This window comes from Chionomys nivalis, chromosome 21, assembly GCF_950005125.1.
Source record: "Chionomys nivalis chromosome 21, mChiNiv1.1, whole genome shotgun sequence".
Lineage (NCBI taxonomy): Eukaryota > Metazoa > Chordata > Mammalia > Rodentia > Cricetidae > Chionomys > Chionomys nivalis.
In genome coordinates this window covers 31,425,770-31,484,361 of record NC_080106.1, presented here as the reverse complement: position 1 = coordinate 31,484,361, position 58,592 = coordinate 31,425,770, and the positions used below count along the sequence as shown (strand labels likewise).

The following is a 58,592-nucleotide window of genomic DNA, read 5'->3' as shown; positions in this document are numbered from 1 at the left end:
CTAGTAAGAGCCTGCAATTTAGGCACACTGGTTGTGTGTGAGGCCTTGGGATCTATCTCAGCCCCACAGTGCTGGGTTACAAACTTGCTTGGACGTGGGTGCTGGGGACTCACACTGAGCCAACTCCCCAGTCCAGGCTCTTGCTATGTAGCCTAGGCTGTTATTGAACCTATTACAATCTTTCTGCCTCTATTTCTGGATACGGGGCTTACCTCTGCCACCAGGCCAGGCTACATCTACACACTTTGGGATCCGCGGATTTGAAAGCATGGTCTCTCAACCAGAAGTGTGGGTGTTCTCATGAAACAAGTTCCATCCCTGACATGTGAAATCAGAATTTGTGGGAGTTGCAGGCAGAAATCTGTTAGATCTCACCAGGTGCTTCTGTCAAATGTTGACACCTGAGGACCCCTACTTTAGGCCATAAGTACAAGGCCAAACAAAAGGCTATACCTAATTGACTGAAACCCTGAGAAATAAAAATGCCCAAGTTTGCCCTTGTCTCTGAGGGACTAACCTAGTGCATGAAGAAACCAGGAACCCAGAACCAATGCATGGAGTCCATCTGCTGGCCTCCAGGACACCAGAGACATACAGTGAACTTCTAGAATCATTTTCTGTCCCCTGAAAACGTCCCAGGGTTGTCACTGAAATGCACATCACGTGCAAGGGAGGCCATGGGGCTATGGGACAAGGAGGTGGCTTTCTCTTTCCTCACCACTAAGATGGACCTCCTGACCTTCCCATGACCTCATGACTTCCCATGCATCTTCCAAACTTGACCCCACCTGCTTTACTGCAAACAGCAGCTCATAAAGTCCTCAGGCCTCGAGTCACACAGTGAATTGCTTTCATCCCCAGACACTTGGAGGAGTTGCCTGGCCACAAAGAAAACATGAGTTTCAGCAATAAAGAGACTTTTCAGCCTGGGCTGGTGGCACATGCCTATAATCGCAGGCTGAGGCAGGAGGCTGATGAGTTCAGGGATGATCTGGAAGTCTGAATGACTTAGTGAGACTCTGCTTCAAAAGAAGAAAAACAAAGAGAGTTGGGGTGAGGGTATAATATAGCTCAGTGGTGGAGGAGTGCCCTAGGTTCAATCCCTTGAATTTCAAAAGTAATCATCATCACAATATAATGAAATTTAAGAAGCATCTTCTCTAAGTGGGATTCCTGAACTTCATTCTCTCATTCTCAAAATTTTTACCCAATCTCTACCCTCTCCACCTACTGTGATACCTAATCTAATTGTCTTTTATCTTTTTTTGTTGTTGTTGAGACAACGTTCCTGGCCATCCTCATTCTGTAGAGCAGGCTGGCCTCAAACTAAGAGATCTGCCTGCCTCTGCCTCCTATTAAAAAGGCAACCACTGCAGAGTTTTCTCTCTCTTTTGAGACAGGTAGTCCAGCTTATCCTGGAGCTGGCTGTGTAGACCAGGCTGGCCTTGACCTCACAGAGATCTGCTTTCTAACTCTCAAGTGCTATCATACCCAGATTTTTTTAAAATCAAACTTTTACATTTACACTTCTTATTTGGCTGTTTGTAAATCCACACTCAGGTAGATGCAGAGGTGATCTGAGTCCCTTGCAAGGCCACAGTACAGGATATTGGTCCTTCGAAGTCACCATAGGGAATGTTTCTACCCCTGTTCCCATCCCTTCTTTAGCCATACCAAATTCCTTTCTCTCCTCTGTAAGCCCTGGCAGACACCTCCAAGTTCCCCATTTCTACTCTTATTAGAAGGCTTCCCAGACGTCAATTGTTCACATGGTGACTTTTTTAAAGGTGGTGCTGGAGACGGAACTAGGACCTCTCTCTGGCAGGCAAGCATCCTATCACTGAGCTACAACCCAGCCCTATTTTTATTTTCTATTTCAAGGCAGGCTCTTGAAAGTTATCCAGACAGGCTTGGAACTTATGACATAGTCTAGACCAGCCTTAAATTTGTCATCCTGCCTCAGCCTCTGGAACAGCTGGACTTATCAGCTACATGTCCAAAAAGCCCATCCTTCTTATTAATGTTTGGTAGTTTATACAGGACATAGCAGGAATCAGTAGTTTGGTTTTGTGCTGGTTGTATAGTGTTCCTACATTTTGCTGTATGGGCATACCACCATCTGTTTATTCATGCACCCCTTCAAGGACATCTGGATGGTCTCCAGGTTTTCTGCTACGGACATTGTGTATTGGTTTCTGTGCAAACCCATGTCATCCCTCTGGGGCAAATGCTATAGACATAATCACTGAACTGTGTAGTTGCTGCACCTTACCACTACTTTCTAATTGCCAGACTTTTCTCTAGAATGGGTATGTTCTTTAACTCTCCCAACAGCAATGAAGGAATGATTTTCCCATGCTCTCGAACATTTGATGCCATCACTGCTTTTCAGTTTGAGGAGCTTTCTGATAAATGTGAAGTCATGTCCCATTGTGGAATTCACGTGTATTCCCCCAGGCCTGTGGCACTGAATACATTTTCAGGTGATAACTTGCTATTTGTCTACTTTCTTGCGTCTTTTCCAAGTCCTAGTTTATTTACTGTTAGTTATTGATTTGGAAGGCCTTTTTTTGTTTGTTTGTTTGTTTGTTTTTGTTTTTTTACATATTGTAAGGACTAGGCCTCTTTTGAATATGTGATCTGCAAATATTTTTTCTGTATCTGTAGTTTCTCTTTTTCTCTACTCAATGTATTCTCTTTCTCCCTTACCTTTTTGGTCTTAAAACAAAGGATTTGTTATTTTTTCATGTGTTCATATGTCTGTGTGAGTGAATGGCACAAGTTCAGGTGCCTACGGAGACCAAAAGAGGGCACTGGATCCCTTAGAGTTGGAGTTCCAGGGGGTTGTGGGTACTGGGAGCCAAATTCAGGTCCCCTGGAGAAGCAACAAGAGCTTCTCTGAACCACTGAGCTATCTCTCAGCCCCTCCTTCCTCCCTCCCTCCCTTCGTTCTTTACTCTCTCCATTTATTCATTTCTGTGCTAGGGAACAAACCCAGGTATTCCTACCATTTACATGGAGTCTCACAACTATAACTCCAGTTCCAGGGGATCCAGCACTCTCTTCTGGCCTCTGAATGACACTTTATGTACATGGTGCATCTGGTGGTTTGAAACAAAACAGCCCCCGAAAGAAGTAGCACTATTAGGAGGTCTAGCCTTATTGAAGTAGATGCTGCCTTCTTGGAGGAAGTATGTAACTGTGGGAGGTGGGCTTTGAGGGCTCATTTATGCTCAAGCTATGCCCGGATGAAGATGCAGCTCTTTCTCCGCTCTCAGCTCCTTCTCCAGCACCATGTCTACCTACATGCCGCCATGTGATATGGACTAAACCTCGGAAACTATAAGCCATCCCAAGGAAATGTTTCCCTTTTTAAGAGTTGCTGTGGCCAGGCAGTGGTGGTGAATGCCTTTAATCCCAGTATTTGGGAGGCAGAGACAGGTGGATCTCTGTGAGCTCAAGGGAAGCCTGATCTACAGAGCGAGTTTCAGGACAATCTCCAAGCTACAGAGAGACAGCAACTCTGTCTCAAACCCCACCCCCAAAAACAAAATAGTTGCTGTGGTCATGTTGTGTTTTCACAGCAGTAGAAAGCCTAAGTAAGACAGTGCACATGCACACATATAGGTTAAACTTTTGCAGTTTCCAGTTGCTCACTGGACCACTGATGTTTCCTTCCTTACTAGAGAATTCTGACAATTCTGTCATCTCGGTATTGGAATTTATTGATTGCATTTTAAAAACTCGATCTTTGATTCTCTACCTAGGTTCTTTCAGGGAGTGTGAATGTTTCATCTCATGAGATTCCAGGTCCATTTAAGTCTTCTGTGTTAGCTGGCCTTCCCTGCTGTGCTCCAGCAGGGTGACTATGTACCGGGTGGAGTGATAGGTGGGAACAGAAGCACAGCTTCTTCACTTGTCTATGTGGACACTCTGCAGATTCTCGTTGCTCGTCACTGTAGGGCAGGGGCGGCATAGTTCCACTGACAGCCCTGTGGGGAATGAATTCTTATCTCTGGGTCACATGAAAGTCTCCACTATTACTATACTTCCTCAATTAACCACTCCAAAAGGGAGGGATTGGGACAGCTCATAACTGCTCTGCCAGGCCAGACAGCTCCACATTGATGCCTAGTTCTGCAGCAGGAAGACCTCATTATTAGCTGGTAAAAATTTTGGGTGCTTTATGATAGCCTAGCAAGTATGAAAAACTATAGGGTCCCCACTCTAATAAGAGTGGAGATTCAGCTACAGATTCTTTTCCTGTGCTTTTTAACCAGAGTAAGGTGATATTAACTGAAACTTTTTGTCTAGTGAGGATGCCTCTCTCCTGGTACTTAGATTAGAGATAAAGGCTTTCTGTGTCTGCTGTTTGTTACTGCCCTTATCTGGGCTTCCAGCACTGCTGGGCTGTTGCTATCTTCAGCTCCACGTGACGTACAGAGACAGGACAGAATGAAAAGCCAGGGATTCCCGGTTGAGCTGTTTCCTAGGCTGTGAGCCTTCTTTCTGCCTTTCAGCATCTTCCTGGGTGTGTTCACAGGTCACTTCTGGGGTTGTTAGTTGCACTTAGAGGGAGGTGTAATGGAAACACCGGGTTGTTCCACCTTCCCAGAAAACAGCTCACACTCACACACACTCACTCACACACACTCACACACACACACATCTAAGACGAACACCATTCCTGATCTTCCCTTAAACCAAACAATTGGTGTCTATTAAATCATAGGTCTGATGGTGCTAGATGGAGTGTGTGTGTATGTGGGTGTGTGCACATACACTCAACACACATGTGCAGCAGCGGTAGTCATTGATGTATATCTGACATGTAACAAGCTTACATATTTCAACCTTGTTGAATTCTGATAGGGATACACTCATGAAGCTATCAACATTCAACACAGTGAACATCTCCCTTCCTCGGAGCCCTCCTCCAGCACTCTCCTTGCCTTGCCAAGCCCCAAGCATCCATATGTGAGTTTGCAATACTGATGATCTGGAGGGGTGGTGCCTGGTTTTAGTCAGGAGTTAAAGGTCAGCCCCAGCTGTGTAGCAAGGCCAAGGTCGATCTGGGCTCCCCGTGAATTCAACAGCATAGGTAACTATTTCTAAATAATTATGCAGAGTGAACATGAAGAAATCAATTCCAAAAAAAAAGATCAACAGAATAACTTCATATACATGCTCACACACAGGCATACACATACACAAACATATATATGGTATATACATGTACAGTGCATATCTCCATAGGGAACTGTTTTGTTCCTATCCTTTCTAAAATTCAGCATTCATAAACAGCTGTTCTGAGAAATCTTCCCAGAGGGAAGTGAGATGGCTTCCTAAATAAAGACACTTGTCAAGATTGATAGCCTGAGTTTTCTCCCCGGGACCCACACAGTAGAAGGAGGGAACAACCCTGTAAATTATTCTCCAGCCTCTACATATGTGCTGTGGCATATCCCCCCCGCCCAATGAATAAGTAAATGTTAAAACATTTAAACTTTATCCAGACACGATAGCGCACACCTTTAATCTTAGCAGTAGGGAGGCAGAGGCAGATTTATCTCTGTGAGTTCCAGGACAGCCAGGGCCACATAGTGAGACCCTGGCTCAAAAGAAAAGAAAATCATCTCCCCAAGGTCCACTCCCAGAATCTGAACTCTGAAGCTGCACACCCTAAATGGTCTTTCAACTCTAGGGGACTGGATGATGATGGAGGGTGGTGAGGGTGACTAAGGAAAGACTTCAAAGGAGATTAGAGGGTGTGTCCCAGCCTCAGCCTGATCGTCCTCTGCTTACAAAGCAAGTCTTTTCCCGTCTCAGAACGCCAGGTCCTCTGGTTTACAATCACAGCTGAGATCAGGACTGGCTCTGAATCCAGGGGTGAGATTGCTAACAGCCCCAGTGCTGAGTAGGGGAGGATGGTGTCTGCTCATAGGAGGATGGGCAATGCTAGTTTCAGTCCACTGTGCTGGGTTGGGGCAGCTAGCAGACCCGGGTCGTAGGAAGCTCACTGGAGCCACTCAGCCCCAAATGCCCCTCATGGAGGTCTACCTGCCCTACCAGACTGATCAACTTTATTGTATAATGCTTTCACTCCCGCCTCATTTCCCTTCAGGGCCTGTAGGATGCCTCTCCTCTCTAGCTCCCCTGGTCCACTTTGGCTGGAAGAGACCCTAGAGCCTGCAGTTAGAAAACAGTGCCTGGGGGCTGAGAGAGTGGAAACAATACACTCAACTTTGTGCCTGTATTCCCCTCTGGGTTCGTGGGGAAAGAGCTCTTACGGTCGCATGGGAAACTGTGCTTGGGAATCCAGAAGAACCCAGTAGACAAGAGTTGGGCTCAAGCACATGGGGCCGCGAAGTCAGGGTGTGGTTCCACCGTTGGGAGATTTCTCTTGTGCACTGGTGTTTTGCCTGCGTGTATCTCTGTGTGCAGGTGTCAGAACCCTTGGAACTAGAGTTACAGACAGTTGAGAGCTGCCATGTGGGTGCTAGGAACTGAACCTGGGGCCTCTGGAAGAGAAGCCAGTGCTCTTAACTACTGGGCTGCCTCACCAGCCCTGATTTATTTTACTTTTCATCATGTATCTGTATGTGTCTATGTCAGTGTAAGTGTTGGGTCCCCTGGAGCTGGAGTAACAGGTGTTCTGAGGCGATGTGTGTCCTGGGACCAAACCCTGGTCTGCTGGAGAGGAAGAAAGAGCACTTAACCTTTGACCCATCTCCCCATCCCTCTGTGTTTTATGTTTTGTTTGAAACAGAGGCTCATTATGTAGCTATAGTAGGTGGGGAAGTTGCTATTTAGACCAGGGTGACTTTGAACTTGGGTGAGTTACTTGCCTTGCTGAGTGTTGGGATTACAGGTATGTACCCTGATGTCCAGCTGAAACGGATTATTTTTGCTGAACAAATGCAATTATTCCTCCTGCTTTCTGCCATGGGTTATTTGGGGGTGGGGTGGGGATAGTGCCCAGTGAGGGATTCCATACCAGATTCCGATCAGCCTTGTGTGCACTAGACAGGCCACACAGTGCCTCAGTTAGGCATTGTGCGGAGAGAGTGTGGGGAGAGAGTGTGTGGTGGCAGGGGCATCACCCTGGGCTCTTGCAAGTGTCTCTGAGAAGGAGATGTTCAGACCCAACCCAGCTATGTCTTATAATGAACACCATCTGAGCTTAGAGGGGGTTCTTACCCTGCTGTGAGAGCACTAATGTCAACAAATAGCAATCACAGGAGCATGCAGTGCCCAGGTGTGTGGAGGGCGGCTGATACAGGAGCGTGCGGTGCCCGGGTGTGCGGAGGGCAGCTGATACAGGAGCGTGCGGTGCCCGGGTGTGCGGAGGGCGGCTGATACAGGAGCGTGCGGTGCCCAGGAGTGTGGAGGGCGGCTGATACAGGAGCGTGCGGTGCCCAGGTGTGCAGAGGGCGGCTGATACAGGAACGTGCAATGCCCAGGAGTGCGGAGGGCAGCTGTTACAGGAGCGTGCGGTGCCCAGGTGTGCGGAGGGCGGCTGATACAGGAGCGTGCGGTGCCCAGGAGTGCGGAGGGCAGCTGTTACAGGAGCGTGCGGTGCCCAGGTGTGCGGAGGGCGGCTGATACAGGAACGTGCAATGCCCAGGAGTGCGGAGGGCGGCTGATACAGGAGCGTGCGGTGCCCAGGTGTGCGGAGGGCGGCTGATACAGGAGCGTGCGGTGCCCAGGAGTGCGGAGGGCAGCTGTTACAGGAGCGTGCGGTGCCCAGGTGTGCGGAGGGCGGCTGATACAGGAACGTGCAATGCCCAGGAGTGCGGAGGGCGGCTGATACAGGAGCGTGCAATGCCCAGGAGTGCGGAGGGCAGCTGTTACAGGAGCGTGCGGTGTCCAGGTGTGCGGAGGGCGGCTGATACAGGAGCGTGGAGGGCTCCTGGGTGTGTGGAGGGCAGCTTCGTTTTTATCATTTCAATTCTCTCTGGGCTTTTCTGAGATTTTTTTCTCCCCTCAGGAAGGCATAGCCTTTCTCCGAAACTGACCTTTCAGGTCCCTGACTTCACTCCACTCCACATTTGTACCCTCTTAGCAGCTACCAGAGAATCTTTGTCTACCTCACAGCAGTAAATATCCCCAAGTTCTGGACACTCGGGCCATGTAGAGTTTTGCCAGATCCAAGCAGGTCCCATTATTTACTCAGGGTCTTCCTTACGTCTGCTGCTTCCTCCTCCCTCCTCCCCCTGCTCCTTTTTGAGTGCTTAGGCAAGCTTCTACCGTTGAGCCATGTCCTCAGCCTCTTTTGCTGCCTAAAACCAGTGTGTCTCTCTCTATTCTTTCCCCCCTCCTCTCCTTTCCTTTTCCTTCTCTTCCTCTTCCACTTCAAAACTATCTTTGTGGTTTGTTTTTGGGACAGGGTCTCTCTATGTAGCCTTGGCTGGTCTGGAACTCACAGTGTAGCCTAAGCAGTTTTAAACTCAGAATAATCCTCCCACTGCTGGGATGATAGACACGAACCACCAACTGGGTTATTATTTCTCCTTCTTCATTTCTTTTATTTTAGTGTGTGTGTGTACCAATGTATCACAGCATGTATGTGGACGTAAGAAGACAACTTGTAGAATTCAGTTCTCTTTTTTGTCCTTGTGGGTTCCGGGATCTTCAGGCTTGGTGACAAGGCCCTTTAGCCACTGAGCCAACCCCACACCCAGTTCATTCTACTTGGGTTTTTTGTTGTTGTTTGATTTTGTATATTTTGTATATTTTATGTGGCTGGGTGTTTTGCCTGCATGTATGTAAGTGCATCATGTGTGTGCCGTGCCTTAGAAGGCTGGAAAAGAGCACTGGATCCATGGGAACTGGAGTTCCAGAGCATCCAAATGGTGCTCACAACCAACTGCAACCCCGATTTCAGAGGATCTGACCCCTCGTCTGCCTCCGTCAGCCCCAGGCATGTCTGTGATGTATATGCATACATACCCACAGGCAAAACTCTCATGCATAAAATAAAACTAAAACTAAAAAGCCCGCAGCAACAGCTAGGGAAGGGTAAACTTTAGGCCCCATCTGCCCAAGACTTTCTCCTTGAACACAGTCAGGAGATGGGGAGAAAAGGAAGAGAGAAAAACCAGGTGTGGTAGTGACGGCCTGTAGTCTCTGTTAACAGGAAGGCTGAGGCAGGAGGATTATGAACTTGAGGTTGGTCTAAGCTAAATAAAGAACTGAGGACTAGCTTATGGAACTTAGCCCAGATCATGCCTTTAAAACAAAACTCGCTATATAGACCAGACTGGCTTCCAGCTCAGAGAAATCTGCTGCCTCTGTCTCCTGAAGGCTGGGATTAAAGGTGTGTACCACCATGCCTGGCCAGACGATATTTTACCACCCACCCCACCCTTTCTTTTTAAGAACTGGGGCTATAGCACAGAAAAGACTTGCCAAACACAAGGTCCTGGATTCAAACCCCAGTACCACAAAGGACAAAACAGATCAGTAAATATCTTCCCCGTGCTCTGACCTGGTGCTCCACAGAAACATGGACCTGGCTTCCTGGGAACTCCAGCTCTAACCAGAATAGGCAGCACCGGTCCCATTTCACACAGAGAAACTGAGACCCAAGAGTAGAAGAACCTGCCCAAAGGGAGATGGCTCAGTCAGTAAAGTACGAGGACTGGCAAATGAGGCACCCTGTCTCAACAAACAAGATGGACAGTGTTCTCGTGGAAAGGTACCTGAGTTTGACCTCGGGCCTACACATGTGCTCAGACACATTTACACCTCCACACATGAAAATACACACACTCACATCACACACATCACATCACACATTACATACACACACACATACCACACACACCACACACTCACTTACAAATATGTCTAAGACAAAATAGTTGCTCAGAATGTGAACTGATGACCATGGAGATTGTTTCTTGGGGTCTTAATGTAACCTTGCCTACATGTGGGGTTATTCCTACAAGGTTTTTATGCCCTTCCAACAGCCCAGCTCCACTCTCAGGCAAAGAGCACGGTTGGCTACACCCAAGAAATGAAACCAGGTGGGTGCCTCGGGAATCTCCAGCTCCCAGCTGCCCAGCACAGCCACTGGCCTGGTGAATTCTTTTAAGCAAAGCTGGTGTGTGCGGTGAAGGGTCAGTGTCTCTGAGATCCCAGGTTCCTCTGCACAGGCACACTGACATTCCTGTCCCTTGGCCAGTTAAGATGAAGCCCCTTGTGTTTCCCAACCCCAGCTGACAGTGATAGAAGCCAGCCTCCCCAGGAAACTTTACATCAAAGGAGACGGACCAGGAGGGGTGGAAAGGAAAGAGGAGGGCCCCTAGCTGCTTCTGTTTCCTTCCTCTAGGGATGCTGGTGAGGGGCCACTTCCTATTTCTGATGAGCCAGGGGAGCAGACCTCAGGAAGGAGGCTCAAGACAACAGCCCAGCCCTCCTCTAGCCACATTCCTCACAGCTAGTATCCACGAGTCTTGAGCTCGTGTGTGAGCAGAATGGCAGGTAAGACAAGCTGTTTCGAGTTGAGCAAGCCCATCAGCAGTGAAGAGAGACTCCTCGTCCTCCCGGACTCACCGATCCAATGAGCACCTGAGCACCTGTTATAGGGCAGGTGTTGTGCTGGGCACTAGTGATCCACCAGCACAACGCATGTTCTTTCACAGTCCAGGGCAAGAGACAAGCCTTGATCCAAGCACCCACTAGTTACAGGTAGGACTCTAAGAAGAGTGGAAGAGAACAATGATCTGCGGTGCTGACCGAGATGGAGGGAGGCCAGACTTGTGGTCAGTGAGTCAGGTGAAAAGGGAGATTGCTCTGGCATGAAGAAACAGCACATGCAAGGCCCTGGGTCACATGCAAGCATGGCCTGCCTCATAACATGGGAGGAAGCCAGAGGGAAGCATGGAGTTTGGCAAGCCTGGCCACACAGGCTCTCAAAGGACAGTCTACGGATCAGTCTCCATCGGAAGAGTAATAGATGGCTAAACAAGGTGGGAAGAGGAAAGAACTCCACTGGTATCTTGAAAAACATCCCTGGGGCTGCTTGTAGAAAACACACAGAGGGGCCTGCACATAATGGAGAGGAAGTCAGGAAGTGAAGGCTAGCCTTAGGAAAAGAGGTATCGGGCCAACACAGCAGGAAGACCGGAGACTCTTCAGCAGGACCAGCATCCCTGACCACAGACGTTGACTCCAGGAAGCCAGAGATTAAAAAAGAGGTCAGAAAAGCAATGACCTCAGGACTCCACTGCAGTGCTGGCCCCCCACGCTTGCCCCAGAGATCCTCCCTGTAATGTAAGCCTTTGCAAGTCTGACTTGCCCCTCCGGCCTTCCTCCTTCTCCTCTTTTAAAAAGGCAGCTTTGTGAGTGTCCGAGTGCCCCAGAGGACACTGACACCCACTTCTCCGCCCCCCCCAGGTCTTTATACATTGGTAAACAACACTACAGTGAGTACTTGTGCGGCTGAATATTTGCACCCACGCCTATAGATTGCATGTGCTCACACATGTCCCGGGGGGAGGGGGGATATACCCAAAAGTGAAAGGTCTTTGTTCTTGATGCTTTTTGCCAGACTGCCTTGTTGCCATTTAAGCCTAGGCATCATGGGTATAGGAAAGCTTCCCAAGGCCCAAGGTCAAAGCCCTTGTACCTTTAATATACATTCCTGAATTATATAAAAGACAAACAAAAAACCAAACATAAGCTGCCCAAAGGTCACTGTGATGTCTCTGGGTCACTTTAATTTATTTGTACTCCCACTGATGTGCCATTTCACACGTCCCTTGGATGATGGTTGGACGGATGAAGGGAAAAGGATGTGTGTTCAGTTCACAAGTGAGTCTTACGAACACAGGGATTCGGGAACACCCAGCAGTGCCTGCAAAGGTCTGTCCCCACTAGTTAGCAATTAGATGGGAACCTAGAGGGCTGTAGTACAGTGTGTGTGTGTGTGTGTGTGTGTGTGTGTGTGAGAGAGAGAGAGAGAGAGAGAGAGAGAGAGAGAGAGAGAGAGAGAGATTTTGATGACATCTGGCAGGACATGGCGGGACCTGGAGACAAATGAGTAGAAGGGAGGGCATATACCAGCCTTCCGTAGGACTAGCCTATCACCAAGAAGCAGAGAACTACCTTTGGGACCCAGCCTGTGGCCATTTTCGGAGACAGCACTGTCCCTTGGCAATAAACCCAGCTATGTAATTTGTGTGGCCCTGTGCAAAACCACCCCAATACAAGCCAATAATTCTGGGGTGGCAGAGACAGCATTAAGCCACATAAGGGGGGGAGGCTCCAGAAGTGCAAGATAGCACCCAGCACAGGCTGTCTGCATGCTCACCTTGCCTGGTATGTGCCTTCTCTCCCAGTGGCCATTGGTCATGGGTTATTCCAGCCTTACCCAGTCCAGTCCCGACCCACTGCTGCCCAGCTGCGGGTAAGGATGATGGACAGAATACATGGTGGAGCAGTAGATGGAGCCTGAGTGGGGCTAGAATGTGGGGGCTCCACACACTAGAGACCTGGAGGACAAGTGTGTACAGAACAAGGCTGGGAAGTACAGTGTGTGTGTGTGTGTGTGTGTGTGTGTGTGAGAGAGAGAGAGAGAGAGAGAGAGAGAGAGAGAGAGAGAGAGAGAGAGAGAGAGAGAGAAATGGATTAGAGGTTCTCTGCAGAGCCAGCAGAAGGATGCTGGGACCAACCCAAAGCTGCCTTGCACATTTGTTGTTTAGCAGGCTCTTGGCTCAGTCCTCAGAGTCAACCCACCCTTGGACCTATGAGAAACAGAGGTTCAGAGAGGGGAAAGGGGCAGAATGGATGCTCTGCCTCCCACTCTCTCTCCTCTTTCACCTCTTAGTCCACCAACCAGGGATGGCATGGGAAGGGAGCAAGTGCCTGGAGTGGGTGTGGCCTGGCCATCAGTGTGGCTGGGGAGGACCCAGGGTCCTCAGTCAGCTCATTCCACGGAGGCCTCTGCTTCTCCTGCCTTCATGAGGCTTCGCTAGGTCTGGGAGAGTGTGGGGGGCAGTGTCCTGGCCTCCCAGGGATGTCCCACCTTCTTTGATGGAGTCAGCCCCAGCCGGCTAGCATCCAAGCCAAAGCTAGCACCATGGCCATGGCCCCCAGCCGTGCATCCTTGGCGCCTTGGCCGCCGTTCTGAAGCACTGCGTGGCAGACTTTCCACTCTACCAGGGTGTGCTCATCCATAAAAAAATTAATGGTCCCTGCGAATAAAGAGGCACAACAGCAGAGGAAGGCTTTTTAGACAATCAATTAAAAGCCTAGAAGAGAGATTATCTCATTGAAATATCAATTTTTAATAGCCCTGCATCTTTGAGTTTCCTCTAAAAAAACTTTGCCCAGGCCCATTAGCTTGCTTGTTTCTGACTTTGACTCCTGCTGCCTTGACAGAGTGGGCACTCCCCGTAGCTGGGCCCGAGCAGAACAGAAGTGCTGGCTCACTTGTTCAACAGCTCGCTCACTTGCTCGCTCACTAACTCACCCACCCATCCTGAGCAGTGAGTTCAGCTGTGCTGGGTAACCTAGTGAGCCAAGAGGAGGAATCACGGGTGAGTGAGGGACCTGGAGGGCAGCACCAGCCAGGTGACCATGTCAGCGGTCACAGAAGGTGGGTCCATCTGGAAAAATGACTATCAAGGAACAGAAGGGAGGAGCCATGGAAGACAGGAGAGGGAATCTCTGGGTGGCTGGAGGAGCCAGGGAAACACCTGTCACTCCCTTGTCCTTGGGCAGTGGCATTTGAAATGAGACTAGAGCGTGTAAGGATGGAAAGAAGACCCCAGGCAGAAAGAATAATGTGTCTGGTGGACCCAAGGCAGGAAGGGGATTGGGGTCCTACAGGAATAGAAAGGAGGCCGGAGGCGGGAACGACGAGCAAACAAGAGGTTGTGGGGGGAGCAGGGAACCTGGAAAAGAACACCATGGGCATCACGGCCCTGCAGTTGAGAAGGGGTGTGTGGAACATTCAAATGCCCCACGAGCCTCTGGGACAGCAGTGTGCACACATCCGCTCTGGAGAGTAGCCCCAGTTCAGGCTGTGCTTCCGAGCTGCTACAACATTCGGGAGGCTGCAAAAGGCCTGCAGGTGGGAGAACAACTTTGATTGTCCCTCTGGGCTGTCAGGGGTGTGGCAGCTGACCCAGACAAACTGCTCCACCCAGCGCCTCCTCTTCTGCCCATCTTCTCTTGGCAGCCTCTTCAGTTTACCCCCCAGGGACTCAGGGATCAGATAAGCTCTGTCTGATGAAGGGTTCCCACCAGCCAAGTTCCCAAGCAGATAGCTACACCCCCAAGCTTCGGTGCCCCAGCCGGCAAAGGGGATCAGGAACAGTCAAGACTGCTCACTGCGGTTGTTCTAATCCATCCCCTCATGGAACTAACCACCAGACACCTGAGTGACCATCAGGTTGGGAGTCTGAGATGGTGCTGAGTGGGAGAGAGTGGGAGGACCGGGTGGGGTGGTCCCTGCCTCTGGACAAGACTCCAACCCCAATATGGACACATACATGTTCCCTTTCTGGACAACTGGCTTCCCACCCAAACAGGACAAAGGTGGAGGCCTGACACGTGTCTCTTCTCATTTCCCATAGGCATACATGGAAACCGAGGCTCAGAGAGGTGTTTCTTGCTTAGTTAGCAGTTAGTCAATGCGCATCTTCTTGGTTGCTCCCTTTCCAGTTAATAACTTTATTCGCCCCATCTGTGTGTGTGCATGCATATGCGCATGTGTGTTTGTGTGTGTATGCGTGTACATTCCTGTGTGTGTACATGGAGACCAAAGGTCAACAACATCAGGCACCATCCAGTCACTATCTTATTTTTTGAGACAGCATCTCTCACTGAACTAAGAGCTCACTGTGAGCAAGCTATGAGGAGCAAGGCAGGAAGCAGCCCCTTCTTGGGCTCTGCATCAGCTCCTGCCTCCAGGTTCCTGCTCTGTTTGAGTTCCTGTCCTGACTTCCTTTGGTGAGGAACAAAATGGAAGTGTAAGCCCAACAAGCCTGCCCCTCCCCAGTTGCTTTGGTTGTCTTGTTTCATCACAGCAACAGTGACCCTAATGTCTTAGGGTCCCTTCCTTCTTTGTGGTACTGAAGATGGAACTCAGGGTCTTGCACAAGCTGAGCAAATTTTCTACCACTGAGCTCCATCCTCTTGAGGTACCTGAATGTAGGATTAGGGGGCCGTTGGAAGGAGCTATGATTCCCAGGACGAACCCGCAGGGTCAGGGATAACCTCGCCAGATCTCAGCTTCTAGGTATTGAAGATCCTAGCTTGACATTCCTAAATAAGGATGGAATGAGGTTTCGTATGAGAAAGGGCTCTGCAGAGGACCCAAATCCCAGTGTTGGCTGTGGAGGCATCCTTAGCTCGGGCCTCCCCTCCCCCATCCTTGCCTCCCTTCCCCAACAAGTTAAGCAGCAACTACTCAGAATCAGGCTTCAGAATCAGTGGCCGGCCCCTCCCCTCTGTGGTCTCATTTTCCCCCTACCTCCCAGGCAGCTGAGATTACCATTCAACAGCACAGGTGGAAAGGAGCATGATTCCAAAACCTCCCGCTCCTCTGCTGGGGTGACCAGGAGTGCTGCAGGCAGGACCCCCTCTTCCTTAGAGGTTGAAATCCAGTCCAAGCCCTGTGGAGCAGTCTGGCATCCAGTATCCAGACTGACCTGGTCAGGGATCCTCTGGCCCTCAAGCCAAGCTCAGAGATGGTGTTTGGGCATTCAGAAGGGGACGGGCAAAGAGGGATCCCCCAGAAGGAGGGTTTTCTTGATTGTGGCTGAGTGCTAGGGTGATACAAACACTCAGAACATGTGCTCAGGGCAAGAGTGGGTGCCTGGTTTGTGGGTGGAAACTTGAATAGTGGAGGACAGCCGTGGCTAGTTCTTGGGTGGAGAGGGAAACCTGTATGTGGGAACCAGAGGCTTCTGTTTACAGCCCACCAGGCCCCTCCTTTGGGAGGACAAGGCACCACTGAGATTACCCAGTAGTGGGGGGGGGCACGGACTGGGGACTGGAGGAGGGCTGGAAGGCCTTTCCAGGGAGTCCCTGCTCCCTTGAGAGGCACCTGCCTGGGGCCAGGGAGGCAGCTAGCATCTCACAACCCTGCAATTAGTAGATAAAGTCTGCAGTCTTCTCTGATGGTGGCAGTGGGGGCAGCAGGCTGAGCTAAAGCTGGCTCCTGAGGGCTACCTCTGCCTCCAGTCCCCACACGAGGCCTTGGACAGGTTGGCTGGCAGGAATGGGTGTCAACCTCTTAGGTGTGCAAGGCACTAGGATCTTGGGTGGCTGGGCAGAGCAGTGGAGGGAGGCAGAAAGAACTTGGGCAGTGGTCTTACAGGAGGTGGGCTTGGCCAGCCCATGGTCGAGCTCCCCTTTGTACAGACAAACTAAAGCTTATCACGGGCTGTGTCATGTAAACCTGGAGGGCTCCAGTGAGAACGGCTTTCTGGAGAGACAAGACCTAATAAAGGCTCCTTGGGTTAAGGATCTTGGCTAGACAGCAAGGACAGACTCTGGGGTCCCCAGCCTTCAGTCCCAATGCAGAGTGAGGAGTCAGACCTGGTTCCAGTCTATCTGGGAACTCCAAAGACTGGGATGAGAGGCGCTGAGTCCCTGGGCTGCCTGCTCTCTCCAAAAAGTCTTGGATGCTCCCTCCCTAGACAAGTAGCTGGGGTGGGCTGGGATCTGGCTTCAGCCTTCTGTTACCTGGCCCTCCATTTTCCTCCACTCTTTTTATAATACCCCTCTGCCATTCAAGATAGTGTCTCACTATGTAGCTGAGGCTATCCTGGAACTATGTAGATCAGGCTTGATCTCAGAGGTCCGCCTGCCTCTACTTCTGAGTGCTGGGGTTAAAGGTGAGTATCACTACACCCAGTTTACCCTAACTTTCTCTATCCCTCATTCGTTCCTCCTTCCTACTATCCCAGGACACTGTGCTGCTGGCTGGTGGGGCAAGGGTAGCAGACAAACCATCACTCACACTGAGAGAAATGGGTAGGCTGAGGCTGAGTGGCTGTTGGGGCAGGGTAATTCTGGGTGGGGCCGGAGCAAGTGGAGGTGAGTGCTTCAGGCAGGCTTGGAAAGGCCAGATAGGCAGAGAAGTGGGTGAAACCACAGGCTCCATGTCCTGGATGGGAAGCATGGACAGGCTCAGCATTCAGACTGCCAAGGTCGGGATGGGACCATGGCGACAAGGCTGCGTGGCTGTGGGATAAGCACTTGTTCCCCCTGAGAGCCTGGATCTCAGCATAAATGGGACAGTGACAGGGGTGCTCGTCTCACCAGCTGGTTGGAAAGACTGGTGAAGGACTGCTGTGAAACTGGGCCGTCACCCTTCCAGTGACCCAAGCATGTCAGTGACGTGTGTGTACTTGGCATGGCTGCACCTCACACTGACTGCCTTCAGTCTCCCCTGCATTTGTCTAAAAGGGACAAAGTAGGTAAGAGCTAAGGCTGCAGGGGCTGGTGGGAACTAGGGTGCCTCTCATCTCCTGAGAGCCTCTGCGGCCACGTGGGAGCAGGGGCTGTGCGGTCAGAGGTGCTGACGGCTCAGGAGAGGGAAACCCACATTTGGACGGGCAAATTTCCCAGGACTAATATTAGCAGAGCATTAAAGATTTTCCTTAAGGCACCATGTGAGCCAAAGCTAATGCATCTGTGGGCCATGACCCCTAGGTGACTTTGACTGAAAGTAGCTGTGACCCAAGGAAGCGCTGTGAGAAGAGCCCAGCCTCCACCCTCCACATCCCCCAGATGCTCCGAGCCTTACTCTGAGGCTTCCCTTTCCCAGGCCTGATCCTCTGTCGGCTGCCCCTCTCCAAGCAGTCTGGTGGGAAGATAGGGACTTCGAGGAGGCCCCTGCTCTGCACTATCTCTCTGGAGGTGCCAGGGAGTCTGGGGGAGCCAGGGCTCTGCTCTGTGTCTGGAAATAGCAGCTGCCAGTGGGGGCCTGGCTTCTAGCTCCTAAGGGTCAAAGGGCAGCATTCCCAGTCTTTCCTTGGGCCCATTTCCTGTTTGAGAGAGGAAGAAGAAAGATCCCTGGCAGGAGAGGGTCCTTTCCTGTTGGGCTGGATCCTGGGGACAGCTTTCCAGGGGTGTGTGAGATAGGGTGGGGTTGAGGGTTGCAGCTGCCTTTTTCTCCCTTCACCCGGGAGCCCAGGAGGAGACCTGGAACTTCTGACACCCCACCAACACCATCAGTTAGGCCTGGTGAGGACAAAGACTCAGCCTCTGAGCTCTGGCTCCCAGCTGGGGTCCCTTGGCAGCCTCATTCCTTCCTTGGTCCCCAGGGCTCACAGCACCTCTGAATCCCAGCAGTGTGGCCTCCAGGGACCTTCCTGACCAGATCACACAGAGATAAAATGTTTACTGCAGCTCTCCACTCTGAACGGGAAGCCTTTTTATGAGCTCAATTTAACTTCTCTTGGTGCTAGGCTGAGCCCTAGCCCTCTTGCATATTCCTGAGTACTGGAAGCTCACCACCCGCCCCTGGACGCAACCCTGACTTATGCAGATTCCCTCTGACTTTGGGAAATTTAAGGGTCTGCGGCTGTGGCTCCAATACCGATTTTCTTCATATTCTATATAAATCTGCTAATTAAGTTTGGAAATTAGATGTCAAAAATAAAATTATCATCTGGGTGTGGTAGTACATGCCTATAACCCTAGTACTCGGAGACTGGGGAAGGGGAACTGAGTTCAAGGACAATCTGGGCTGCATAGTTCCATACTAGCCAGACCCTACTTCAAATAAACAACCAAAACAAGGCTTCCTATTTCCTTTGAGGAAACCTCCCCCAATCAGCTAATCCCACAGCAACCAGCTCTTCACCCTGCTAGCAAATCCTCCTGCCCAAGGTAAACCTCCAAGAATTTTTTAAAGTAGTTTTTTTAGTTACAAAATTTATTATTATTAGTGTGCACCTGTAGAGGTCAGAAGACCTTTTTCTCTTTTGGTTTTTCGAAACAGTGTTTCTCTTTGTAGCCCCATCTGTCCTGGAAAGAGTTCTGTAGACTAGGCTGGCCTTGAACTCACAGAGCTCCATGCGCCTCTGCCTCCCGGGTGTTGGGAGGCACCACCACCTGGCTGAGGTCAGGGGACTTTAAAGGGCTCATTCCCTCCTTCCATCTTTATGTGGGTTCTAAGGATGGAGCCTAGGTTCTCAGGCTTGCCCAGTGTTTTCCCAGCGAACCACGGAACACTAATCTACAGGTGGAAACCCCGAGGCTCACAGAGGGTGAGGGATGTCCCAGAGGGTGCAATCAGTAAAGGGAAGAGCAGAGATTGAACCGGCGAGGGCATGGAACTGAGGCCCCTTCCTGTGCACATCAGACAGGCACCACACTTCCTTTCCTGGACCCCAGATCGGTCAGCCACTAGGGTACTCATTCGTTCATGCAACAACCCTGGACTCCAGTTCAGCGTTAGGTGCAGGTGATGTAGACCACCATGCCTCCTGCAGTTTCAGGACTCCGCCTTGAGAGCTTGAACGCCATTTATTACAAAAGTCTGAGTTCATGGTATCTTATTATGAATAGCCCCTCCAAGACAACCAAGCCCCCCTCAACATGTTCCATCCCTGCATGAAGTCCTATTCAGGTGGGGTCTTAAGAACTGAGCACTGGGCTACCCTGTGTTTATAAAATCGAATGGGTCCAAGCAACCCCAGGCCTATATACAATATACATATCCAACAGGATCCCCATCAGTGGGGGTGTGAGTGGGTGAGACTGCAGCCTTCCTGGGAAAGGAGGAAGTGGTCCACAGCAGGGGGATGGGACCCAGGGGAGTGCAGAGAGCTTGGCCAGCTGCACAGTTTGGTTTGAGTGGATGCTCAGCTGGGCACCCGTGGCATCGGGCCAGTCCTGTTCCGCCCTGGATGTTCTAGGCCACCTGGATTTGCAGGTCCTCATCCTCGTCGAGGTCACTGGCTCCATCTCCTGCTTCCTCGGTGCCAAATCGGGTACTACGGATCTTCCCAAAAAGGGGGGCGTTTTGCTGCTGCCTTCGGAGCCTGAGGGGTGGGAGTGACAGGTCAGAGCAGGAGTCACAGAGCATCTGTGCTGGTAGTGGCTCCACCCTTTCCAGCTACAATGCACTCAGATGGGGGGGACTGCTATTGCCCCAATTTATGCACAAGGACAGAGGCACAAAGAAGTTAAATGACTTGCCTAAAGTCACTCAGACAGGAGATAGTGGGGTTGTCCTCTGAGCTGCAGTGCCAGCTCTCGTGTAGATGGCGGACTCAGAGGTGACTGGGATGGGGTTGGTCCCTCATAGGGATCCAAGAGACAAAGGAATAGGGTGTGGAGCGCACTACGCTCCTAGTGTCTGCTCAGCCCTAGTTCCTCACGGTACAATTTCCAAACGCAAAATGTGCTAGACAAACTTCATCCATACGATGAGGAGGAGAAGGTGGAGGAAACACACTGCCCCCAACAAGACAGTTGCTCCGCGCATCTTACTGGAAGGCATGAATTATTAACGAGGCAGGGAGGGGCAAGAGTGCGGCTCCATTACTGCACAGTGATTTAGTGCGCTGTCCCGGAACATTAAAGCAAGAAAAGTTACAAACTAAAATGAGGCAGCAATCCTGGGTGGCCCTGCTCACCCCGGCAGAGGTGCTGGGGAGGCTGAGCAGAGCCAGGCTGCCCATTTTGGGAGTTTATGGCTCCCCAGGAATGTGGCTGAGACTTCTGGAAAGCCCCAGGCTGTGGGTGACCTGTTGGGGTGTGTATGTACAGGGCTGGACCGTGGGGAGCTGGGCATGGAATAAGCCCGACTCAGATCAGTGCCTGGGCCCTATATAAATTTCAGGTGTCACTCCAGGCTATGGGGAAACGGGAACTCCATTCATTACGCCACATAACCGTGAGGCCTGGCTCCAAAACTTCTCCCAACCACAAGCTTTCAGCACACAGTAGCACTAGGTAGATGCTCAATAAACCCATTGCTGACCATCAGGAGATTCCACTAGGCCACCCACTATTGGGCAGTCATAGAAGGGCTTTCCTTTGTCTTCTAGTCCTGAGAGGGAAGAATCGGGCCCCTTCTTTGCCTCACAGTAGGTTCTTGACACAATTATCTATCTAGCCCACACGTATGTCCCCTTCCAGGAGAGGCAATGAGAGTGGCCAATCAGTAAAAGAGCAACTTAGTATTTGTTGGTCCAGATGCTCCCCCCTACCAATCTTCATGCAGCCCAGACTAACCTCCAATTCCCTCTGTAGCTGAGGATGACCGCCAATGTCTCTATCTTGAGTGCTGGCATCACACCCATGGAACCCCAGGTTAAGTTTATGTGGCGCTGGGAATCAAACCCAGGTGTAGAATATTTGCAGCAAGCTGCCAAGCTACATACATCCCCCGTCAGGTGCAAATGACACCATAGCCTCTGTTGGCTCGGGTGCTTTTTAAAGATTCAATAAGCCCTCTTACTTCCACAGTGACTGGTCTCCATTTTACAGTGGGGAGAGCTGACCCATGACGGTTCAGTGTCCTAAGATCACCCAGTGTTTCCCCTACACAAGAATGCTGGTTGCAGGACCACAGGTAAGAAGGCAGGTATGGGTGTGGCCACACTAGCCACATGCTTTGGGGCTTCTTAGCTCTGATTCTGGAGGGCCCTGCCTGAAGTGCTTTGACACGTCCAGGTGATCCTGGAAGTGAAGTATACGAAGAAGGCAGGATTTCGAGTGTTGGGACAAGGCGTGGGGACAGGAAAGGGGACGGTGTGCCAGGTGGGCGGATCTAAGCACCTCTCCACTTCCTTCAGGGGCCGACAGTTCCTGCTATAGCTGAGGGACTTGGCCTCTCACTCTCTGTCATTCCCTGCCCTTCAACCTCTCATATTCCTGCTGACCCTGGGGTCACCCATCCCTAAGACCCTGGCGCATGCAGCTTCCTGCCAAGGACTCCCAGCATCACTGGCCCTGCCCAGAGCCTGGCCTCCTTGGCAGCTGGCCCATAGCCCAGCCTCCTTGGCAGCGCTCCATGAACTCACACCACCGGCTGGCCCACCCGAAGGAGACAATTCCAGAGCCTACAGATGGGCTGTCTTCCTGCAGCTACTCCCTACCAGCTTCCTGGCCCTGGCCCTTCCTGTTCAGAGGGGACAGGATTCAGGCCCCAGGAGCTCTTCCTTCTTGGTCTTCCCCTCTGGCTCTCTTGAGAGTTCTGGCCCTTGCCCTGTGCATTTATGGTCTTCCCCGCCCTGCAAAGCACCCCTGCCCACCTGGATTGCAGGTGTTCCAGCTGCACCTGCAGATTCTCGCTCTGCTCTGTCTGCTCGTCCAGGGACCGCTGCAGCTTCCGTGCCTGGTTGTGGGCCTCATCCAGCTGGGTCGAGCAGGACAGAGAACAGGAGGATCAGATTGGGCAGAGGCCGCCTGGCTGCTCAGTCATATCCCCTGTTCTCTGTGCCCAGTTTCCAGCTCTTATTCCTGAGGCTCCCTTCCTCAGGAACTTAGGACCACTTCCATTCTGTTCTCCATCGCTGTCGGCCTCCAGCCTCCAAATCTACCCAGCATGCATCAGTCTAACCAGCACCTACTCAACTGCCCAGCCACATAGCTTCTCCCCCCACTCACCTGCTTCTCATCAGACGCCTTTCATGCCCTGTCCATTCACTCAGTATACCCATCACCCAGCAGCCACCTGTTCCTCTAGCTCATCCATCTGTCTGTCTAATCTTCCATGCACGTGGAATCCTCCTGCCTTCCACCTAACCATCCACACCGCCATTCACCTCACCTCACCCACTATCCTTCCCCTCCACCTGCCGTCACCCGCTCCCCACCTTAGGTGTCAGCCCCCCCTCCATACAGCAGCACAGGTGGGCATGCATCCCACTCCTCTCAGGGCTGCCGGTACTTGCCTCATCCTCAGCCTGGGCCAGCTCTTTCTTGAGCTCCTCCACCCGCAGCCGCAGCTTCTTTACCTCCGTCTCGTGCTGTTCCACACGCCGGTTGGCGTGTGCCAGCTCTGCCACCTTCTCCTGGAACTGCTTTTTGAGCTTGCCATGCATATGCTTCAGATCTGCCAGCTCCTGCAGGGGTGGGAAGGCTCAGGTCACATGCCCACTCAGGGAGTTCCGTGGGTCAGTCAGGTAGCGGGGGGGGCCTGGCATCTCCTCTACAAGAATGTCACACTTTAAGGCTCAGTGATCAGCTGGGGGCTGGCAGTGCCATCTAGTGGGGTCAGAAGGCTGGGTGGGTGACTCAGTGGCTCTACTTGGATGTATACGTGCAATGAGCCAGGAAGGTGTCCAGTGGGCTGGGGAGCTTCAGGTCAGGGTCTGGGGAAGCAGTGAGGTCTACAGTCTTGGTAACAAGCCTGTGTTAAACTTCTAAGCTGGGGATGAGCCAGACTGCGGAGTAACTGTGTGTCACGGGAGGAGAGCTGAGGTCAGAGTGGGACAGCCAGGAAGAGAGACGGCCACCCCGCTCCGGGGTGTCTCAGTTCCCATCTACAGAAGGAGAGGCGTTCAGCCCTGTCTTTACTGTCTCCTACACCAGCTACAGGAGCGTCTGGTTGTCTGCCACCCCTTGCTGCCTTGGGAACTGCACTGGCTCCCATCCTCTGTCACCACCTTCCACCAGGCAGTTGCCCACCCCACTCTGCTTACTGCTCTTACAACACAGCCCACAGTTCCTGCTTCCTCTACCTGGGTCCCCATTTCTTCTGTGACTCCCCAGTTCTCGCTCTACCCTCTGGAAAGTCAGTTCACTACCAGTTACCTCCTGTTTACCTCCTGTTTCTCAAGCTCATGGCTCCGCGCCCACCCCTAAAGTCTTTAGGACTAGGCCTAACTACATGTGATGAGAGCAATATGTCCTTCTAAGCCACCAGATTCATGGAACAGGTAGACACACCTGTCTGTCCACTGCTGTCACTATCAGACAGCACGTGTTCAGTCCATGTAGCCACCATAATTACCAATGGCTTAATCTTATAGTTGTTTAATAAATGCAGTTATAGGTTGAGTATCTTTTTTTTTTTAAATATTTATTATTTATTATGTATACAATATTCTGTCTGTGTGTATGCTTGCAGGCCAGAAGAGGGCACCAGACCTCATTACAGATGGTTGTGAGCCACCATGTGGTTGCTGGGAATTGAACTCAGGACCTTTGGAAAAACAGGCAATGCTCTTAACCACTGAGCCATCTCTCCAGCCCAGGTTGAGTATCTTTTATCTGAAGTGCCTAAGCTCAAAAAATTTCAGTTTTCATTGAATTCTCTCTGTAGGCAAGGATGACTTCCTGCCTCTACCTCCTGGGCACTGGGACGACATCACAATACGTTACGTGGTGCTGGGGATGGGACCCAGGGCTCTGTGCATGCTTGGCAAATACTCTACCAAACTTTATCTTCAACCTAGATTACAGAATTTTTGGACTTTTGGGGTATTCACATATATATCATGAGATCTCTTGGGGACAGGACCTGGGTCTAAACATAGAATCCATTAGTTTCGTGAATGTCATTAGGGCCTGATTGTAATTTTCTGTAGTGTTTTTATTGCCCTCGCATTTTGACTGGGACCTACCACACCTAAGTGTGAAATTTTCTGCTCTTTTGAGGCATCCTGTTGATGCCCAAAGTTGGGGGTTTGGGAGCCTTTTGGATGTCTGGTTTGGGGATCAAGGAGGCTCAGCCTGTACTGCAGTTATACACATGCAATATACATATACATACAATAATTGTTTGATTAGCTGGATGGGGCCCTGGGCATTACCCCCAGCCCCACCTTGTTCTTCTCGAAGAGAGCGGCCTGGCTGGCTCTCAGGTCACAGTCCAGGGCACTGGCATTCTGCCGCCGTCTGCGGGCCAGGGCCTCCTCCAGGTCTCCGACCTGTGCACGCAGCTTCTTGTTCTCCCTCTCTAGGCCCAGCTTCTCCGTCTCCAGCCTCTCTCTGCGGCCCCACTCGGCTGCATTTTCTGCCTGAAGCCTTTCCATCTGCAACAGCAAGGGATGCAGTGAGACTCCTGGGGGACAGGGGTGGAGAGACAAGCTAGATGTACCCCCCCCATCCTGCAGCCAAAAATGGCACCAGGAAGCAGATCCAGCTGCAGCAGCTATAATTACGCTGGGCTTTTTTTTTTTCATCGTGTTCAGGATGTGGGGGCGCTTCTGGGTTTTGTTTGGGAAAGGGGGTGCCTCCTCCTGCAGGCTAGGCCCCTGGAGTGTGGCTGGCCCTCACAGCACAGCGCAGGCTTCTGTCTGTTTTCCACAGATTGCTCAATAGGTCCCCTGAACTCCTGAGCCCCAAGCACTGCCCCTCCCTCCTGCCAGCCACTCACCTCACCCCTCAGCTCAGCCATCTTGCGATCCATGCTAGAGCGCGCACCCAGCTCATCCTCTAGGTCTTCAGACATGCGGCCCAGTTCATCCTGGTGTGTCTCCTTGAGGATGCTGAGCTGCAAAGACATCGCCCAGCCTGGTCATGAGGACCACCAGGATATAGCCCAGAGGCAATGCTGGATGAAGGTGAGTACCAGCCAGGGTAATGGGGGCCCCAGGGGACCAGAGCAGGCTGAATCTGGCCACTCGGTATTTCAGATGTCTGTCCCCTCCTACCTCATCACAGTCTGGCCTATTGGTACCTGCACGTGACTTGGTCAGTTCACTGTCCATCATGGGGATCAAGAGTGAACTTTAACAAAGTCAACTCAACCCTAAACACATACCAAAGCCCCTCTGAGGTTTTTCTCAGTCCCTTTAGACAGTCCGCCAACTCCTGTGTTCTCACAAAGACATGCAACATCACGTTCCTGTGTGCTCCTCCCATCCACCTGGCCTCATCCCACTGCCCACGACTGCAAGCCTAGGGAACTTGCTTGCCTTCTCCATGGCTCTCAATGCACACTGGTGGCTCTAAACACCAGTGTGCATGTGTAGACATAAAAACTGCTGTGGGCACTTCTCCAAGCTCTGCTTCCCACAAGCACACAGTGAGCCTCTAAGACAATGCTGTGGAAGGAAGCCAGGCACAAGAGTATTTTTCTGCTTGACTGTACATTGGTGCTCCATTTGTGTCCTTCTGCAACTATACTTGGTAGTCTGAATAGTGTGGGGCCAGGTTCCTGGACCCCAAAAGAAGAAGAGAGAGTCAAGTAGGCAGGGAGGAGCCTGGGACTCTTTTAGGAGCTTGAAGAGATTCCCAGGGAAGACCAGGTCTGGACAATTTTCCTATGCAAGTCTCTGCTCTTTGACCTCTGTAATCCCAGAGGATCCGGCAAGGCTTTCCCAGGATGGCTGCGCCCCCTGGTGGCCATACCCAATCTGTATAAGAGGCAGAAGTGGAAGCCAACTTCCCAAACTCAAGGGCCTCACTGCTAAGATAGGAAGGTGAGGACACAGCTCCTTTGACGGCAAGGAGCTTCAATTTCACTTGACATACATACATCTGGCCACAAACCCTCTGAAATCCTACCTCTGACACGATTCTCCAGCTACACTAGTCTTCTCTGTATCCAGCAGATATATTGGTGTCTGCCTATGTCAGGACTGCCGCTGTGAGCACCCAGATCCCTTATCTTCTCACAATGAGAAGCCCCTTTAGGTCTCGGTCTCACTCCAAATAGCGTCTTGTAGGGAGTGGAGCAAGGATGTTGAGACAGGGGCTCACTCTGTCTCAAACTGGCCTTGAATTCAAGGCAATCCTCCTGTCTCAGTGTCCCACATGGTAGGATTACAGGTGTGACTTGCAACTCCTGGCTCAGATGTCATCTTATAGAGACCCTCCTCGGCCTCTTCATGCCATCTCCTTCATGTTATTTTCCCCCCACCCAAGACAGGGTTTCTCTGTGTAGCCCTGACTGTCCTGGAACTCAGAGATCTTCCTGCTTCTGGCATTAAAGGCATGCACCACCACTGCCTGGCTCTTCATGCTGTTTTGGTGCCTTCTCAACACACAGACCTTAGCTGCCAGGCTGCCAGCATCTCCCTGCCTGCACTGGTGCTGGTACTCAGAACCATGGCCAAGTGAAGGGATTCCACCCTAACCTGTCCCCAAGACTAGAACTCGCCAGCATGCACCACCCGGAGGCCCCCTCCCCCCAATAGCCTCCAGCCTTACTTGCTTGAGCATCTCCTGCTTGGTCTTGCTTAGCTCCTCGTATTTGATCTTCCACTGGCTAAGCTCCCCCTCCAGCTTCTCGATGCTTCTGCTCAGGGCCAGTTTGTCCCTGGGTAGGGGAACAGGCAAGCACACGAACTTTATCAGATTCCTTTTGTTTTGACTTCATGTTTCAGGGGCTGTATTAGCTTGATTTGGTTGTTGTTTCAATGGTAGACTGTATTCTCCTACATTCTGCGGCTAGAAGTAAGATGAGGTGTGGGCAGGGGAGGCAGTCGGGAAGACGCCGCTATTTCGTCTTCTCCCCAGCTTCCGCCGGTTACTGGTCCCTTTGGCTTTCCTTAGCCAAAGATGCAATGATACCCACAGAGGCATCATTCTGACTATCACCACAGGGCATGCTTCCTTCCTCCCCTGACCCACGGAACCCCAGGCTTTATACACGCCTGGTGAGCACTCTACCACTGAGCTGGTCCCCTCTTCCCAAGCCCTTATTTTGATTTTTTCAAAAGTAAAATCATATGTGTGAACCAAGTATATAATCTATATGCTTATTTCCTGGTCATCAGGGCTGCAGAATATTCATAAGCATCAGATCATACCCTCTAGATGCTGTCATCAAAGTTATTGATGAGCTATACATTCTAAATCCACTGGTCAGCTAAGTGCTCCGCCCACCCACCCACTCTTCTACTCCACAGTCTCTCTTGGTTCCTTCTCCCTGCAGATGGCTCCCTTTCCTCTCCTCCCACCCCTTCCTCTAGCCGGCCTCTGAACCTGACTGAGCCAGGACTCCACGTCATAACCTACTCCTTGCCCATCCACTTCTGATTCTCAGATTCCTGGCTTTCAAGGTCACTTGTCCATTGAGGACCCCTGCCTTTTACCTTTAGCCCAGATTTGCTGGGGCCTCCAGATCCATCCATCCACTCACAAACTACTACCTTCCTGTGCCAAACACAACTCCTCTAAAACCGACCTCCCAACTTCATTTCCCATTCCTGCTTTCCTTGAGCCCACTACCCTCTGCCACCAGAAGTTTGGGATCACCAGAGACTACACAGCAAGCTCAAAGTCAGCTGGGGTTCATATACTGAGGCTCTACTTTATAAACAAAGGATGAGGGATGGAGAGATGGCTTGGAGGTAAAAGTACTTGCTGCTCTTATGGAGGACCCAGGTTTGGTTTCCAGCATCCAAAATGGAAGTTTACAACCATGTATAATTCCAGTTCCAGGGGATCCAATACCCTATCCTGGTACCCATGGGCACCAGACAGTCACATGGTACACATACATAAAAATCACTCACACACATAATTTGTTTTTTGAGACAGGGTTCCCTGTGTAACTAACTGCCCTGGATGTCCTAGAATTCACTCTGTAGACCAGGCTGGTCGCCAACTCACAGAGATCTCCCTGCCTGTCTCTCTGGTGTTTGTATTAAAGGTGTGTGCCGCCACCACCACCCAGCAAAGAAGGAACACATACAATAAATTTTTAAAAAATCTTGATTAAAGCCGGGCGGTGGTGGCGCACGCCTTTAATCCCAGCACTCGGGAGGCAGAGGCAGGTGGATCTCTGGGAGTTCGAGACCAGCCTGGTCTACAAGAGCTAGTTCTGGGATAGGCACCAAAGCTACAGAGAAACCCTGTCTCGAAAAAAAACAACAACAAAAAAATCTTGATAAAAAAAATGAAAAAGTCATAGTAGTAGTGGATTCACTCACTACTCTAAAATCTTAGATTGTGGAGCTGGAGATTTAGCTCAATGGTAGAGTGCTTGCCTTGCAAGTCCAAAGCTCTCTGGCTGGGTTCTTTTCTCATCTGGCAGGGGCTGGGGAGGGGGCTGGGGCAGGGGGGAAATGACAAAAAGACCAAACAAAACAAAAACAGAAACCCAAGCAACCCCAAAAACCAAAACCCCCCAAATCACCCCAAGGTAACTAAAATCCGAGCTTGTGCCTCAGTAGATTTCATGTAATCACCTGGGATCCCAGGGTGCCCGGCCCCAGGCCCGACCTTCCCCTCAGGACTCACTCTCGTTCCTTGAGCAGCACCTTCTGAGATTCGTCCAGCCTCAGCCGCAGGGCAGTCAGCTTGGAGGCATCCTCCTCTGTACTGGCTGTGTCCTCCCAGGGCAGGCGGTTGCGATCCTGGCGGCCTGAGCTAGCCCGAGAGCCCCCAGCCGCCACACTGCAGGTGTCCCAGCAGCCCTCAGGCTCCTCTGCTCTGCTCTTCAGCAGGCTCTCTACCAGGTCCAGCTCCTGTGGGGACCAAGGTAGGGACTGCACCTGGCCCAGGGCCTCGCCCTGGCCACCATCCTCATGGCCATCTCTGGCCCTGCTCTGGAAGGAGCTTGCTAAGTAAGTGACCTGGGGCAGGTGACATAGGACCTCTGGGCCCTGGTTTCTTTTGCTGCTTACTTCATTCATTCTCTTTCTCTGGGCCTCTTCCTTCACATCTTGGAAGTACACTGCCAGCCCCCAGAGTTTCCTATATCCTGAGAGGGCCCCGTCACCCCAAGTATGCAATCATTGGGTGAACTAGTTGGAACAGATGCTGAAGTGGGGATTCCTACTATGGCCTAGGATTCCAATTCAGGGGCAAACATGGTCACAGGGAGATTGGTGGCTCCGAGGACTTCTGAAGGACTGACCTCCCACCCAACTGACCTCAGGTGGTCCTGGCGGGGTACTCTGGTTACTACCTGGGACAGATGGAAATACCAGAAAGGAGGATCGCAGAATAGAGTGCCTGGGCTGGTGTGTACACACTACAGACCTGAGGCTCCCTACACTGTCCCTAGAGACTCTGGGGCTGTGAGGACAACCAAACCATAAGAGGGCAAGAAGAGGATGAGGTCCTGGTAGCTATGTTAGAGAATGTCTTCAAATACCAGGCCACAAGGAGAGGGCTAGGCCAGAGAGGAGGGTGTCAGCTAAGAGTCTCATTGCTAGGATCCGGTCTCCCGGGGACCAAAGCCCATGCCTTGCCTGCGTGGCCTGCCCTGGTACCATTATCCTGTCCCAGCCATACTACGTATTACCACTCACTATCAGGAGCAAACCCAGGAGCTGGAGAAGCAACACAGACCTTGCTTGGTTCTGCATCTTCCTGTCTCAGGGACTGCTATATCGACTAAGGAGATAATATATAGGCACGAAGTTAAGGGTATAGATACCACTACTCCCCAGGCTCAGCAGGCCTCCAATCTCCCAGCTTTTGTAATGACCACCAACTACCTACTATGGATTCTGGCACTTCCCACAGCTGATGTGAATGCCTCCTATCAGTCTGGACTTAACTAACTTCTTTGGGGGAAAGCTTTTCTGACGCCCCTCCCAAAGGCCTGGCTCAGGACCAGAGAGCCAGCTCTACCACTAATCTAAGCCAAGTCCATGGATCTCTCCCGTGCTTGGTGTGGAAGATTCTTTGATTTTGATGACATCTAAGGTATGTGGGGGATGGGGGACAGACCGCCAGAACTTGGAGCTCTCCAAGACAAGATGATCTTTACCTGCCCTTTCCACTACCACCACGTGGGGCTAACAGACTCCCCACTGGAAACCAGATCCTTACTAGTTCTTTTTCATTGCTCCCTCCCACCTGTGCCCCTGTGCAAGGCTGGCCCAAATGCCAGCCTTCTTCTAAGCCGTGTAGTTGGGCGCACCTGGCTACCAGGCGGCCTCTCCGCCCCGATGTCGCGCACAGGTTCATTCTCGCGCTCAGGCTCCGGGCCATCGTGTGTCTTGTCCACTGCACCACGTGCTCCCCGCAGCCGGGCCAGCTCGCGGCCGCGCGCCTCGCACTCGCCCTGAGCCTCCTGGCGTTCCCGGCGCGCGCCCGCCAACTCCTTGGTGAGTGTGTCCAGGCGCTGGCGCAGTTGGCGCACCTCCTCGCGCGCACGGTTGCGCTCGGCGCGCACCTTGCTCCACTTCTCGCGCCAGTTCGCCGTGCAGTCGGACCACCAGCGCATCGTTTTCTCCATTTGCGCGGCTCGTGCGCGCGCCTCCTCCAGCTCCCGCAACCGCAGCTCCTCGCGGCTCTCCCAGTCGCCATCGGCCAGCAAGGCGGGCGCGGGCAGGGGTAGCGCGGGTGGCGGCCCCGGTGATGGTGTGCCGCTGGGCGGCGTGGGTGGTAGCGAGTCGGCAGGGCCCATGCGATCGGGGGAAGGGCTGCCCAGGATGGTAAGTAGGCTGCTCTTGGACAGCTGCGGGGATTCCGCCAGTCGCGGGCTCGGGCCGTGGCTCATAGTGAGGCTGGGCGGGCCTTGGGTGCGAACTCGTCAAGGACGATGCGGGACAAGAGACCTACATGATACCACTGTGTGTGATGGACGTCGCGACTCAGCCGCGACCCACTGCTCCCTAGGATACCCGTCTCGGTCGCCTCTTCAGACCTGAGAGAGAACACAACCATTATTGGGCTGTGACCCCCACTGACAGTCACCCAAACAGCCAGCCCTGTGCAGGCTTCAGGGGAAGAAGTGGGCAGTAGCGGCAGAAGCAGGAGGAGGGAGGTGTGTTCCAGGGCAGCCCCAAGGAGGCTACCCTTCAGCCACTTTCTCCCTGGCTCCAATTCCCCTCATCCCTTCAAGGTGGTTGATCCAAACCCTTGATTTGTTGTCTGAGCTTCAAGTAAGCCACTGGGCTTTTCTGGGCTTCCACTTCTCCTCTATGGGGGCAGGGTTCAGGGTAAAGAAACCCAGGATACCTTCATCAGAGTGCGCTTCAGGTTCACCTGGAGCCTTGCTTAACAATTAGCAGGTCCATGGCCCGGGGTGTTTGGCAGGTATACAGCAGAGACTACATTTCAGGAGTTCATGTTTGGGGCTTGGGAATATTCAAGTAACCTCTGGGCAGGTCCAAGTCTCTGTCTCCCCAGCCCCTCCATGGGACGCCATTAACAAGCCCTCTCATACTGAGCTATGGCCCCAAGCCCGTGTCACCCTCATTCCTTAAGGTTCCATACGTATCTCAACCCCAAAGGCACTGTATGGACAGTCACCAGACAGCCACAAGGACCCAGGCTCTCGTTCCTGACAGGCTGTGTACCCTTCCTTTCTGACTCAGTGTCTCGGCCTGTGTGATGAGTTGGTAGCTTTGGCGCCCACAAGCATCTAGACGTTTCTGCACACACAGACACATCTGCGAACATACGAGCAACCCCAGCCACACAAAACAGGGATAATGACACATACAGTCAGAGGCGAACCTACGGGCATACAGCCATACACGCATAGATACAGATACACATGTATACATATACCAGCACGCTAATGGACCCCCAAAAATACACTCTTAAGGGAACTCTGAGCACACACTCCTTCTTCCCCGTTTTCCTGGCCCAGTTCCACTAGAACAGCCCTAAGAGAAACAATACGAGCATCTGCAGGGGAGAGGAGAGGAGGGAGTTGGCAGGAAGCCCAAGCACAGTGTTGAAGTTCGGTCTTCCCACAGCCCTACAGTAGAAGTGTGGCAGTGGGGGCTGCTGCCACATCCACGGCCTAGAAGCTGCCAGGCCTGGCATAGGGCTCTGCTTGGCTGAGAGAGGACTCCAACTGGCTCCTTCCAGAAATTCTAAGCCCCTGGCACAGGAGCAGGGCAGACATCATCCAGGCCCCTAATGGCTTCCAGGCTGGGGCCTCCAAAGTCAGCCCTGGCCCCTCTGGGGTGCACGGTGGGGGGAAGGTAGGAACGGTGGGGCAGGGAGGCTGTGAACACCTTCTGCCTTTCTCCAGCAGGCCCAGAACAGGTATGCACATGCACGGGGGAAGAGGTGGAGCACACCCACCCCACCCCCACAAGCACACCTGTGCAGACCCCTGCGCAGCTGGCCTCTGCCTAGCAACACTTCCCCGCCCCACCCCCTACTCCCATAACAGCCTTGGAAACACTCAAGGAGCTGTGGAAACCCAGGTACACGGAGGCCCTGCTCATGCCTCATGCTATAGATAGGCAGGCAGGGTCCAGCTGCCTGTCACTTGCCCCTCCCTCCCCAGGGTCGGTGCCTTTTTCCTGTGGTGACATTATGGGGGGTAGGCTCCTGATTACTTTCGGCTGCTACTGCACTCCGAGGAGCAGCTCAGGGTGGGGACAGCGCCCACAGGCTCAGAGAGTGCCTGTCTACATCCCTTCCAAAACCAGCCAGCCCACTCTTCCAACTTGGATGTCATTAGGAAATGTCCTGATATGCCCTGTACCATCCCGCAGCCATACCTGGCCAAAGACCCCTTCTGGCACTGCCTGCCACTCCGTAGGGACATCCGTGCCACCTACAACTTGGTACTTGCCTCAGGTTGGCTAGTGGGATGGAAGACGTGGAGCTGTATTATACGGCCTTGCATCTAAGCCGAGCAGCAGAGCTAAGCAAGTCCCGGAGCTCCTGAACCCCAGCCATAACTCAGTTCCTGCCTGCTCCAGGAAGGAAGGACACTTTGATTGGACACTCATTGCAGGCCACAGGTTCAGCGCTGTCCATAGAGAGTGGCCACTGTCTTCTTTTGTTCACAGACTCATTGGAAACCTCTTCTTGTCTACACCAGCAAACTCCTGCATATCCCTCAGGACCCACCTGCATCACTTCCTCGTCTTTCCTAATCTCTGGGTATTTCATGCCAGTTTTCCTGAACCCCAACTGACTTGTTTTGGGGAATGAACATACTGTGACGCTATCAAAGGCTTCTTGGTCTTGTTGGCTATCTGAACAGAGCTGAGCCGGAAAGGATGCTATGTGAATGTTTCCTGAGCTCAGGGAAGACGGACAAAGCTCCTATTAAGGGATCAGACAGTTTGGGAGAGTTGTATCATCCCATAAATCAGAAGTCGGTTTTCGGCCCAGTGCTAATATAAGTAGGTGCCTAAGCCCATCCGTGGTCAAGGTCAGACTCAACACATCTGAGCTCTTGCCCGAGGAAGTCTCTTTGACTGAGGGGAGCAGGGAGATACTCAACTTTGTATTCCATCCTCAGTGTTTGGTTGGTTCTCTCAGTACCCGTGGAGAAGAATGAGCAACACTAAGACCTGGACGAGGGCCAGCTGAGGGGCTGGGGTACCCGAGGACCTCTCCACAACTCAGACTCCTCCCACGTCCTCTTAGAATCTTTCAGGTGGACTCTGGGCTAAGCCCAGGGCCACAGGCCTAGCTGTGGGTAGGGATTAGAGCCCAGTAGGAAACCACAGGGGGACTGCCTGATTGGATAAGTGCAGGGCCCAAGGCTGGTCAGCCCACAGACTGTGGGATATTGAGAGAGCCCAGCATACAGTTGCTGGACCTCCAGGAGAGAAACGGAGGAGTGGGAGACAGCAGGGAGAGCTAGGTCTCCAGACTGGAACAATATTGAACTGAAGAGTCACAAAAACATCCTAAGTCACAAATTCCAACATTTCCCTTACAGCAGGGTCAACCGAGGCCTAGATGGACAGTTACTTGCCTGCCACAGCACAGCATCCTAGTAAGTAAACGGGGTAGGAAAAGTGGAATTGGATGCCTCTGAGGCTGGGTCATGACTACCTGAGGAGCACCACCTCCCTGGGAGCACCGACTGGGGGGATCTTCAGACATGAGGCCCACCAAACAAATGCAACTTGGATAAGGGAAAGTGAAAGCCTTCGTGGGTACCACCGACTCCAGCCCTAGGACTCAGCAACTCTTGGGATGGCACAGTCGTGTACAACAGATGTTAATCCTAGCTTCGCTATCGATATGCCGTGTGGAACGTGAAGGTTCCTGGTCTCTGGGCCTGTTGTTTCCTTACGTATAGAATCGAGAGGCACCAACATGATTCTTAAGACCTCCGGCAGGTATGCAGACTCCGCGCCAGTAAGAACCAATCCAACTCCCACAAAAGCTCAGGGCCGAATAAGGGACATATCTCACTTACACACACTGAAGCCGCGGGATGGGAAAGAGGCATGCAGACTTCACCCCGGCACTGCCAGGGCAGTGGGCTGCTGAGGCCCCTCCCTTTTCTTAGCCCCGAGCCCTTGCTCCACCTGTCCCCATTACTTCCCGAAGTTAGATTTCTGCTTTCCAGGGCCCAGTGTAGCCTCAGTCCCTACTTGGTCGCCCCTTCGCGGGCCACTAGCCCCGCTCCCCCTAGCGGCTGGCGGGGGTGCGGGGGTCCCGTGGTGCAAGGCAGGTCCCGCCCACCCCACCGCGCGACTTCCATTGGCGGTGCCGAGGGTCTGGGAGTGAAACCGGGCTCTGATTGGCCAGTGCCACCCGTCCGTCCGGCACTCGCCATGGTGACCACGTTGGGTCCCCCGGGAGAGTTCCACATTCCGCCCCCGCCCGCCGCCCCTCCCGGTCCGGCCGGCATTCCACGGGCGCCCCCTCCCCCACTGTCCGGCCTCGGGACCCGGCCCCCGCCGGGGCGGGGGCGGGTTGGGGGACCCCCAAGAGGGGACTAGAAAGTTGGGCTCAGAGTTTGGGGTTCGTCGGGCCCCGCCCCGGCTCCTGTCCCGGCAGCAGAGCTCGTCCCGCGGGTGAGAGGCTCCGGGCCGCAGCAAATCCCCGGCCGCCGTGACCTCTCGCCCCGCGATCCCCTCTCACCTCGGGTCCCGGACGTCCGAGCTGCCGCGCAGGGTGGAGAGGGCGCGGGGCTGGCTGCAGCGGCCGTCGGGAGGGCCGGGGGAGGGCCGCCGAGTCTCCTCCTCCCGCCGGGGGAGGGGAAGGGGAGCGGGCGGGGGCCCCGTGTGGGGCGCGGCCTGCGGCGGGCTGGGGCCAGGCCGCGGGACCCCCGTTGGCTCACCCAAGCGTGGGATCTTCCACGCATCTTCCACGACCTCGGCTTTCCCGCCAACCAGGGACAGGAGTGGGCACCACGGGCCCACGTGGAGCGTCACCAAGTCCTCACTTTGGTTAACTGCATTCTTCCCAGTGCCAGCGTTGTCATCGACTGGACCTGGGCCAAAGAGTCCATGTCCTCAACGGGCCTCAATTTCCCTTATTTGTACAACCAGAGTGATCTCAGGCCTATAACGGAGCATGATGGGGACCTACCCACACTGTGGAGTTTTTTTCCTCTGTGCGATGGTGCCTGGCAGTGTGGGGTCGAGGGCGGGCTACCTCTCTCCTGGGGGGTAGAATGTCTAACCTTGTCGAGAAGAGGAAGATCAGGCTGTGTCTCTCCACCACATCCTGGTGCGAGGTCTTTCTGTCTTACATAGAGGACCAAAAAGTCACAGAAATGTCCGAGCAGCTAGGCCACATTGATGATTGTCTAGAAAAGATAAAGACTGTGAAGATAAATGAGTCATACCTTTTGATTAAGAATGTTTCGATTCAAAGACAAGGTCTCCTGAGTAAATTGGGAGCATGGGAACCTTGGGAGAGGGTTGAAGGGGAGGGAAGGGGCAGGGAGGGGAGCAGAGAAAAATGTAGAGCACACTAAAAATCAATAAAATAAAAAAATAAAAAATATATTGGGTATTTAATAAAATGTGCTGTTAATGCGTAAAGAATGTTTCAATTCTTATTGTGGTCATGTGCTTAATAGTTTGTGAAGAACCAATCAAGTATGAGTGTTGAAGACGGTTTTTCTTAGGAAGTTGGGCAGAAGCAGCCTTCCTAGCTGATTGGCTATAAGAATTTTTTTTTTTTTCCCAAACTATCAGGGCTAACCAGCTATGGTGGTGCACACCTTTAATCCCAACACTTGGGAACTTTAATCCTAGCATCTGTGAGTTTGAGGCCAGCTTGTGCTATCTACATAGTGAGTTACGAGACAGCCAGGGCTATTGTAGAGAAACCCTATCTTACAAAACAGACAAGGGCTGCCTCGGAAACGAGGATCACTTTGAATCCCCCCCCCCCCCCGCCCCAAGAGCACCATGTGTATATCTGGTGCCCTCGGAGGTCAGAAGATAGGGTCAGATCCCCTGAAATGAGTTACAGATAGTTGTGAGCCACCAGGAGGGTGCTGGGAACCAAACTGGGGCCCTCTGAAACAGCACCCCGTGCTCTTCACCTCCGAGCCAGCTCCTCAGCATCTTCTGAGAATACAGTACTTGTTTTTGAAGGCAGTCACTTCCCCCATAGACCACTCTGTGGTCTTCTGCTCCCTTTTCTGCTTCGCCTCCACCGACTTCGTGAAATCCCACAGATTTTGCAAATTCTGTAGTTTCGCTTGTCGCTTGCTGTGTGGGTAGTGTGTGGCGGATGCTCGACAGCCGCTGTAATCTGCGGGAGACGTGTTTGGGTGGGAATGCTTGTGTTTAGCGTCAACAGATTACCAGCCTACAGATCCTCCGGGGGCTGCCCTCTGCTTCCCGTCCAGGGGCAACTTGGGAGATCCACACATTGAAAACTCAGGGCAAAGATGTCTTCTTTTTAGAGTGGGGAAAATGAAAAGTCAGATTGGCTTTTGGCTCAGATAGAATCTCACAGCAGTGAGCTGTCCCTTTGAGACAGGATGTCCCAGCGGTGACTGCCCTGAATCAAGAGCTCTTTCCGTAGTGTTTGGAGGTGGTAAATGGTGGGAGGCTGATGGTGTATTTCATCACAACTGAGCCCTCTCTCTTTGGAGAAGAAGTGCTGAATACTGCCCTGGTGTGTGTGTGTGTGTGTGTGTGTGTGTGTGTGTGTGTGTGTCTGTTTTGCATAGGGTGTGTGATGGGAGCACTCACTCATGAAAAGCTAGTATATGTTAGCCATAGGCTGGACAGCCCCCACCAGTTACCTAGCTGCACAGCTATCCTGTGTACTGGGTGTCATGTCATGGTGAACCCAGTTTATATCAGAAACATTGGTTGCCTTAGGTTCACCCTGGACGTCACAGAGCCCATATCTCTCAGTTTGGTCACTGTCACTTTTCCAGGCATTTCTGGTGAAATACTAATCTGATTTTAGCCTCCCCCACCAGTGGACAGGACATAGGGTTCTGTCTTTTAGACTCAAGATGCTGGAGACTGATATTGGCCTGTATTATCCCTTCTATACCCCTGCTGTTATCTTTGCCATCAACACATTGACTTTTTTTGAGTCATTTTACTTTTTAGAATGTAAGTATATTTTAAGGGAATGCTTCATAGTATTAGAGTAAATAAAAGATCCGTGTGTAAGTTGCTATAAATAGAAGAAAATCCATAAACATGAATAGCATTCAAACAAAATAATGCTCTTAAAATTTAGTTAGAAAGCTGTGTGTGGTGGCATATGCCTTTAATCCCAACACTCAGGAGGCAGAAGCAGGCAAGTCTCTGAGTTCAAGACCAGCCTGGTCTACATAGTAAGTTTCAAGCCAGCCAAAGGTTACATAGTAAGACCCTATCTCAACAAAATGAAGTAAATAAAATTTAGCTAGAAACATTCTCTTTGTCCAAAAAGATTGTTTGTTCACTCCTGTGCACTGGCGGTATTAACAGCAGTCAGGAAGCAGCAGGAGCCCCTGCCCACCCACAGGTGAATGAGTAGAAAAACTGTGCCTATACATAGTGGAGTATTATTAAACATCTTAAAAGGACAGTTTTTTCAAAGGTTATATAGCCCAGGCTGGCTTGGAGCCTTTGATTCTACTGCCTGTTCCTCCGAGGACAGGAAACAGGCTCCTGTAGCTCACTTTGGCCTTAGTACACAGCTAATGACAACCTTGGGTTCCTGGTCCTCCTGCCTTGGCCTCCCGAATGCTGGGATCACAGGCACGTGCCATCAACTCCATCTGGAAGGACATTTAGTATAACATGACTGAATCTCGATGGTGGGCACTGTGGAGTCAGCCAGTCAGAGAAGGACACACCCACTGGGTGATCCTGGTTATAAGAGTCTTACAGTTGTTGCACTAACAGAGACATATTAGAGTGTTTCAGCCAGGCGTGGTGTTGGCACACCTTTAATCCCAGCACTCGGGAGGCAGAGGCAGGTGGATCACTGTGAGTTCGAGGCCAGCCTGATCCACAGACCGAGTTCCAGGACAGCTAAACTGTTACACAGAGAAACCGTGTCTCAAATAAATAAATAAATTAAAAAAAAGAAAAGAAAAGAAAGAGTGATTGCCAGGCCTTTGGGTCTGGTGAAAGGGGCACTGTGTTTGGGAAAACCAAAAAGGCTTGGGGATAGACAATGGTGATGGCTGCACAACAGTGTATTACTTCATGCTGCAGAACTCTATAGCTATAAATGGATAAAATTTTGTGATATATATATGTATATGTTACCATAGTTAAACTTTTAAATTGAGCTTTCTTTTCTTTCTTTCTTTCTTTCTTTCTTTCTTTCTTTCTTTCTTTCTTTCTTTCTTTCTTTCTTTTTGACAGACCAGTGCTCAGCTCATTCAGTCTGTGGCTGAGGCTGGCTTTGAACTGAAGGCCTCCTGTAGCGCCCTCCTGAGTGCTGGAGTTACAGGAATGTGCCCACCACCAAGCTCAGCTCAGGGATCTTGCTTTCTGTGTTTAATAAAAGAGTGAAAAATGTGGGGCAGGGGTGGGAATATACGTCTGGGTTAGAAAACCTAAAACCTAAACCCCAGCAGGCACAGAGGTAGTCCCAGCTACTCCAGAAGGCTGACTGGAGCCCAGAACTCCTGGGCTGTGGTGTGCTATGGTGATTGGATGTCCCCACCAAGCGCTGCCTCAATATGGCTACTGCCAGGTTGCTTTAGGAACCTACCCAAATCAGGAACACAGCAGGTCAGAACTTCTGTGCTCATCAGAAAGAGGCTAAAGACATTTTGTCTCTAATTGGAGGCTTCTGATTGCCACCAAGAGTGGGGGAGACTTGGAATGCAAATGACTCAGTCACGGTGTTAATCACCTGTTCTCATGTCTAGTCAGGCTCACAGTCCTTCACAGATCCCCCATGGGGCGGAGGCCCTTGTCAAGGGATGGCGAAGACCTTGAGCCCACCTGAGGAAGGCACCGATTTGTCTCCTCATGCTGCAGACTCCACAATGGTTTTGGGGGAGCAGAGTGTCACAGCTGGTGCAGAGCAGACATGCCATGAATGTGGCTGGTATGGACAGAGCTGGGCAGGAGTAGGAATTGGCTGGAGAGCAGATCAAGAAGGCAATAGGGAGCCATTTCTGGCATCTGAACATGAGAGTGAAGGTGAGCTCTAAGGTGTTGTATGCAAGGGTAGCAAGCATCCCAAGCTGAGGCAAGAACAGTGAGGTAGGAAACAGAGGGACTATGGGGACCTGGGGATCAGAGCAGGAAGGAGTTGGCCGTTCAATTCTGTCTTGGAGGCAGCCAGAGAGACCGCTGATATGAAAGGCCAGTAGATGAATGTCTGGTTATAATGGCCAAAAACCAAAACAAAACAAAAAGCTAAAGCAAGGGGACAAGGGAGCTAAGGGTGTGGTTCAGTGTGCAGATACTTGCCCTGTGTGCACAAGGCCCTAAGGTTGAGGCCAAACACCACAAAAGACAATAACAAGGCAAAAAAAAAAAAAAAAAAACAACATCCAAAAAGGGTAAATGCTTATCTAAGTCACCCAGCGGGAGTGTGGCCAAGGAGTTGAGACACAGTTGTAGCAGGGTTCCTGCAAAACCTTTGATGGCATCTGGGGGTGGGGTGGTGCCCCTTTTTCCCTCTGAGCCCACTGCACCCACTGTGAGCTGTGCTGTGAGCTGGTTTGGGTGATAGAGAGGAGGGACACTGTGCTGGGACCTCCCTGCTTTCTCCCTTTGGCTGGATCTCTATCCTCCCCTCCATCCCCAGGAGTAGAAGGGCATGTTGTTGGGTCATGGTTTCCCCAGATTTGGATAGACTGGGCAAGGGACAGCATCTCTACTCCCCATCCCTGAATCAATTCCTCATCTCTTTAGGGCTCTGTAGAGAGCAAGGCTGGTGTTATAGGGTAGGACTGTGGGAGTTCTGGCTAACGGAGAGGCTGGTCAGCTTCGCTTCCCTTGCTGCTCTGGTCATACTTTCTGAGCTCTGCCCTGGGCTACCTGGAGCTGGGTCCTTATCCTCTCTAGGCGATCATCTCAGCACCTGTAACACTTGTTGGTCTTACTGTTGATATGTCCCCACCCCAAGATATTACTACCAGTACCTCCATCTTATAGAGGGGATATTTAATCAGTTTAAAGACATTACCCCCACTCTCCTAGCCCGTGGGAGGCTTGGAACTTGAACCCAGCATTTCCCAGCCTTAGATCTCTGGATCGATCCCACGGGTTGTCATGCAGTCACAGGCCATTTTCCCCTTTCTATAAATAGGGAAACTGAGACTCAGGGAGGAGCCATAGCTTGCCCAAGGTTGCAGAGCTGCCAGCCAGCATCTCGAACCCTCCACGTTACCACGCTGCCCTTCCTGGCACATCTTTGGAGTTCCAGCCCACCCCTACCCCACCCCCTCCCAGGAAGTACGGCAGGGGCCCCAGAGTGAGCTCAAGGAGACCTTGGTTTGTCCAACGGCTCAGAGGAAACAGAGGCTGCTACCATGAAAGGAGAAGTGAGGCGTGAGCATAGGGCGAAGTGAGACCAGAGAAGCGAGGGGACAAGGAGCTGAGGTGAACAGAGAAGCCACAGCTCTCTGCTCCCCCAACTTCCTTTTCTCCCTGCAGACGCTGGAAGGCTGAATCAAGACAGCTGTGAGGACCTGACTGCAGCAGCTGCCACAGGTTAGTCCCCTAGACCCTTCCACCCTCCCACCGGTTGGTCCCCATCCGCAAAGCCCACGAGCCCCTTCCCAGGTGTACAGGCTTCAGGACATCACAGGCGTCTTGAGCTAGGGATCTGCCTCCTTCTAATTCTAAAGAAACCCTTGCTTTCAGAAGTAGCTGCTGAAGTCAAGGCATGGCTGTTTTGGGGCCTAGCTTTCTGGGACCCCAGTTTCTCATCTATAAAGCCCTGTAACATGAGTCTTAGGTGACAGAGTGTGGACCGTTAGATGCTCTGCTTTGGGCTTAGTGCAGAGCCTGTGTCTGGTGAATGGGAACTGGTGAAGTTCCTGAGCAGCCTGGACACAGTGTCTCAGAGAAAGTAGACTCCCTGGTGTTTTGCTGTGGCTTTCCTTGCCCAGCTGTGGCACCAGCTCATAGTGGCATCTCTGTGGGCTGTGGTTTGCTGATCCACACTGACACATTTCTCACCCAGGCCAGAGGCAGCTAGAGGAAGCCAGAATCAGGGTCCCTTCCTGTGGTTGGCAGGGGTTTGGGGGAGCATGTATATAGGAACATTGTGCTGGGCGTGCCCTGGTGCTGCTGCTGGTGGGGTGTGTGATCTGTTCTGGGAAGGAAACAGGGGCTCCCAAGCCTCAGGCACAGATGCCTTCCTGCCCAAGGTCTTTAGTTAGAGAACCAGACCTAAGGCAGGGCCTGATTCCCACAAGTAAGGATTCTGGAAGGGGTTATTTGAGTTCTTCGGGGGAAGTAGGTCGCTTTGGCCACATTTTATACATGAGAAACTTGGAGGGTCATTGAGGCCAAGTTCTTTTTTTTTTTTTTTTTTTTTTTGGTTTTTTGAGACATGATTTCTCTGTAGTTTTGGAGCCTGTCCTGGAACAAACTCTTGTAGACCAGGCTGATCTCGAACTCACAGAGAGCTGCCTGCCTCTGCCTCCTGAGTGCTGGGATTAAAGGTGTGCGCCACTACCACCTGGCTGAGCCCAAGTTCTTAACCCAGTGTTACACAGCCTGAGCACTGGATAATGGAGCTGCTTATTAAATCCAGAGCTTTCTCAGCTCTTTCCTATGTTCACAGATATCTTAATCTCCTTGTTGACCTAAAATAGGTCTTGTCTACTTCCATTGACTCTCCAGCCACCTTTGGGAAGCTGGTGCTGGTGCTGGCTTAGAGCCTGGAGCCCAGGTTTGGGTCCTAGCTTAGCTACCAGGCTGCCACTGAACTCCAAGCAAACCCTTTGCTTTCATGGCGTGTGTTGTCTTGCAGTCTCCTGAAACCATCTGCAAAGTCAGGACATGGATTCCTGTTTCTCAGGGGGCTTCAAGTGATGAGTTAAAGGGTTGGAAACCTGATGGCCGAGGGGACAGGGTGGTGGTGCATGGGGTCCTGCTCAGCAGGGACAGGAAAGGTACCTGGAGGTTACAGTAAAGGTAGTGGTTTACCCTGGGAGTGAGGTAGAAACCGCAACTTCTGTCTGTTTGGGAGGGAGGACTTCTGCTCTGGCCTTGATTTTTAGACGCGGAGTCAGGCTGCTCCTCTCTATCTGCTTGGGAGCGGCATAGCTAAGGCCTGGATACCAAGCCTCAGGGCCCAGCCCCTTGAGGTCAAATGCTTCTGCCCACTGGGTTTCAGTTTCCCCGCTAATAGTTCTGTCAGCTGAGGTCTTCTGCACTATCAGGTCCTGGCTGTCTCACTGGAAACAGCTCATGTTGTCCCTTCCAAAGCCTCCTCGGTCTTCCCAAAGCTTGCCCCGCATCCCTTCTCTGAGATCTCAGGAAGGTAAGTGAATCATGCTATCTAGCAATCTAGCTCAATTCCTCTCTTAAAACGGGCTGATATATTAATATAGCATTAGGGAAAACTGTGGGCTGGGAATGCAGTTCAGCTTGTAGAGTGCTTTGCCTAACATTTTACAAAGCCTAGGTTTGATCCCCTGCACCACAGAAAACCAAGTGTCAGAGTGCATGCCTGTGATCTCAGAACTTGGGAAGTGGAGGCAGGAGGATACTAGGACTGAGACTAGCCTTAGCTACAAAGTGAGTTTGAGACTAGCTATGCAGTGACCCTGCCTCAAAACCCAAACCAAACCAAATCAAAACCAATTAAAAAGTATGCTTCTACATCACAAAATAAAGGGCCATGTGATGTTAAAAAAAATGTCAGACTAGAAACTATTTGTGTTTATGTAATAGACAGGGACTGATTGTTCTGTTACAGAAACTTCCTATAAAGCGATAGGTACATTGCACCCCAGTGTGCAAATGGTGAACCTGCACACGTTGGGGTGACACACACACAGTTACAACTCTTTTTTGTTTCTGGCAGCACTGGGGATGGGACCCAGGGCCTGGTTGTGCTCAGCAATGCTCTACCACTGAACAACTCCCTAGCCTGGCTGCTTGTTTTTAAGGGCAAAAGACTAGAACCGGCCAGAGCGTTTAGAATCCCTGCCCCGTTAAATGTTAGTCACAGAGGGCTGTGAGGTAAATCCTGACTCATCCCTAAGATAGCATTAGCACATGCAGTTGGAGAGGTGGCTTCCCTGGATACAGCTGTAGCAGACTCTCCCAGATGTGTTTTCAAGAGAAAGAGCGGAAGGCAGACTAGTACGGCCCAGGCGCCACTTTGTATAGTTGATGGCAGAAGTCTCATTTGTCTCCATTTGTTTAAAGAAACATCAGAAACTAGCTTGAGCAGACTCCAAGAAAGGGAGTCTCCCGCAGGCCACGGAGTAGCTGGGCTTGCAGAATGGAGGACTGCTTTGTGTTTTACAGCTTTTTGTGGTTATTTCTTTACTTGTTGTTTATATTTGAAAGATGGAAATGTCTAAGCTGTCCGGATAACTAGGAACAGAGACGTGCAAGCGTAGCGTATGGGTAAGTCTGAGGAGCCCAGATGAGGGAGGCAGAGAAGCGATGTCGTTCCTATTCAGATGTACACCTTCCGCTTTTGCACATGTAAGAAAGGCAGCTTGCTTTTGCAAGGATGGAATTACATTGTTTTACAACCTTAAAATCTTTTTATATGTATGGATGTTTTGCCTGCATACATGACTATGCACTACTGTGAGCCTGGTGTCTAGGGAGGTCAGAAGAGGGTGCTGAATCCCTCAGGACCAGAGTTACAGGTGCTCGTGAGTTGCCATGTGTCCTCTGGAAGAGCAGCCAGCGCTCTTAACTGCTTGAACTGTCTCTCCAGGCTCCGGTGTTTACAACCGTAAAGCATTATTTTTCTCCTCTAGTGGTGATGACCCCCAGGGCTTTGTGTGTACTAGGAAAGTGCTCCACCACGGAGCCACACCTTGGCCCCGGTGTGTGTCACTTTCAGAATCTCTTTCACTCAAAATGCTGTGTTGTGCATTTTTAACTTTCAAAAGAAAAAATTTAATTCATTGTGCTCTCTCAACACTGATCATCGAACCTAAGCCCCGTGGTTGCTAAGCAGTTACCACTGAGCTACGCCTCTGGTTCTCCCTTTTTAACTGTTAATTTTGGGAGAAGTTTCAAATCCACAGGTACTTGCAAAAAAATTATGCAGAAAAATTCTGTGTGTTCTTCACCCAGTTTTCTCCTATAGAGATACCTATAGTGTAATCTCTAGCTCAAGAAATTCACATTAGTGCAGTTCTCAGAGATCACTAGCTCAGTATGTGTTTGCTTACATACCAGTACAGTACAGGATCAAATTCTATGCAGTTTATCAAATGTAAACTCCTGGAGCAGTCAACAAACACAGTCACAGCACAAACTGCTCCATCCCCACGTGGGTCCTCGCCCTCCCTTGCCCGTGGCAACTACTGAGCTCATCTGTGTCTCTGTAATTATCATTTCAATCATGTTCTGCTAGTCACATCACAACATTTTGAGATTTTTTTTGTTTACTCAGTTGAATTCCTTTGTGGTATATCTAAGTATATAGTTTCTTGGGTTGTTTTGTTTTGTTTTGTTTTGTCTTTGACTGATACAGGACTCACTAGGTAGACCAGGCTGTCCCAGAACTCACAGAGATTCACCTACTTCCGCCTCAAGTGATGGGATTAATGGCATGTGCCACCATACCTGGCCAGTATATAGATTTTTAAAGAAATACATTTCTCTGAATTGCTGAGTTTTTGTGGTATGGCTGTGTTACAGTTGTACGTCGTGTGTATGAGTGGGGTGCACACATGCCATTGAAATGTCGATGTCAAAGGACAATGCCATGGATTTTGTTCTCTCCAACCTTTACTTGGGTTGCAGGCTCTGAATTCATGTCATCAGGCTTTTATGGCAAGTGCCCTTACCCACTGAGCCATCTTGCTGGAGCCAATTATTTTTATGAAAGATTTTCATTTCTTTCTGTGTGTAAGAGTTTGCCTATGCATGCACACAGAGGCCAAAAAAGATGGGGGGCATCCTGCATCCTTTTTAACTGTTCCTCTTAGGCAGAGCCTCTTGAACCTGACATTTATGCCTCGGTTAGGCTGGAAACCAGCAAATCCCAGATATCTCCCTGCCTCTCTCCACTTGGCACTGGGGTACAGGTGCTTGTGGGGAACAGTGGCTTGTTACATGGGAGCTGGGATCTGGATCCCAGGCCTCCTGATTGTAGGGCAAACAGCCTTAACTGTGCAGCCATCTTTCCATCTGCAAGCTAACTCCTTCCTTCCTTCCTTCCTTCCTTCCTTCCTTCCTTCCTTCCTTCCTTCCTTCCTCTCTCCTTTCCTCCTTCCGTTCTTCCTTCCTTTCTTCCTTTCTTCTTTTCTTCCTTTCTTTCCCTTTCTCTCTTTTTCTTTTTGTAGTACTGAATATTGAATCCATGGCCTGCCTCACATATGCTAGGCAAATGTTCCACCACTGAGCAATATTCTGCGGTTCTTTTATTTTTGTAATCTTTAGAATTTTATTTATTTGTTTTTTAAAAAAATATTTATTTATTTATTATGCATACAATATTCTGTCTGTGTGTATATCTGCAGGCCAGAAGAGGGCACCAGACCTCATTACAGATGGTTGTGAGCCACCATGTGGTTGCTGGGAATTGAACTCAGGACCTTTGGAAGAGCAGGCAACGCTCTTAACTGCTGAGCCATCTCTCCAGCCCTTTATTTGTTTTTTTGAGACAGGGTTTCTCTGCAGCTTTGGAGCCTGTCCTGGAGCTAGCTCTTGTAACCCAGGCTGGCCTCGAACTCACAGAGATCTGCCTGCCTCTGCCTCCCAAGTGCTAGGATTAAAGGCGTGCACCACCACTGCCCGGCTGGAATTTATTTTATTTATTGTCTTTGGGTTTCTGTTGCTGTGACAAAACCTCATGACCAAAAGCAACCTGAGGAGGAAAGGGTTTATTTCAGCTTACAGTTTACAGTCTATCATGAAGGGAAATTAGGGCAGGGTCTCAAGACAGGAACCAGGAAGCAGGAACTGAAACAGAGGTATGGAGAAATGTTTCTTTCTGGCTTGTTCTTCATGGCTTGCTCAGCCTGATTTCTTTCTTTCTTTTTAAACTTAAAAAGAATTAAGTGTATTGATGCTTTGCTCACGTGTATATTCAGCTTGTATGTGCCTGATGCTGAGGGAGGCCAGAAGAGGGTGTTAGATTCCCTCGAACTGAAATTACAGGTGGTTGTTAGCCACCATGTGGGTTCTGGGAATTGAACCCACCCAGGTCCTCTGGAAGAACACTCGGTACTCTTAACTGCTGAGCTGTATCTCCAGCCCTTAGCCTGCTTTCCTATAGCACCTAGGACCACCAACCCTGAGGTGGCACCGCCCACAGGGAGCCGGAAACTCTCACATCCATCAGCAAAGGAAACGCCACGCAGGTCAGTCTGGCAGGATGATTTTCTCAGTTGAGGTTCCTTCTTCCCAAAAGACTCTAGCCAGCACATGAATTAATTATCACGTTGCACAAAAAGTGTACATACACGTGGACATGTGTGTGGCTTTATTTTTTAACATTTATTTATTTTATATGTGTGTTTGTGTATGCACGCAAGAGCTCGTGCTCGTACTCCTCCACAGCATGTATGCGAGGTCAAGGCATAACCTTTGGGAGTGGGCTTTCTTCTTCCACCATGCACTCTGCAGAAGGAATTCAGGCCTGCGCAAAATGCTGTGTAGTTGTTTTTTGTTTTGTTTTGCTTTGCTGTCAACTTGACGTAAGTTAGAAGCATTTTAGGAAGAGGAAATGCCTGTTGAAGAATTGTCTCCATCACACTGCCCCGTGGGGCACTGGCTTGACTATCGATGAGAGGGGAGGCCCAGAGTGGGTGGTGCCCCTGTCGGGCAGGTGGTCCTGGGTTCTATGAGAAAGCAGGCTGGAAAGTCACGAGGAGCAAGTCAGTAGGCACGTTCCTTCATGGCTTCTGCTCCAGCTCCTGCCCTGACTTCCCTTCCCGGTGGAATGTGAGCTGTAAGCTGAAATGCCCCCAACCAGATGCTTTTGGTCATGATGTTTATCACGCAGCCAGCGCTCTTACCATCTGAGCATCTCACTGGCCCTATTTTTTTTTTTAAATTCTTTCCTTAATAGCTTTAATTAATTCCTGAAGTAATTTAAGGAGAAGTAAGTCCCACTGATCAGGTTAGGCACATTCTAAACAGACGATCCCAGAAATAGACTGTGTACACTGTGTATAATGGCATGAAGGATTGATCGCTTTGCTTAGTTTGGCTAAACTGTTTTTCTTTCCGAATTTCCATCCTTTGGGGCTCATGTTTGCATTCTTCTGAATGAAGTCACAACGCAGATATACAGTTTGGGAAGCATCAAGGTCTGATGCTATCATGTGTCAAAAGCAGGAAGCAGCACAGGTGGCCTCCAGTCATGGCTGTCTTCATCCTGTTTGCTTGGCAAAAGGACCAAGCAAAATTCTTCAGATTCATTCAGACACATGGAATTTTTGCCGTATTGTTTTATTCTTCATTCAAGATTTTTATCAGGGCTGGAGAGATGGTTAAGAGGTTAAGAACACTGACTATTCTTTCAGAGGTCCTGAGTTCACTTCCCAGAAACCACATGGGTAGCTCACAACCGTCTATAATAAGATCTGGTGCCCTCTTCTGGTCTGCAAGGATACATGCAGGCAGAATACTATATACATAATAAAAAACCTTTTTTAAAAAAATTGTTTTTATTGAGCTTTATATTTATCTCTGCTCCCCTTCCTGCCTCCCCCTCCCCTTCTACTCTCTCCTATGGTCCCCGTGCTCCCAATTTACTCAGGAGATCTTATCTTTTTCTACATCCCATGTAGATTAGATACATGTATGTCTCTGAGTGTCTTCTTTGTTGTCTGGGTTCTCTGGGATTGTGAATTGTAGGCTGGTTTTTCTTTGCTTTATGTCTAAATGCCACTTACGAGACAGTACATATGTTTGTCTTTCTGAGTCTGGGTTACCTCACTCAATATGATGTTTTCTACATCCATCCATTTGCCCACAAATTTCAAAATGTCATCATTTGTCCTCGCCGTGTAGTACTTCATTGTATAAATGTACAGCATCTTCTTTATCCCTCATAAATAAATCTTTTAAGAAAAGATTTTTATATCAAATAGATTCTTGGCTTAAATGAATGATGTTACCATATCACTAAAAAAGTGGTAAAGCCAGGCATGGTAACCACGCCTTTAATCCCAGCATTCCTGAGGCAGAGGCAGGGGGCTCTCTGTGAGTTCGAGGCCAGCCTGGTCTACACCATGAGTTCCAGGACAACCAGAGCTACATTGTGAGACCCTGTATCAAAAACAAAACAAATTTACTTTTACATTTATTCATCTATCTATCTATCTATCTATCTATCTATCTATCTATCTATCTATCTATCTATCTATCATCCTCCCTCCTATCCATATTCAATAAGGCAGGGGCTCTCAATCAAACCCAGAGCTAACCAATGTGGTTAATCTAGGCAGCATGCTCTGGGGATCCCCTGTCCTTTGTGGCTGGAATAACAGATGATCACTTTGCTCACCCAGTATTTACATGGGTTTTGGGGATCCAAACTCAGTCCTCTTATTTCTATGGCAAGGGCTTACCCACTAGGCTTTTTCCTCCCTACCCATTGGGCTATCTCCCTGACTAAATCCTTGTGTTTAGCTTCATCTTCCATGCCCCTCTTCAGAGGCCCCTGATGCCTCCCATTCTCAAGTGCTTCCAAGGCCATGAGCCTTGAACTAGCTGCTGTCTCCTTGCTCCCATATCTCACCCATGAGCCCCTCCTCTGCCCATTGCAATAATGGACAAATTGATTTCCCAGGCAGCCACTTATTCGGGGTCACTAGAAAGTTTCAGCTGTCATCCTCCTCCCCATTTTCTGTCTTGTAGCTTTGTGCTTATCTTTGTTTGTTTTTCCAGACAAGGGTTTCTCTGAGTAGCCCTGGCTGTCCTGGAATTCTTTATAGACCAGGCTGGCCTCAAACTCAGAGATTTGCCTGCCTCTGCCTCCGAGTACTGGGATTAAAGGTGTGTATCATCATGCCTTTTGCTTTGAGCTTATCTCATCTGTTTAGTCTCCTTTTGGAAGGGTTTTTGGGGTAGACATAATCTTACTGTATTTAGGTAGAAGTTCATTCATCTATTCCCCTCTTTTCCTTAGGTGCTGGGGATTGAACCAGAGCCTTGGACTCACTCAGCAAGGTTCGTCAACATGGAGAGATACTTGGGAAAGGATGTGGGAAGATCCCTATCGTACAGTTAGTGACAGGATGGGTCAGGATTATGCCTTGCTTGCTTTTAGCAGTACCCCACCCCCACCCACTGAGGCTGGGGAACCCCCAGGGAGACTCTCAGGTTGAGCAGCTAATGGTAGCTATACTCAGTGGGTCAAACTTTCTGGAGTCAGGGACACTTGGCTTTAGCGATCTTCAAGCAAAGACAGAGTCTTTGTCCTCAGCCTGGGTTTCCTTACCTGAATACAGGAGTTGGAGAAGCAGCGAAGAAGCTGACGATCCTGGGTTAGAGATGTAGTTTGGTTGGCAGAGTGCTTGCTTGGCTTACATGGGACCTGTGTTTAATCCTCAGTACTGTTAGGTACTGTGATGAGCTATGCAATCTCTCTCAGCTATATAGCATGTTTGAGGCCAGCCTGGGCTACAGAAGATCCTATCTCAACAACAGCAACAACAACAAAGAAGAAAAATGAGAAGGAGGAGGAGGAAAAGGAGAAGAAGAAAAGAAGAAAGCCAGGGGTGGGGGGTATTTACAGAAATATCTAGAAGGTAGCGGTACTGACCGTGGTCTCCCCTCTCCAAGGCCAAGAGGATCCCAGCAGAGGACATGAATGCACACATGTCCCTTTTCATCTGCCTGTGCCTTCTGGCTGCTCAAAGTATCCCAGCAGGTAGGTGATGACCTCCTGGGGGAGGAGTGCCCAGAAGCTAGCTCAAGGCCTGAGTCCCACTATCCACAGAAACAATATCAGAGCTACTGACCTTGATGAAACACCTGGAGCGGCCCAGAGGCCGGACCTCGTCTTCCAGAGTGAAGTGAGTCTGCCATACACACATTCAGCTAGTGGTGACTGAGTACCCACTGTGTGAGTACCCACTCGCTGTGTGCCTGGTACCAGGGCCTGGAGTTTTAGCAAAGGCTTGCCTCAGCCCTTCCAGAGTTTATTGAGGCCCCTTGATGAAGTCTTACCAGTCAAATAGGTCCTTGCATTTGCCAGGTAGGGACTCTAAGACTTGGGCTGGGGACGTGGGTTACACAGGGCAGGTTGCGGGCAGGGAGTAGAGATGGAATGTGGGAGGGCTGGGTGGGGGTGGAAGTCCCCACCCCCAGGCTGTCTCCAGCTCCTCCCCCGCTGCCACCCAGTCCCAGGTATATCCATCAGCTAGAGCAGATGCTGCTCAACGCCAGCTTCTGCGGGCGCAACCTGACACTGCAGACAGACGCCATCCAGTCTCTGGTCTTCAAGCTGGGTTGCAGCTTTCCTGGCCTCTCCCTGTCCAGTGCCACCCTGCCAAATGTCCCCCAGGTCAGAGGCAGCCAGGGAAGTCCTGCAGGGGCTTACGGTCAAGATCTTCCCCCACGGCCTGGGCCCCCAGTCCCCTGTTCATGCTCTGTCCAGATCTGCTGGGACTTGCCTCTTCTGCTTTGCTGTCCGGAGAGCAGAAAGAGGAGGTACCCCAGGAGCCCCCCGCCCCCCCAAGGTCAGGCTCTTCATCCTGATTTTGCTTGGAGGCAGGTGGAGGGCCAGTCCCTGGGGCTGGTAGGACTCTGGTGTTCACGGGGCCAGATGCGTGGTTGGTGCTGCAGTGGTTCTGTTCTCGGGGAATGCAGACGGGTGGGGAAGTCTGGGAGGAGAGGGTGCTGTCTAAAAGTGGGGCTCAGGTGAGGTCTGGAAATGTTTAATGGGGCGGGAGCCCAAAGGTGTTGGGATTGCATCTGTGGTCTCTGATCAGTAGGCCTCAGTCCATCTGCTGCCATTCACAGGCCTGGGCCCCACATGGCATGCAATTTCCTGCTGAGCTGACCAAGGATGCCTGTGTGGCCTCCCAGCCTGCCGGGCTCCGACTCATCTGCATCTACTTCTTCACAGCACAGCTCTTCCAGGTAAGCAGAAGGTGGCCAAGGACGACTCTGTGTCACAGGTTGGCCCGTCACTGTGCAACTGTAGGTGGTCACTGCCACTCTGGGACCCCCTTTCCCTACCTGCTTTAGGGAGAGACAAAAGCTACTTAAACAAAGAAGAATGGGTTTTGAGGGTGGAGTCCATCGTGGTGGGCAGGAGTGCACAGGCCTAACCTATTCCAGAAGATCCCTCACTAGCCTGCCCAGAGGCTTGACTCAAGACAAACTGAGGTCTTTTCAAATATAATATATAGTTGCCCTCCCAGGGAGGTAGGCTTGCAGTCTGCAAGTGAGACCCAAGACCTTAGTGCATCAATGTCTGTGCTGAGACGGGAGACAGATAGAAGGGAAGAGGGCTGGGATGAGAATTCTGATCTCACATAGGATCTCTCTGACCCCCCTCCCGCCCCCGCACTTAATCCCTTTTCTATGGCCTTTCCAGGATGACAGCAACTCATCCCTGCTCAATAACTATGTCTTGGGGGCCCAGCTGGATCACAGGGCTGTGAACAACCTTCAGAATCCAGTCAACATCAGCTTCTGGCACAACCGAAGTCTGGTACTATTGGGCCCAGCCTCTCAAGCTTTCCTGTCAGCCCTGGTTTGGCCAAACTGAAACTGTGGCACCATATGGGAAACAACTTTAAATCTGTTCTTTGCAAATTTAAAGAAATGAGAAGGAATTTCGTCATGATTTGCTTTCAGTGGCTAGAGCTAGAGAGTCAGCTTAAGCACTAAAGGGGATGTATACGTCCCTATCAATATACGTCCCTGTCAATGGAATGCCCAGGGGAGTTCCGCCTTCAGGGATGGCTGGATCCAGGCATGGACATAAAACTGTTAGAGCTCAGTCTTCTCTAGTCTCAGCCATGTTTTCCCGCCTTGGCTTTCATTCCTATGGTAAGATGGGATGGATGCTGAAGATTCCGGGTTCACATCCATTCTTCTAGGAAGGTTCTTCCCCACCAGTACAAACCAGGGCTCCAAAAGGTTTGACTGACTAGTGTGTCTGTGGCTGAACCAGGCGGTGTCCAGGATGAGATGTGCGGATTTGCTAGGCTGGGTCACATGGGGTGGGAGTAGCACTGGTGCTGATCATGGAACAGAAAAGTGTAGCTGTGAGGAACATGTCCTCCTCCTCCTCTTCCTGCTGCTGCTGCTGCTTCTGGGTCCCTGTCTGCCCCGTGAAGAACCAAAGTGTTATTTTCTGGATCCGCCTGCCTCAGTCTGGGCAGGAAGGCTGGCATTGCCAACTTCACAGCAACCTTCCCTTTCACCTTCAGAGCTTTACCATTGTCTTTCCCTTTGGAATGAGTGTCCAGTTCCACTTCCATTCAATCCCTGCATCCCTAAGGCCTCCCTTCCCTCTGTCCCTCCTCTTCTGCTTTCCATAGTGTGTCTGTGTCACACCCCTTACGTCCATCCTAGGGCTTGGCTGCCAATGAGTCTCCCATCATCATGGGTCTGGGAGGAGGTAGCAAACAGTGGTTTGTAGATCTGCCACAGGAAGAGCCAGCACTGCCCGCCCCCGCTCCGAATGCCGAATGGCCTTTTTCTTCTGCCAGCCTTGGGACTTGGATATGTATAGTCCATTTCACAGATAAATAAACTGAGGTTCAGAGAGGCTTGCCTGTTAGTCCAGGACACTGAGAACTCACGGTGAAGGTGGGTGGGGCTTGTATCTAGGATTGTTAAAGCCCAGTCAGCACCCACAAAATGTTGACGGGGTGCAGTTGAATCTCTCTTGGGCCCCAGGACCCCAGCCCCTCATATGGGATCTCATCCTGCACCCCTAGACTGATCCCCGCGTCTCATTTCAGGAAGGGTACACTGTGACCTGTGTTTTCTGGAAGGAGGGAGCCGGCCAGCACAGCTGGGGGGCCTGGAGCCCCGAGGGCTGCTATACAGAGCAGCCTTCACCCTCTCAGGTCCTCTGTCGCTGCAACCACCTCACCTACTTCGCAGTTCTCATGGTATGCCGCCATTCGCCACGAGCGAGGGGGACAGGAGCTGCAGGAGCCCCTGGTGGGTGGGTACAGGAGTAAGGTCAGCCCTACCCTCCCAGGCTTGAGTCACACAAGTCAGCTTAGGTCCAGGCTTGGTGGGCGCCCCAGCTGAGTGTATGGGCTGGGATAAGTGTGCTTTCGGGAGGTGGTGGGTGACAAAAGCCACAGTGCAGGCTATGGCTTCATTCAAGGCAGGGCTGGGCTGTGGGGAAGGGACTTGGAACTGAGGTCTGGGAGACTTCTCTGGCGGAGCCCAGAGAGAGCTGGGCATTTCCACGCTTCAGGCCCTCGGCCCCTTTTGCCCTATAGCAGCTCTCTGGAGACCCAGTGCCCGCTGAGCTACGGGTGCCTCTTGAGTACATCTCCTTGGTGGGTTGCAGCATCTCTGTCGTGGCCGCGCTGCTCACCATACTACTGTATGCCCACTCCAGGTAATCCTCGCCCTGCTCAGCCCACCTACTTCCGCTGCGCACCTTCCTTCGTGCCCCAGCTTCCTGGGGTAGGCGGGGCTACTCAGAGGGAAGGGCCGCAGGACGTAAGCCATCCTAACAGCATGGCAGCTATTGGCTCTCTCCCCATTAACTTCAATTTCCCCATCATTGTGCTTCTGTGAGCCAGGCCCTGGCGCCGACTGGGCAATGTTCTACCACGCAGGAAGCAAAGTGACTCTGTCACACGCATCCACATGAACCTGCACGGCTCTGTTCTGCTCCTGAACGTCACTTTCCTTCTGAGCTCCCAGATGGCCCTGCCCACAGTGCCCAGGTCAGTGTGTACGGTGCTGGCCGCCACCCTCCACTATGCGCTGCTCAGCTGCCTTACCTGGATGGCCATCGAAGGCTTCAACCTCTACCTTCTCCTGGGGCGTGTCTACAATGTCTACATCCACCGATACTTGCTCAAGCTCTGCGTGCTGGGCTGGGGTAAGGGGCATCTATCTAACTTGCCTCTGAGTCTTCCAGAGTACAGGGTGCTAACCCCAAGTCCCCCTGCCTGTCACGGCAACCGCTGTGTGACCATGAGCCTCCATCTCTGTCAACCCTCAACGCCATTTTCAATACTACCAAGTGCTCACTACAGTCTCTAACTCCATCTCCATCAATGACATCACTTCTACAGCCAACTCCACCCCCAGCAGCACCATTGCCCCTGTGTGTCCTCATCTCCGGGTCTGCTTCTGTTTCCAATACTGTCGTTTCTACTATTGTGACTTCATCACCTCCACTCTGCACTGCCATCACCCCCAGTCCCCTGTCCCCACCATCACTCCCACCATGTCCCTGCCCACACCTGCCTTTACTTCCGTTTCCAGCACCCCATCTCCTTCATCCTCATCACCTTCCTCACCTTCACTGTACCCCTCCACCCTCCCCTTATCTTCTTTACCGCAGCGGTACCATCCCAGACATCTCCATGACCTCAATAACCTCTTGTTATGGTCTCTATTTCCTCTCAAGTTCCCCGGCCACCCCCACCTCCTGTCAGCTCCCTGCCACCTCCCAGGTGACCGCCACCACTGCTGCCACTCAGTCCTGGAACCTCACTGATACCATCTTGGAGATGAGCCTCTTCCAAGACCACTAAACTGGCTCCGAAGCCGGATCTTGTGTGGGGCCACAGCTCAGCATAGTGGCATGCTCCCGCCCCCGTCCCCCCAGTCAGCAGGCCCAAGGACCAGAGCCAGCTCATCTTGGGGCTTCCTGTCTTTGTCTCGTCCTCCAGGCTTCCCAGCCCTCTTGGTGCTGCTGCTTCTGGTGATAAAGAGCTCAGTGTATGGGCTCCACGTGATCTCTTTCTCCCAAAGCCAGGAAAATGGCACAAACTTCCAGAATGTGTCCATGTGAGTGCCTGGTGAGGTAGAGGGGCCGTGCGGGCCTGGGATCTCTAAGGTGACGTAATGGCTGAGGGGCAAAGAGCCATGATTTAGACACAGCGGGGATTCCAATGGGAGGGTCTTCCTGCCTCAGTTAACATATGATAATGTCCAAAGGCCTGCCTTCCATGTGGGTCTATGTTCTGTTGATAATTAATACTAATCCATACAGTGTCTGTCTGTCTATCTATCTATCTATCTATCTATCTATCTATCTATCTATCTATCATCTATCTATCTATCTATCTATCTATCTATCTATCTATCTATCTATCTACCATCTACTTTTCTATCTACCTTTTATCTACCCACCTTCATCTGTCTGCATCTCTAAACTGAAATGACTCTCCAAACGCAGCCTGGTCATACAGCAGGGATGCTGGAGTAGTGAACAGTGGTGAAGCCTCGTGCTAGAATATTCTGTAGCAGAATAAAAAAAAAAAAGAATATTCTGTAGCAGTAAAAGCGAAGGATGCATAATGCTGCTTACCCACGTGCATGACTCTTGCAAATGATATTCAAGGACACCGTGACTCCAGCATCAGGACCCCAGGAGGGGATATCTAGATACGTGATTGTGATAGGAACCCAGACTCAGGTCCCAGACCAAGGGGCTTCAAGTTCAGCCCTTGCCCCAACCAGCGTGTGCTCCTGAGCAGAAGTCTTAACTGTAGGATGGAGATGGTTAGGTGGCTGCTCCTGGTCTGTCGTGAGGATTGCCTGGGATCACCCGTGCTGACCATGGGGCATGCTCTAACTGAAGCAAAGATTAGCACCTCTTTTGAAGTGTCCTAGGCCTCTTGGAGGGCCTAGGCCCAGGTCAGGGCCCAGCAGGCACCTTCAGGTTTAGTGTCCTCTGTGGGATTTCCCTACTGCTCTTCTGCTCCTCAGCTCTTTCATGCTAGAGAACTCTACCCAACAAACAGTGGGGTGGTGCTTCATGTACTGCATAGCTCTAGGTGGGGAAGCATCTAGGGAGCTGTGTCCCATTACACAGAGATGGTGGCAAGAAGTGGCGGTGGTGGGTGGAGTGGAAGAGGAAGCTTCTAGAATGAGAGCCCAGACCAGTGATCTACAAGACATTGATCAGGTTGGCATGGAGGAGGTGGGGCAGCAGGATGAGGGAAGGAGACTCAGGAAGTGGATGGAGGTGTCGGATGATCGCGTCATGGTGGCTGATGGGAAGACTGGGCTCAGGGTTTTGGCATATGAACTATCAGGCAAGTTACAATCCCTGGAACAGCAAGACCAGGCAGGGGTAGAATTGGCTCCAAGGCTCAGGTGCACTTGGCATCCTGCAGGTCTTGGGGTTCTGCTAATCCTGACCTTTCCCCCTTTCCTGCAGGTGCTGGGTGCGCAGTCCTGTGGTACACAGTGTCCTGGTCATGGGGTACAGTGGCCTCACATCTCTGTTTAACTTGCTGGTGCTGGCCTGGGCTCTGAGGATTTTGTGCAGGATACGGGCACCGGATAAGGTGCTGAGCTCCTGGGCCTACCGGGACACCGTCATGGTGCTGGGCCTCACGGTGCTCCTGGGCACCACCTGGACCCTGGCCTTCTTCTCCTTTGGTGTCTTCCTGTTGCCGCAGATCTTCCTCTTCACCATCTTCAACTCGCTCTATGGTAGGGCTGCAGGAGCTCACAGGGTAGCAGGCACTGGGAGGGGGCTCGTCACTGAGGGTCTCTAGATCAAGGGGTGGATGATGGCTGAGTCCACAGCTCCATTTAAGCTGATCTGGGGACTTATCTGCCCAGAGGAGAGGGTTGCCTTTGAACTGCACGACCTCTGGGTCGGTCCCTTTATTCCCCAACGACAGGAGGTTGTTGGTTCTGGTGCCGTTCTCACTGAATCAGCCTGTCTTGCAGGTTTCTTCCTCTTCCTGTGGTTCTGTTCACAAAGGCGTCACTCAGCCACCGAAGCCAAGGCAGAGATGGAGGCAATCAGCTCCTCCCAGACGACACATTAACCCAGCTCCCGGCCTGCAGATCCCGGCCTCTCCTGCTTCCAGCAGCCCACGGCCTTGGCTCATCGTGGGACGGTGGTGGGCAGGTTGTGGAACACCAGAGTCCACTGTACCCTCAAGGGATCCCTTTCACCTCCCAGAATTACCTAGGGCAGAAGGCAGCGCGTCCTGGTCCTTCATGCCTGGGTGCAACTCCATTGGCCAGGCTATGGTCTGCAAGCTGGGAGGTTACACCAGACTGGATCACACCTTGCACCCTGCTCAGCACTTCCAGATACAGCATTGTGGCCTGTTTCTGGGGTCATTCTTCCTTTTGCCAGTCCCAACTGATGATGACTTCAAGTTTCCATCTTTCCAAAGGTCAAGAAATTCAGCCCTTCTCTCTCCTTAACCCACACAGCCAAGACCAGGCCTCTGTGTATTTCCCTGAAGCAGAGCCCGCTGGGCTTGAGGGATCTAGCTGCTAGCCCACTGTGTAGGACTGGATTCTCCTGGTGGGCGTGAGGGTGTGTGTTCAAAATCTACAAACTCTGCCCACAATGGG

At 51.3% G+C, this 58,592-nt stretch overlaps 2 protein-coding genes across 3 annotated transcripts; one reads left to right on the top strand and one right to left on the bottom strand.

Annotated features, from left to right (window-relative positions):
- Positions 1 to 18,990: 18,990 nt before the first annotated feature.
- Ccdc102a (coiled-coil domain containing 102A) lies at positions 18,991 to 35,700 on the bottom strand. Of its 2 annotated transcripts, none has more exons than XM_057753791.1 (9): positions 35,638 to 35,700; positions 30,755 to 31,483; positions 29,122 to 29,348; positions 27,085 to 27,193; positions 25,307 to 25,423; positions 24,753 to 24,962; positions 22,878 to 23,048; positions 22,236 to 22,339; positions 18,991 to 20,015 (listed from the first exon to the last, which is right to left on the bottom strand). In XM_057753791.1, exons 2-9 carry the CDS (start codon positions 31,334 to 31,336, stop codon positions 19,886 to 19,888), a joined length of 1,650 nt encoding a protein of 549 aa, XP_057609774.1. In that variant the 5' UTR covers positions 31,337 to 31,483; positions 35,638 to 35,700; the 3' UTR covers positions 18,991 to 19,885. The 2 variants fall into 2 exon arrangements, with proteins under 2 accessions (XP_057609774.1, XP_057609775.1); XM_057753792.1 differs by lacking the exon at positions 35,638 to 35,700 and adding an exon at positions 34,967 to 35,073.
- Positions 35,701 to 43,338: 7,638 nt separating this feature from the next.
- On the top strand, positions 43,339 to 58,110 carry Adgrg5 (adhesion G protein-coupled receptor G5). Its single transcript, XM_057754143.1, has 13 exons — positions 43,339 to 43,431; positions 50,230 to 50,270; positions 50,886 to 50,973; positions 51,043 to 51,118; positions 51,453 to 51,609; positions 52,068 to 52,187; positions 52,648 to 52,764; positions 54,026 to 54,178; positions 54,521 to 54,642; positions 54,866 to 55,134; positions 55,934 to 56,051; positions 57,430 to 57,707; positions 57,951 to 58,110. Exons 3-13 carry the CDS (start codon positions 50,910 to 50,912, stop codon positions 58,049 to 58,051), a joined length of 1,575 nt encoding a protein of 524 aa, XP_057610126.1. The 5' UTR covers positions 43,339 to 43,431; positions 50,230 to 50,270; positions 50,886 to 50,909; the 3' UTR covers positions 58,052 to 58,110.
- The last annotated feature ends 482 nt before the right edge of the window (positions 58,111 to 58,592 follow it).

What these genes read in the sequence shown, in the direction of transcription:
- Adgrg5 (XM_057754143.1), top strand. Translation starts at nt 50,910, where the DNA reads ATGAATGCACACATGTCCCTTTTCATCTGCCTGTGCCTTCTGGCTGCT. An exon ending in ACCTCGTCTTCCAGAGTGAA is followed by an intron (nt 51,119 to 51,452) that starts GTGAGTCTGCCA and finishes ACCCAGTCCCAG; the next exon opens with GTATATCCATCAGCTAGAGC. An exon ending in CATCTTCAACTCGCTCTATG is followed by an intron (nt 57,708 to 57,950) that starts GTAGGGCTGCAG and finishes CCTGTCTTGCAG; the next exon opens with GTTTCTTCCTCTTCCTGTGG.
- Ccdc102a (XM_057753791.1), bottom strand. Translation starts at nt 31,336, where the DNA reads ATGAGCCACGGCCCGAGCCCGCGACTGGCGGAATCCCCGCAGCTGTCC. An exon ending in TGGCTGAGCTGAGGGGTGAG is followed by an intron (nt 24,963 to 25,306) that starts GTGAGTGGCTGG and finishes TTGCTGTTGCAG; the next exon opens with ATGGAAAGGCTTCAGGCAGA. An exon ending in CTCTCTTCGAGAAGAACAAG is followed by an intron (nt 23,049 to 24,752) that starts GTGGGGCTGGGG and finishes CCACCCCTGCAG; the next exon opens with GAGCTGGCAGATCTGAAGCA.